The sequence below is a fragment of the Malania oleifera genome, chromosome 8, assembly GCF_029873635.1.
Source record: "Malania oleifera isolate guangnan ecotype guangnan chromosome 8, ASM2987363v1, whole genome shotgun sequence".
Taxonomy (NCBI): domain Eukaryota; kingdom Viridiplantae; phylum Streptophyta; class Magnoliopsida; order Santalales; family Ximeniaceae; genus Malania; species Malania oleifera.
Window position 1 is genome coordinate 44280944 of NC_080424.1, and position 72089 is coordinate 44353032.

At 35.3% G+C, this 72089-nt stretch overlaps 3 protein-coding genes across 5 annotated transcripts; 1 reads left to right on the forward strand and 2 right to left on the reverse strand.

The window, feature by feature from the left end:
- Window positions 1-20186: 20186 nt before the first annotated feature.
- LOC131162088 (14-3-3 protein 7-like) lies at window positions 20187-39066 on the forward strand. 2 transcript variants are annotated; one of them, XM_058118233.1, is made up of 7 exons: window positions 20187-20467; window positions 22348-22654; window positions 23134-23221; window positions 23344-23453; window positions 37006-37154; window positions 38601-38643; window positions 38745-39066. In XM_058118233.1, the coding sequence occupies exons 1-6, from the start codon at window positions 20359-20361 to the stop codon at window positions 38612-38614; spliced, it is 777 nt and encodes a 258-aa protein (XP_057974216.1). In that variant the 5' UTR covers window positions 20187-20358; the 3' UTR covers window positions 38615-38643; window positions 38745-39066. The 2 variants fall into 2 exon arrangements, with proteins under 2 accessions (XP_057974216.1, XP_057974215.1); XM_058118232.1 differs by lacking the exons at window positions 38601-38643; window positions 38745-39066 and having other exon boundaries at window positions 37006-37438.
- On the reverse strand, window positions 28945-31383 carry LOC131162090 (photosystem II CP47 reaction center protein). Its single transcript, XM_058118234.1, has one exon. It carries the CDS (start codon window positions 30659-30661, stop codon window positions 30122-30124), a length of 540 nt encoding a protein of 179 aa, XP_057974217.1. The 5' UTR covers window positions 30662-31383; the 3' UTR covers window positions 28945-30121.
- A 23180-nt stretch (window positions 39067-62246) lies between the features above and the next one.
- Window positions 62247-66235, reverse strand: LOC131162361 (uncharacterized). 2 transcript variants are annotated; one of them, XM_058118742.1, is made up of 4 exons: window positions 65348-66235; window positions 62824-62916; window positions 62664-62731; window positions 62247-62575 (listed from the first exon to the last, which is right to left on the reverse strand). In XM_058118742.1, the coding sequence occupies exons 1-4, from the start codon at window positions 65969-65971 to the stop codon at window positions 62437-62439; spliced, it is 924 nt and encodes a 307-aa protein (XP_057974725.1). In that variant the 5' UTR covers window positions 65972-66235; the 3' UTR covers window positions 62247-62436. The 2 variants fall into 2 exon arrangements, with proteins under 2 accessions (XP_057974725.1, XP_057974726.1); XM_058118743.1 differs by lacking the exons at window positions 62247-62575; window positions 62664-62731 and adding an exon at window positions 63119-63183 and having other exon boundaries at window positions 62829-62916.
- Window positions 66236-72089: the final 5854 nt, after the last annotated feature.

Sequence of the window (72089 nt, forward strand, 5' to 3'; positions counted from 1 at the left end):
TTTTCCTATTTCTCGTTATTTGGGTGCCAAGTCTAATATTCGATTAACCGAACTAACAAGTTCAGTCGCCCCGAGGCTATTTTGAACGCAAAGGTTCGAGCGCCCAGGTTGGTGAAATGTACCCTGACACATGTTTGGTCGACCGAGAAAGATACGTGCAATTTGGTTCGGTCTACTGAACACAAGTTAACATGTTGACTTGTCCATGGTTCGGTCTCCTGAGGCATTTTGAACGCCACAGGTTCGGTCGCCCGACCTCTCATAAGATTTTCAATTAAGTCCAATTTTGCTATAGTTAATTCCCCTGATAACTTAAGTGATGTTGGGGACTATCCTAAGTGTTGTGCAAGGACCTAGGGGTCGATCTAAGGTCATTTTGCTTGCCGAAAAAATCTGGCATCGGTCGACTGATCCTTAAGGTCAAACTACGGTCTTGAGCTTTAGTTCCTACATGCACGTCATGCATTAATTATTACAGACCGTTCCTATATTACTATTACAGACCTAATATTAAACTTATAAAATTACAACAATGAATCTTCTAGGTCTTCTTTTGCTTCAAGCCACTGTGTGCCGCATGCCATCAATATGATCCAATTAGTATGATTCTGTACACAAACTTGAAAGCCATCAAATACAAAGAGTATTTATCATTATCAAAATCGGGAATGACCTATAAGGTCAACAATCTCCCCTTTTTGATGATGACAAATACGTGCCTACTTCTCCCCCTTTTGGCAACAACAAAAAGGACCTAGATAAATCATTTAAGTGTATAGGAAAATAAAAGATAATTATGAGTCAAATACAAATAGAGTTTTGGGAAATCTTTAAAAACTTTGGCAGCATGCCGTTTGAAAATAGAACATTTTCCAAAAGAATATATGTATAAAAATGACCTAATTGGGTTCAAATGAACAATTTATCCTTAACAATCAACTCAAACAGTCCAGTATGATCAAAAACAATAAACAAGAGTATAACTATTAACATGCAAGAGATATGATAGTCATGCATTGCAAACCATAAACAAATTCACAAAGCATGAAATATAGCAATGAAGCACACAAACTGTATAACTGGTTATTAAAAAGCTCAAATGACATAACAAACATAATTAAACCAGAATTATCCACAAACCATAGCAATATAAATCATATGATAAGACCTGTAAAAGATTTGATTTTAAAACATACGGCATATGATACCAAATAGAAGGTTTGAGCATAAAATAGTCTAACTAGTTCACATGCATTTTCATATAAGATCCATGAACCAGTTATGCAACGTCCTTTGTAAATTATTTTTTAAACAAATAAAAAAAAATAACTTCATGACTTAAAATTTTAAAACATAGATAGCACAAGTCATGAAAGCATTTAACACACAAGCAAGAAATAAAACATGTTTCATTTAAAAAGCATTTCTTGCTACAATACAGTAAATATATATAAAATATATATATACATATATTAAAAATATATCCCTTTTGATATTTGCAAAAAGTACTGGGGGTTGTTTGCTGAAAAATAAGATTTTAATTTAAAGTAAGCAAGTACAAATTTTCTGGTTTGTCAATTAAGCACATACTAAAATATAACCAGAAAAATACAACCACAATGATCCTAAAGATGTCAAACAATTTAAAGCAAGGATCACATGGCAAACACAAACAACATGTGGCAAAAAAATATATATCAACTTTAAGATTTTCACAAAGATCATTTTGATTAAGCATATGCCACAGTGAGTTCACAATAGATCTAAGCTAAAAATATCTGTGAGCAAAAAAAAAATAGGAATTTATGCTTAGATGCTCCCCTTTTCAATTTGAATTATAGCTTAGATGAAATAAGCTACTTATACTCATCAAGATTGATTTCAGTATGTCAAAGAGTATAAATCATTCGTTTTAAATCTCTTAAACTAACCATACTAGTTATTAATCAACAATATTTATCCTTATCAGTATAGTTGCCCCTACAGACCATAGATGCATCAGAAGATATATATTAAGGCATGCAATAATGTTCATGACCCAACAACATTTCGTATCAAACCATAAAACTTCAAGCGCAGGATATAATATTTAGGGATTTCATAAGAGCCTCAATAATTCAGTGGACGAAAGTGATGCATATGGATCATTTATGCGCTTCCTATAGGGATGGATCTAAGCCTTTCTAAAATTTGAAGATTATGCTAGGATGAAGTTTAATTATCTATTTGAGTTTTCACTCATCCTTTCAAAAATATTTTAACATTAATTTTATCATAATCATCTATGTATAAGGTTTTACGTTGAAAAAATTTCTATCAAAATTTCGGCAGCATGTCGTCTATAAATTGGACATTTTCCTATAAAACCTATACCTGATAGGTTCAAATAAGAAATATATAATTTAGTTCAAGGCACACGAGAACCTATATCCACTACCAGCATGTAATTCACATCAACTGCATCCGTCATGCAGGAGGTTTTCAATACAAGCATGCAATCAAGTAGTATAATAAACTCAAGATATTCAGTATAGCTCAATAGTAGTTCGTGCTAAGAAAAGATACAAACTATCCATCAAAGGAATTTTAACCAATCAGTATGTTATCGATAGTAATTTTGCAATGCTGATTTCATAAAGGCGTATGAGCATAATAGGTATGATATTAAGAGAGCATTTCAATTTATATAATCATGAAGAATAGAAGCTCCCCCTGAGTAATGCACTCAACTCATTTAATGCCCTTTTCATTTTCTAGTTCTTTAGCCAAGAGTTATAAGATTTTTTTTTAATGATTTAAGCTTGGCTTTGAATGCATAGGCTTTAATGGATCAAAAAGTCACAATTAATATTCTTTCAATATACAAAGCCTATAACTTCCTCATTTCTTATGATCTTCAAAATTTGAGAGCCACAAGTTCAAATGGCTTTGAATGATAACTACATGTGCATAGGTCACTTTGAGATGCACGCATTCATCAAGATTAGGACCTAGGCAACCAATTTAACCATTCAACACTGTCAAAGGATATGAAACTCTAAATGATTTAATTTTAAAACTTGAGAGCTTTGTTTGAGCTGTAGAGAATAAATACTCTTGGATAATAAGTATTATCATTAGGCTTAGAAGAGTATTTAGGTGAAGCGGGACATTGTATAGTATAAGCAGGCTGGAAGGTAAGTCCTAGCTATTTAGATAAAGACCATTTAGGAGTATATAGTTTGAAGAATGATGCTCTTTGAAGAATGGAAAGTATCCTTTAGATATGATCACTATTTTGGAGTAAGGATACAAACCAATGAAAGAATGGATCTTTACCAGATGTGATCATGATGTGGTAAAACTTTTCCAATGGAGGAGATGAACCAGAATCATAGGATTTGTATTTTGAACTCGAAGGGAACAATCCCCTAGTGGATGCCTCTAATTTTGATTACAAGGAGGATGACCTTTTATTAGCACTCAATAGATATGGAATTTGGTATCATTGGTGCGTATACCTACAATAATGACTGCTATTTGATTGATGAGTTTAGAGTAAAATGGTATAAGGCAAGATGAATTCCCTAAAGCTCAATTTCCGTGCAATGGACAAAAGTATGCTTAAACTTGTGATTTGCATGTTAGCATGGGTTAAGCATTTTGAATTAAATATGAGGCATAGATGCCATGTCCATTTGTAAGTGGATGCAGATACTAGGTTTATATTTAACCTCGAACCACTCCCTAAGCCTACAATCATCACAACCCCTAAACCTAGACTTAGGATCTAAGGAAGCATTAAATAATTAAGTAGTATTAATTTAAATCCATTTTTCCTTAGGTCCTACGGGGTCTGATTTACTGATTATCCATTTCATTTCTTTTTCCATGCCTCAGGCACCTCTGGCTAAATAATTAAACCTGATGATCCCTTTTCTTTTAAGGTGTAAGAAAGATTTGTAAATACATGAAAGATTATGCTTACAATTCTTATTTTTGCTCGATGAGACATAAAAATTCATATGAGATTTATTAAGTGATTTTGAACTCTTTTTGAAAAGGATTTTTCTTTTTAAGACCTAAGGATTTACCATCTCCCATTTCTTCTTCTAAGCAGATAATTTTTAAGATCTTCTAAATCTTTCTCTTTTCTAAGATGGCATAATAATCTTTTATTTCTCCTAATTGCTTTGCCATGCTTTTATTTTCTTTTTTCAAAAAAAAAATTTGTTTAGATAAATTCACTAGAAATTTATTCATTTTCAATAAAGTTTTATCTAACTTTTCATACGAAGGCATGCTTTTATCATTTAGCTCATTGCATGATTCATCAAAAGATTTATTACAGTAACTATCATATGAATCCATGCATGTAGTATCAACAGAAACAGTAGATGATTCATCATAAGTTATATCACAAATTTTTTTACCAGAATCATCACATGCATCATCAATAGATTTATCATTAGATTCAGTACATGTTATATAGCAGTATTTGCAACAAGAGTCATCAAAAGAGATAGAGTGAGAATTATATACCTCTTGTTCTGTTATTGCACTATCCTCATGATTTACCACTTCTAGATCATTTGAGCTCGACACTATCGAAGTGGTGATCTCCTTCTCCTAAGACTCTCGATATTTCTTTTCAAGCTTCTCCCAGATATCCCTTGCATTTTTACATGCCATAATTTCATGAAAAATATGAGAATCTAAAGCACAGTACAATAAATCCATGACATTAGAATTAATCATATTAAAATCATTTTCATTTATTTGTGCACATCTTCCTTTAGTAGTTACTAGCCAGGCCCTCCAGTTTATAGATTTTATAAATATGCTCATCCTTATTTTCCAAGTGGTGAAATCAACACCACAAAATATAGGAGGCTTAGAAGGTGACTGTCCCTCGCTGAATAGGGATACACCAAAATGAGTCATCTCGATCTTTTGCAAAAACATTTAAGTCAATGCTATGAGACTCTGATACCAATTGTTAGCTTTGGTGTATTCCCAAGAGGGGGGATGAATTGAAGATTAAAAATTTCCTCTTAAATTCAACTAATCCAGCAGATAGTATTTCACAAACCTAGGGTCTTTTTATGTATTCACAATCCTAATCAAATATTTAAATGATAAACATAAACATACAGGTGCAAATAGTAAATTGCGAAAAATAAAATCAACACCAGATATGTTATCGAGGTTCAGCCAATTGTGCATACGTCCTCGCCTCTAGCTCACAAGCCTGAGAATTCCACTAATGCTCACTTAACGGGTGGAGTGGCACCGATTACAATCAGGTCAACTAGTGGGGCTGACCTCAACGTACACCTTACTAGGATGGTGCACCTAGCCTATTCAATAGGGCTAGTCTCCCTCTTCAAGCCCATGCCTGGAATACAACAAATGTGTATAAAATTTTGCATATAAGGAAATGTTTCTTGCACAAGCAGAAATGTACCACTACGCACAGTATGATCAATGCACACCAAACATGTATGAACTATAAGCTCGGTGCTCTATGTGTGCAATCAACACTCAAAGTTATGTCTATAAACAATCAAGCACATGATTGTTCTAACAAACTATTTCTTTGAAACTAGATATAACAAATCTCAATACTAGATTAGGGTTACAAAGATGCTGATCAAATATTCAAACTAACTCAAAATATTTTCCTTCAATGAAATAAGCACAAGAGTAGTTTGAAGTATATAGCTTGTAAAAATTTTTGCACACAAAAGATTATTGCTATAGGAATCTTTGCAATGACAATGCAAAGATCCTCAAGCTACTGAGTTTTTCCCAACACTAGATTTATCAAATTAAATCTATGGGATAACTCTTGCTTAACACCCCAAAATCAATAACAATCAATCAAGCAAAATAATGAGAGTATTAAGTAACCTACAATAAAGCAATAACACAAGATAAACTCTCAAAATACTTTGAATGATCAAGGAAATGGATATATGAGAGTATTTGGAGTGGAATAGGCAAAATAAGCTTTTTGTGTTTGAGAGGATTTTTTACTAATGATTTTCTTAATCTCCCACTAATCCACAAAAATGAGGCCCTATATATAGATATAGGCCAAATTATAACCGTTGGGGAGATAGGGGTCATTATTAGAAATGTTTTATAAACAATAATAAAAATTAATCCCATTTAATTAAATTTAACCTTGGTAAAAAATAAGCAACCCGAGAGGTTTCGGGTGGCTGAACCTTAGTTCGGTTGCCCAAATAGACTCAGCTCAAAAAGCTATTTTTAAACGTTCGGGTACCTGAGTCTAGGTTCAGTTGGTTGAACTAAGGTGATTTTCCTATTGCCCACGGTTCGAGTGCCTGGTCTAATATTCGGTTAATCGAATTGACAAGTTCAGTCGCCCGAGGCCATTTTGAACGCAAAGGTTTGGGCGCCCGAGTTGGTGAAAAGTACCTTGACACATGTTCGGTAGATCGAGGAAGATACGTGCAATTTGGTTCAGTCTGCTGAACACAAGTCAACATATTGACTTGTCCATGGTTCGGTCGCCCGAGGCATTTTAAATGCCACAAGTTCGGTCACCCAACCTCTTACAAGATTTTCAATTAAGTCCAATTTTGCTATAGTTAATTCCCTTGATAACTTAAGTGATGTTGGGGACTATCCCAAGTGTTGTGTAAGGACCTAGGGGTCGATCTAAGGTCATTTTGCTTGCCGAAAAAATTCAGCGTCGGTTGACCGATCCCTAAGGTCAAACTACGGTCTTGAGCTTTAGTTCCTACATGCGTGTCATGCATTAATTATTACAGATCGTTCCTATATTACTATTACAAACCCAATATTAAACTTATAAAATTACAACAATGAATCTTTTGGGTCTTCTTTTGTTTCAAGCCACTGTGTGCCGCGTGCCATCAATATGGTCCAGTTAGTATGATCTTGCACACAAACTTGAAAGCCATCAAATACAAAGAATATTTGTCATTATCAAAACCGGGAATGACTTATAAGATCAACACTTTTTAACACCCATTTATGCTAACCATAACTAATATCATTTTTTTAAGTGGGTAGGAACTTGAGAAGAATCTTTCTAACGTTGGAGAAATTTTCAATAGTTTCGATCAATTTGGTGACTTGTTTGTAGAGTTGGAGAAAATCATAATGTTCAGTTCAAATCAATTCTTAGGATTTTCGAATTAAATTGAATTAGTCAATTTGTTTTTGGTTCCAACAATAATAGTTCGTTCATTCCTCCCACAAAATTGAAAATTTTAATTTCTTATTTTTTGTAAGTTGATCAAATCACCAATCGCACAACCCTATAGATTTAGGACCTACATACACCTTGTACCCATCCGGACACTCTAGAGATATTAAGTTTAAGAAAGGTAACGAGCTATTTAGTTGTAAAAAATAATTTTTATTTTTGACTTTTCAAAAAATTGCAAAATAGTGAATTTATTTTTCAACTTTGCAACATTTGGGGAAAAAATAAAAATAATAAAAAATTTAACACTCTTCACTTGTGAAATTAAATTACATAAATATCTTCTTTTTCAATTTTCTAAACCTATATAGAAAAGTTATGTTAAATTATGAATGAAGGATTTTTCCTCTATATTGATTATTGAATATTACAAGGGTGTATATATACATTAGAGAAAGAAAAAAAATTGGAAAGTATATTTTTTTAGGATAGAAAGTGTATATTTCTCTAATACTCCCCCTCAAGTTGGAGCATGGAGATCCGTAATGCCCAACTTGCGTGACAAGTCTTGGAAATGTTCACGACCCAAAGCTTAGGTGAAGATATCGGCAAGCTGACTGTGGGCAGGGATATGCTTAGTGAAGAAGAGGCCAGCCCGTAACTTTTCATGAACAATATGACAATCGATTTCTATATGTTTGGTACGTTCGTGGAAAACAAGATTTTGGGTAATGTGAAGAGAGCCGCTTGATTGTCACAATATAAGAGCATAGACTAGGAATGCAGTACTCCAAGATTAGGTAAAAGAGTTTTGAGCCATGTAAGTTCACAAGTAGTGGAAGCAAGCGCCCAGTATTTGGCTTCGGTGGAGGAGCGAGACACTATAGGCTATTTCTTGGTGCGCCAAAAAATTGGACTAGTGCCTAACTGAATGAAAAACCCAGTGGTGGAGTGGCGAATGAGGGGACAACTAGTCCAATCCAAATCAGAATAGGCTGAAACTTGAAGAGTGTTGGCAGTAGGAAAAAATAAGTCTTGTCCTAGAAATGTCTTAATGTATCGAAGAACACATACAACAACATCATAATGTGGTTGTCTGGGCTAGTGCAAAAATTTATTAAGAATATTGACTAGAAATACAATGTTGAGACGAGTGATGGTGAGATATATCAAACATCCAATGAGTCACCGAAACAAGCTTGGATTAGGGAGAAGATCACCATCAATATCATTGAGCTTTAGATTTTGTTCCATTGGAAAGTGGGCAGGATGAGCACCAAGATGACCGCTATCAGTGAGGATGTTAAGAGCATATTTTCGTTGAAAAAGAAATATGCTAGTGGGAGAGCGAGCAACTTCGAGGCCAAGGAAATATTTCAATTTGCCAAGATCCTTTAGTTTGAATTTCTAAGCGAGCATGGCCTTGAAAGTACTAATATCGGAGAGATCATTGCCTGTCATGAGAATGTCAACAACATAAACAAGTATGAGAGTAAAAGACTAACCCCGAGAGCGGGTGAAAAGAGAATGATAAGCCTGAGATTAGGTGAAGCTCTCAGCAAGTAAAATAGAAGATAATTTAGAGAACCAATTGTGAGAGGCTTGCTTGAGGCCATCAAGGGATTTCTGAAGATAACAAACATGAGTCTCCCTCTGTTTGCAATAACCCAGTGGAGGGATCATATAAATCTCCTCATCGAGGTCACCATGGAGAAAAGCGTTATTGACGTCCAATTGAAGAAGATGTCAATTCCGAGCTGCAGCCACTGCAAGAACACATCTAACAGTAACGAGTTTAGCAATAGGAGCAAAAGTGTCATGATAATCCAAATCTTCTACCTGAGTGTAGCCCTTGGCCACCAAGCGAGCTTTGTGTCGCTCTATGGATCCATTGGCCCGAAGTTTTGTTTTGAACACTCATTTACAGTCAATTGGTTTTTTTCCAGGTGGAAGGTGTTTAAGAACCCATGTATTATTGATTTCTAAAGCTTGTATTTTAAAAGCCATGGCATCACGCCAATGGGAGTGTAGCACAACTTGAGAATATGAGGTAGGTTCGAGATGTTGGGACATAACAGAAAGAAAAGCCAAATGTTGATTAGAGAAATGATGATAAGATAAAAAAGAGGAGAGACAATAAATCGTACCTGAGGGACATCTTGAAACCTATGAAACTGTGGAGAACTATGGTAAAGTAGGGCAAATATAATCAACGAAGTAAGAAGGATGTGTGACAGCTCGTTTGGGCCGTGAAGAGGTGGGTGGAGGGGGTGGTGGGGAATAAGGTGAGGGTGAGGGTGGCGGTGAGGAGGCCAAGTGAGAAGGAGGGAGAGATGAGGGGCTAGGGTTAGGTGTGGTTGATGGAGTAGGTAAAGTGTAGAAAGGATGTATATCAGGAATGAGAAGGGGAAGGACTGGAGGAGATGTAGGAGTTGGAGATATGAGATGATATGGCAAAACATTCTCTTCAAAAGTGATGTCATGGGAGATGAAATTTTTTTTTTTTTTCAAGATTGTAGACACGATAAGCCTTATGATGAGCAAGATAACCTAAGAAAACACATCGAAGAGCATGGGAGAGAATTTATCGCGGTGTTGGCGAGCAGTTTGGGCATAACACAAACACCCAAACACTCGCAAGTGTGTATATGATGGTGGACTCTGAAAAAGAAGTTCATAAGGGGACTTATGATTGAGGTTGAGTGAAAGGGTGCGGTTAATTAAATAAGTGGTTATGAGAATGCATTCACCCCAAAAAAAATGGGAAGATTAGCTTGAAAATGTAAGCACCGAGCCACATTAAGAAGATGGCGATGTTTACGCTCAGCAATACCATTTCTGTTTGAGGTGTATCCAAACATGTGTGCTCATGAAGAATGTCATGATCATGGAAAAAAGGTTTGAAGTGGAGTGAATAGAAATTCTTTACCATTATCAATGTGCACGTGCTTAACAGTGCAATTAAATTGATTTTTAACCATGGCGTAAAAATTCGTAAGGCAAGAGAAAGTATCAGATTTCATGCACATAAGAGAGACCCATGTAGCACGCGAGTAGTCATCCATGATTGTTAAAAAACAATGTGCACCATGTTGGCCTTACAAGGCTTAACATCCTATTTTGATGCTAACAAACAAGTGGAACTTAATGTATTTGATTAAGTGATGACATTTCAGGACACAACCATGAGAAAGCAAGGTCAAGTGTTCAAAAGGATTTATGAAAGCTTATATTTCAAATGAGGATGATCACATGAAGCCTAAAGCATGGATTCAAGGATGATTTAATAAAGCTTGAAGAAAATGATCACATGGAATGTTTTCAAAAGCTTACATCTAACTCAAAGTGATCAAGAATGAAAGCTCAAAGGGAGATGAGATTCAGGACTCAAAGCAACAACTTCACATAAGAAGACTTCAAGGAATTCAAGAAATGAAAAGTTGAATGAGTATAGGGACACACTTTGTAAGTACTTTAAGTATACTCAAATATGAAATTCATTGAAGCTCATTAGGTGTAAGAGACGTAGAGACCTAAAACTTGATCTTGGAACATATTTTTTAAGTAAACAAATTAAAATTCCAAGAATTGAGAAGCAAAGAGAGTTCTTACAAAAATATCTTAAAAACAGTATTCTTGTACTTGACAGCAGCCTGACTGAAATCCTCAGTGGGCTAACAATCTAAATGTTTTTAAAATGCACAGACAGAAGGTCATCCGGCTACTGCCTAGACCCTGACAGACGCTTGACGAGGCAAACTGAGAAGCCTGACTGGGTTCTGCTAGGCAACTGCCACCCTACTGACTTTGAAATTAAACTGTGTATTTAGTGACAAACGCCTGACCAAAAGGTGACCGGCTACTGCCACGTGGGAAATTTTGAATTTTTATAATAGAAATATTTTTTAAATCAGATTGCTTGGGGCTCAAACTTAATTAAAACTTGAGCACTACTCCAAGTAAACTTGGGGATCAAGTAAATTCATTTTATCAAGTTTATAAATAGCCTCAAAATCAATGATTTTAAACACCCAAGCATACAATTCAGTTCTCAATCTCTCTCAATTGCTCTCATCATTCAAAGGCTCTCTTGCTACCGTATTGTGCACAAATTCTACCGAGTGTTGCTGACTTTCAATCACTGATCTTGTGCTTCGAATCAGAATCTTTCAATCATTGAAAGAACTAATTGGTGATAAACTTCTTTAAGCTTCAATTTCAATTTCATATTGATTTACTTTGAAGTATATAGTTTTGAAATTGTACTAATCTGCTTTGTGTGAAAGCATTATTGTATGCAACTCTTGTTTCTCGTTTAATTGACGATTCTAGGTTGTTGGATCATTGGCCAAGTGTGGGGTATCACTTGGAGAGGTACAACTCTAGCCTATTGAAGGAGTGACCAAGTGTGGGGTATCACTTGGAGAGGTGGGCTCTAGCCTATTGAAGGAGTGTATAATGGTTTTGTTCTGCCCGGAAAGGAACTAATTTAGTGAATCTTTTGGTGGTTTGCCAAAGGCGAGGACGTAGGCTGAGGATAAGCCGAACCTCGTAAAAATCCAGTGTCACTCTCTTTTCCTTACTCTCTTTATTTTCAGCAAACATATAAACTATGTGGATGTTTTTAATTCCTTAATCATAAAAACTACGTGGATTGGAAATTAAATAAACCAATGTTTAATTTTGATTTGGGATTGCGGAAACCAAAAGGGAGTACGTTGGTTGATCAATACTTTATGAAAACCTCAAAGGGAGTACATTGATTGGGTAACTCACAAAGACAAATTAACTGAGAGTTTATTTAAATTCTGAGTTGTTGGGAATTTGAGTTGTGGTTTGCTTTGAAGAATTAATTTCATTCTCTACAGGGCTTGCATAAAATTTCATATACACAGGGTTTTCAACAAAAGGTGAAAGCTAAATCTTATATCTTGTTTAAATATATTGTGGTTAATTGGTTTGGTTGATTGATTGAATGATTGTGTGGTTGTGGATTAAATAAAAGAATATTGAATTTTGTGTGATTTCTAAATCAACAAGAAGTCAAGAAATCTTTGAAAGAATTTACAAGAGGTTAAGAATTCATAAAAAGATTTGGAAGAAATTTTAATAACTCAATTCACCCCTCTCTTGGGACTACACCTTAGTTTTCAATTGGTATCAAATAGGGGTTATAACAAATCCTAATAAGTAGTTATATAAAGATCTAGATGACACACTTAGGCGTAGCTCCCTTTGGAGAGGGTCAATCCTCAACTCGAGCTCTCATCTTTTGTGGTTTAAACTATATATTTTGGAAACAATGGATGAGAATCTATCTACAAACCATGGATTGGAAAGCATGGAAGGTTGTCACACATGGTGACCTTATCCCCACTAAACTTGTAGATGATAAAGAAGTACCCAAAGAAGAAATAGAATGGACCGACCATGACCATAGGATGTTACAAGTAAATTCAAGCTATGAATGAATTGTATTGTGCCCTTGATATGAATGAATTCAATAGAGTCATGCCATGTAAATCAACAAAAGAAATTTGGGATAAACCTATGAAGGTACTATTGATGTAAGGGACAATCGAATCGATATGCTCACTAATGAGTATGAAGCTTTTAGGATGAACCCGGATGAATTCATCACTAGTATGTATACTAGGTTCACCCACATAATAAACTCCCTCAATGCATTAGGAAAAATCTACACCACTTATGAAATGATTAGAAAAATTCTTAGAGGGTTGCCACCCATATGGGAACAAAAAGCCACAGCAATAACTGAAGGAAGAAATTTGAAAAATACTTCCCTAGATGAATTAATAGGTTCTCTCCTCACATATGAAATGGAAATGAATGAACGAAATGGAAAAAACTAAAGCCCAAGAATCAATTGCTTTCAAAGCTTCAAAAGAAAACTCTAATAGTGAAGATGAAGATGAAATGAATGAGGATGAACTAGTCTTCTTATCTAAGAAGCTAGCAAGAATTCTTAGAAGGAAAAATAAATTCAAAAGAAAAATCCAAAGATCAAGTTTAGATGAGGAAGAAACTAAGAGGAAATAAACAAAGAACGAACTACCAATATGCTATAACTGCAAGAAAGTTGGACACCTAAAATCGGATTGTCCAAAACTTAAGAAGGATTTCAAAAAGAAAAAGAAAAAGAAAAAGGCAATGAAAACCACTACTTGGGACAACATGAGTACAAGTAGTTCCGATAATGAATCAAGTGACCAAAAAGTTACTTATATTTACTTTATGGCATGAGACGATGATGAAGAACAAAGCTCTTTATCCAAATCGGTTAATGGTTATTGTAGTGATTCATCTAATGAATCCAATGATGAGAGCATGTCATTTTATGAAGAGTTACAAAATGATTTATTCAAAGTGCATAAGATGTTAGTCAAAGTAACTAAACATTATATTTCATTGAAAAACAAGAATGAAGGAATTATGAAAGAGTTAGAATCCCTTAAACTTGCTGCAAGTGAAAAAGATTCAAAAATCAAGAAATTAGAAAGTAAGAATGAAGTCGTGATAAAAGAGTTAGAAGCTAAAAATCTTGCTGAAAATGAAAAAGATTTGAAAATTAAGAAATTAGAAAGCAAGAATGAAAAGTTGATGAAGGAATTAGAAGACTTGAGAACCCAATCCTCTATGGAAAATGAGAAAGATCAATATATCTTTGAATTAGAGAATAAAATCACAAAAAGTCTCAAAATCAAGAAAAGGGCAAAAGTATACAAAATTTAAAAATCTATGATCTTAAGAAAGAAATTGAGGATCAAGCCAAAATCATTTACAATTTCACAAAAGGAAAAGAAAATTTTGTCAAAATGATTGGCTCACAAAGAATGTCTCTAAATAAAGAAGGCATAGGATTCAATGAAATTGAAAATACAAAGAAGAAGAATCTCTACATGGGATACTTTACAAAAGCCTCTAAAGATTACACTAGCACTTCTTCAAATGCTTACACTCACACCACATGCTACTTATGTAAGAAGAAGAGACATATAAAGTTTGAATGTATATTAAAAAGAAAGGGTGTGAAAACTAAACAAGTATGGAAAGTAAAAGAAACATCCCTTGTTAAACCATCCAAACCCAAGAACGTATGGGTACTAAGATGAAATACTATGACTAAATCCTTCAATTTCAATTGGTAGCAAATCTATGGAAAATCATAGAAGGATATTGAACAAAATTGAAATAGAGAATAAGGATAAAAATTTTTCAAACTTATTAATGCTTATCTTATTAAACTAATGAAAATTGTTGGTCTCAATTAATGAATGAATCATACAAGACTTAAATTAGAAAGTATTAAGTTTTGAAAAAAAAATATATCTGAGAATAGAGATACTTGAGTAACATAAGAACAATCTAAGAAAAAGTGTAGTACAATGTGCATGATAATGATATACTTTATGCTTATATACAATATGCTACATGTGTATAACTTGAAATTGGTGAAAATATTGATGATTTATGACTTACTATATTTTGAAAATTTGAGCATAAAGTTATTAAGTATGATTTAGAAACATGAATTTTGATATGATTTGATTAATTCTTGACCATACATGCTAATGATGGCTCACATGGATAAATTGAAAAATGTACATCTAAATAATTTAGTATCCATGAGTAGTGCATAATGTGACATTAGCATTGGTATCTATAAAGCATATTGGTATTCATGAATATATAAATTGGTATTTGAGCATGACAAACATAATTATATCCATGAGCATGTTATGACATTGATATGATATTGGTATTTGATATTAGTATTCAAGAGCACATACATGATATGATTCAATGTTTGAAACATGGGATGATAAATTTAAAAACATAATTGATATCAAATCTGAATGTATTAAATTTAGGGGGAGTCATATGACTTATTGCTTGTACTATGTTTTGTTTCTCCCTAATTTTTCAATTGATATCATAAATTAATGAAATGTCCAATTAGTATTATTCTTTAATGTTTTAATTGGTGTTACAAGTTCAAAAGTTCAATTGGTATCATGAATTAATGAAATTTTAAAATTGGTATCATGACTATTTGACTATTGAAGCACACTATACATGCCATATTGAAAAATAATAAATTGAGTGTGTATATTTGCTTGATATGCATGTTTGATATTCATAAGCTCAAAATATGATTTTATTTGAACTTAATCAAATTTTATATCCTACTCTTTTTGATTGAAGTAAAAAGGGGAAGAAGTTTTGAACAAAAATTGAGCATGGTATTAAAAATTTGAACATGATATATGTATCAAAAAGGGGGGAAAGTATTTGAGCTTAAATAATGTGATGAGCATGATAGTAAAAGAGTTTTTGAAATTGATCTTGAGCTTGCTAAGTTTGTTAAGATGATGCTTATTGTAAGGGGGAGTCTTTTTAAGGCTCACTCAAATTTTTGCTTCTTATTTGTCATTATCAAACAGGGGAAGATTGTTGGCCTTACAAGACTTAACATCCTGTTTTGATGCTAACAAACAAGTAGAACTTAATGTATTTGGTTAAGTGATGACATTTCAGGACATAACCATGAGAAAGTAAGGTCAAGTGTTCAAAAGGATTCATGAAAGCTTATATTTCAAAGGAGGATGATCATATGAAGCCTAACGCATGGATTCAAGGATGATTTAATAAAACTTGAAGAAAATGATCACATGGAATGTTTTCAAAAGCTTACATCTAACTCAAAGTGATTAAGAATGAAAGCTCAAAGGGAGATGAGATTCAGGACTCAAAGCAACAACTTCATATAAGAAGACTTTAAGGAATTTAAGAAATGAAAAGTTGAATGAGTCTATTGGACACTCTTTGTAAGTACTTCAAGTATACTCAAATATGAAATTCATTGAAGCTCATTAGGTGTAAGAGAACTAGAGACCTAAAACTTAATCTGGAAACATATTTTTTAAGAAAACAAATTAAAATTCCATGAATTGAGAAGCAAAAAGAGTTCTTACAAAAATATCTTAAAAATAGTATTCTTGTACTTGACAGCAGCCTGACTGAAATCCTCAGTAGGCTAACAATTTAAATGTTTTTAAAATGCATAGACAGAAGGTCGTCAGGCTACTACCTAAACCCTGATAGACGCCTGACGAGGCAAACTGAGAAGCCTGACTAGGTCTGCTAGGCGACTGCCACCCTGTTGACTTTGAAATTAAACTGCATATTAGTAACAAGCGCCTGACCAAAAGGCGATAGGCTACTGCCACGTGGGAAATTTTGAATTTTTATAACAGAAATATTTTTTAAATCAGATTTGCGTTAGGCTCAAACTTAATTAAAACTTAGGCACTACTCCAAGTAAACTTGGGGATCAAGTAAATTCATTTTATCAAGTCTATAAATAGCCTCAAGATCAATGATTTTAAACACCCAAGCATACAATTTAGCTCTCAATCTCTCTCAATTGCTCTTATCATTCAAAGGCTCTCTTGCTACCATATTGTGCACGAATTCTACTGAGTGTTGCTGACTTTCAATCACTGATCTTGTGCTTCGAATTTGAATCTTTCAATCATTAAAAGAATTAATCGGTGATAAACTTCCTTAAGCTTCAATTTCAATTTCATATTGATTTACTTTGAAGTATATAGTTTTGAAATTGTACTAATCTGCTTTGTGTGAAGACATTATTGTACGTAGCTCTTGTTTTTCATTTCATTGACGATTCCAGGTTGTTGGATCATTGGCCAAGTGTGGGGTATCACTTGGAGAGGCGCAACTCTAGCCTATAGAAGGAGCGACCAAGTGTGGGGTATCACTCAGAGAGGCGGGTTTTAGCCTATTGAAGGAGTATGTAACGATTTTGTTCGGCTTGGAAAGGAATTGGTTTAGTGAATCCTTTGGTGGTTTGCCAAAGGCAAGGACATAGGCTGGGGATAAGACAAATCTCGTAAAAACCTAGTGTCACTCTTTTTTCCTTACTTTCTTTATTTTCAGCAAACATATAAACTACATGGATGTTTTTAATTTCTTAATCATAAAAACTACATGGATTGGAAATTAAATAAATCAAAGTTTAATTTTGATTTGGGATTGCGGAAATGGAAAGGGAGTACGTTGGTTGATCAATACTTTGCAAAAACCTCAAAAGGGAGTACGTTGATTGGTTAACTCCCAAAGACAAATTAACTAAGAGTTTATTTAAATTCTGAGTTGTTGGGAATTTGAGTTGTGGTTTGCATTGAAGAATCAATTTCATTCTCTATAGGGCTTGCATAAAATTTCATATACACAGGGCTGTTAACAAAAGCTGAAAGCTGAATCTTATATCTTGTTTAAATATATTGTGGTTAATTGGTTTGGGTGATTGATTGAATGATTGTGTGGTTGTGGATTGAATAATAGAACATTGCATTTTGTGTGATTGCTAAATCAACAAGAAGTCAATAAATATTTGAAAGAATTTAAAAGAGGTTAAGAATTCATAAAAAGATTTGGAAGAAATTTTAATACCTAAGTCACCCCCCTGTTGGGACTACACCTTAGTTTTCACACCAGAAAGTGAAGCTGTAGGATAACCATCCCATATATCACAATAAATCCGATTAAAATAAAATATACTCTTATTTGTATTTAATGAAAAGGTAAACGAGTGTGCTTCGCTTTAATACAAACATCACAAGGCAAATGAGGAGAAGAAATAGTTAAGGTTTTCGAAATACATGAGATAGAAGGGTGACCAAGACGTTGATGCCAAAGAGTAGTGTCAGAAACACGCTGAGAGTAGAAAACTGAGGTGGAGGGAAGTTTATAGTGGTGTAGTCCATCCCGTACTTTACGCGTTCCAATCAGCCTCCTCGTTGATAGGTCTTGAAAGACACAAAATATAGCAGCACAATTGAGATCCTTAGTAAGTTTGCTAATGGATAATAAATTAAATTTAAAGGAAGGCACATAAAGAACATTAAAAATAGAGAAAGTAAGAGAAAACCGCATAGTGCCAGTATGGGTTGCAGAAACAATGTCCCCATTTGGAAGCTTAATGAGGCATAACTAATTGAGAAGCTGAATATTATCAAGAGAAGGTAAATTGGAAGTTATGTGATCGGAGGCACCTGAATCAACAATCCATTCAATGTTAGAAAAAGAAGCAGAATCACAAGAGACAAGATTACCAACAAAATTGGTAGAGTTGGTGTGCAAAGGCGATAAAAGATCCAGTTGATGGTATTGATCGCTGGTAAGGCCAGAGATAATAATCTCAAAAGAGGTTGAAGAACCTGTGACAGTATTTGCAGCCATTGAAAAACCAGAAACTTCCATAATGACAGATGAATCAAACCACCGAATTCGGTCAAATTAATCCGATCTTTGCGCGACCAAAAATAAAATATTGCTTCGCTAGACTGAGAGAGTCAACTAAGACTAGACTTCTCCAGGCTGAGATAACGTCGGAGATGATGACGCTAGAGAATTGAACTGATACAGGATCGTTGGAGAAAGCCGCCAGGGTAGTTAGTTGTGGAGGACGAAGACAACGTCGGGAACTGAGAGCAACCGAAAGATGGAGAGATGATGAACCAACGAACACCGGAGATGCTGGAAACTTAGAAGTCGGAGACGATAGGTTCAGCGTGTCTGAGAGACGGTAGCACCGAACAAAATTGAACAGGAGACGACGTCTTCTGAAAGACACTAGAAAGAAGAGCTGAGAAAGAGAGGCGGTCGCACGTCAGAACAGAACTGGAGACGACAACGACGTGAGAGAAGCGGCCGGAGAAGCCGAGAGATAGCCAGAAACCGCCGAAAAATCAAGAACCTACTGCTTGCATGCGAGGCACCGGAAAAGATGAAAAGGCCGAGACAGCTACTGCCGGTAAATCAAGAAGGCCGCTGGAGGACCAACTGGAGATGTACTGGCCGAAAGATGCTGCAAGCACTGAGCACGACAGAGAGCAGGGAGCGACGCTGGAACGAAATAAGCCAGAGAAGCGGGAAAAGGGGACTGGAAAATAGAGATTGAAAAACAGCAAGTGCCGGAGACGAGAAATTGGAGACCTGTGAGAGACGGTCGGAAAACAGAGATGCGGCCGAGGACTTCGTGCATACGAGAGCTACGACGATAACACGCCGGAGAAGACAAGATACCGCTGAAAAAAAAAACAGAGAGAGACGGGAGGCGTGAGGACGAACTGGAAGGCGGAGAGTTTCCGGAGAAGACGAACGGAGAAGCACTGAGACGTCAAGAGATATCCAAATAAAATAATAAAAGAACGACGAGCCGAGAGAGAGCCTGGGATGACTGTGAGCGTCGGGGAGGAGCCAGCCGGAGACAATGAACAGGATGAGAGCCTGAGAGAGGCAGTTTGCCAGTGACGAGTGACAAGGACGAGTCGACGATGACGAGAGAAGCAGAGAGACCCGAGAGATGCTGCCGGAACTAGGAACAGAGAGGGACTGAGAGAGAGACCGCCGGAGCTGCTGAACAAACCACCGGAGCTGCTGCAGAAGACACACCAGCCAAGAAGAGAAAACCGGAGAGGGCGACGAACAAGAAAGAGAGGGCGACGGCAAGAAAGACCAGCAATAGTGGGGGTGGCGCGGCTAGAAAGAAAGGAAAAATTTAGGTTTGCTCTAACATCATGTCAAATTATGAATGAAGGAATTTTCCTCAATATTGATTATTGAATATTATAAGGTGTATCTATACTTGAGCGAGAGAAAAAAATGAAAAGAAAAAAATGGAAAGTATATTTTGTTAATATAGAAAGTGTATATTTTTCGAATGGAAAGCATCTTTTCTTAGTTTATTAAATTTTGATTTTTATGTATTTTCAAAGAAAATATTTTTTTTATAATTATTTATAATTTTAAAAGAAATTTTAAAAAATATTTTTTAAACTGAATAAATATTTATTTTTATTATTTTTAATTTTTAAATAATTTTTTAGAAAAAGAAAAACTATTTTTCCACAATTATCCCTCGGTTTAATTTAACCTGATCCTACGGGAACAATTTGAAGTTCTCGAGTCCCATTGGGCCTCCTCCCTACTTCTATTGCTACAATCCCGAAAACATCGCAGACTGCGGACTCCACCCTTGTGGTTTTGTGGGAAACACTTTTCAACCTAATCCAACCTCTATAAATAATGATAATAATTAATACCCACACCGCTTCCTCGTACACTCCATGCCCGGCAACTCCCAAGTTCTTTCTTTTCACAGTGAGGCGATGGAGAGGGAGAGACACGATCATCTTTTTCAGGCGAGGGTTGCAGAGCAGGCTGAGAGATACCAAGGTATGCTTTCTTCTTACTTCTTAATCTCTTCTTCAAGATATTGTTGTTTCTCTTTCCATGATGGATGGGTGAGTAGCAATGCCAGTGAGGATGTATGAAGTTTAATTTTCTTTCTTCTTATTTATTTATTTATTAGCATTGACGAATGTTTTGAATGTTTCCTGACTCAGTGATGGGCGTTTTGAAAATATTTAAAACGTAATTTGTATTTCGTTATTTGGCAGATAGTTGCCATTGATTATAGGAACTGTGTGGCAGAATTTTCTTGCTCCACCCCCCCCCCCCCCCCACCTTTTTCTGGGTATGATATTTAGAAAAGGGAGAACAGAGTCATTGAGAGAGAACATCAAGAGACTCTGCTTTTTTTTTTTTTTTTTGATCATTGAGAAATATTTTAAATGTTTGAAAACTCATTGATGGGTGTTTTTTGAAATATAAAAATCGTCATTGGTAGTTTGGACTTTGACAGATGGATGCAATTGGTCATAGAAACTGTATTACAGAAAAATCTTGCTTTTTTTGTTTTTGTTTTTTTGTTTTCCTGGGAATGATTTCCGGAAGAGGAACTACCGAGTCATTGAGAAAGAAATTTATAAATTTAGGAGTTTGCCCTTTAGAAATAGATCAGCTATGGGTCGAGTAATAGTTTACTTGCAAAGGAAATCCAGAAAACATGTAGAAATAAACAGGAAGAACAACATCAACGATTCATGTAATTAGTAACAGAGAAAATAAGTAATAAATCTAATTTCCAAAATAGAGAAATGTCCTTTAAAAAAAATCAAAAGATAGGGACTCGCCCTGTTTGGTCTGCATAATGAAGTTGAAGAAGGAAATAAATCAAGAAAGGAATGGAATTACTTTTGAAATGCAATGGAATGACTGGGAATCCAATTTTAATTTCTTACTAGCACTTAGTATTCTTCAATTGGCTTGTATAATGGAATAAAAAATTAGTCATTTTTTTTTTAATAAAAACCCTTTATACATAATTATTTAATTTTTTATTATTGCCATTGTAATTAGTTGTTATTATTATTTACTCTTGTATTTTTATTTCTATTTTACAATAGTGAATTTTATTAGTCTTAATATTATTTTTTATTGTTGTTATTATTATTTTTTGTTTTTTATACTAATTTTTATCCTTAAAATAATAACTATTTTTTTTCTTACTTTTTATTATTATTGTTCTTTTTGTTATTATTATTTTTATAGTAATAAATATTATTGTCATTGTAATTATTATTAGTTGTTATTATTATTTTTATAATGTATTATCCTTAAAATAAGTATTATTATTATTTTGTCTTTTTTACTATTAATATTTTTCCTTTCTATTATCATTTTTTATAATAATAAATATTATGTTCTTGCACTTATTGTTAGTTGTCATTATTTTTATTATAATAGAAATAATAATTAGTTTTATTAGTATATTTAGTTATTTTTAGAATGTTTTTTATTATAAAATGAGTGTGATTCAATGGAATGAAAATCAATCTCAACCTGTTTGGACGAGAATCACAACTCCTCCATTCGCACAAATCGGAATACGATTCCACCTTTGACTCCGTAAATTAAACGCAAGAATTTGATTCCATTCCTAAACTTTGATTCTATTTCAAGTCTCATTTTGCAAACCAAAGGAGGGGTTAGGATAAGGATGTCACAAAGGGAATGGGAAAAACCGGTAGAACTGAGGAAATAAAACTTTAATTTAAATTTTGAATGCTAAAAAATGAGGCAGAGTAAAGAAGAAAGGGAAGAGAAAAAGGCCATTTCAATCTACACGATTGCTTGATGTAAATGTATATGATATGATGCGCGGCAAAAATGAGGCTAAAAACTGTTAATGGTGGGATCCTTTTTTGTTGCAGAGGTGATTGAAGCAATGAAGAAACTTGCTGAACTTAATGTGGAGCTGACGGTTGAGGAAAGAAATTTGATCCGCATCGGATATAAAAATGTCATTGGAGCAAGAAGGGCATCATGGCAAGCACTGTCTTCTTTCGAAAAGGAAGAGGAAGCTAAGGGAAGTCGAAAGAATGTGAAAGGGATAAAGGATTATAAGCGCGTGGTTGAAGTTGAACTTTCTAACATATGTAATGACATGTTGGCTGTCATTGATGAGCACCTCCTTCCTCATTCTCAAGTGACAGAATCGATAGTCTTTTACTATAAGTTGTGAGCATCATTTTACTCAACTTCTACTAATATTATTTTCTTAATTCTAAGAATTGTTGCACTCTTGGAGTGAGAATTATCTGTTGTAAGAGGGGCAATCATAATGCATTTAAAGTCTCACTTGCCAATAATAGATCTGCATGCAGATGGGGTGGATTGTTTTGACTGGGATCATGAAGCTAAATAAAAACAAACACAATAAACATTGACTTTTGCATCAATGCAGTACTCATTTGGTATTTTGTAACTTGGGCTTTTGCTGCAATTATTTTTTTTTTTCACTGGTTACATAATTTTTTTTTTTTTTTTTTGCCAATCTCTGTTTAAAATTTTATCAGGAAAAGAGCAAGTTTTATTCTTTCACTTATATAATTTTTATTATTATTTTTTTGCATTTAAGTCAGTAGTTCCTTTGTGTGTGTGCGCACACAGGGGTGCAAAATTAGTATTTTTATTTGATTCCTGCCCCTCCATGCTAGGAAAGGAGACTACTATCGGTATCTAGCTGAGATTAAAACTGGTGAGGATCGTAAGGATGCTGCAGATCAATCCCTTGAGGCTTATGAGGTCTGTTTGCTTATGATTCCTGTTTCGAAGCTACTTCAAGTTCTCATTATGAAACTTTATTTTATTGATTTTAAATATTTTTTATGCTTAAAATTACAATAGTAGCTTTTTTCCTCCTGCAGACTGCCACAAGTATTGCAGACTCAGATCTGGTCCCTACCCATCCATTTAGACTTGGGCTGGCTCTGAACCATTCTGTTCTCTACTACGAGATTTTGAATTCCCCTAAAAGGTACCTGCATCTCTCTCTCTCTCTCTCTCTCTCTCACGTGCGTGTGCATGCCTGCACACACTCACACATGTAAATGTCAGCAGAATGGAAGAATTTGCTGGTGTTAAACAGAATGAATTTGCTGCAATATATTCAGTATGCTTCATTTATGCTGTCTATATATAGACTTTACATGAGCAATAAAAGAATATTTTATGGTTACAAATAACAGTAGAGAATAGCAAATTGTAGCCTCTGCACTCTGCTGTGCCTTATCACATGGTATGCTGTCCTGTGCTTGGCCTATGCTGTGTAACTGATTTATCACTAGGAGCACATAGTCTAATTTTTCCCCTCAAGTCCAAGGGGGTGTCAACCACTTTGAGACTTGCTTTAAAATGATGAAATTTTTCTGCAACTAACGGTTTGGTAAGAACATACGCAAGTGATCTTTGGAGCTACAAAAGGAAATTCTGAGTGTGTTGGCAGCGACACGATCCTGAACAAAATGGTAGTCTATATCCATGTGCTTGGTTTTTGAATGAAAAACAGGATTAGCACAAAGGTATGTTGCACCAAGGTTGTCGCACAAAAGTGTTGGTGCTTGAGGTAAAAACAGACTAAGTTCTTTGAGAAGAGTTTGAAGCCATATCAATTCAGCTGCCGAAGATGCCAAGGACTTGTATTCAGCTTCTGTAGATGATCTAGCTACTGTTTTCTGCTTCTTAGAGCTCCATGATATGAGATGGTTGTCGAGATAGATGCAAAAGCCACCGGTTGATCGTCGATCATCCGGACAACCACCCCAATCCGCAGCGGAATAAGCTTGAAGAACAAAACTTGAATGAGAAGCAAAAAATAAACCATGGTTGATTGTACCCTTGAGGTATCTCAAGACCCTTTTCAGTGCACTCCAATGAGTAAGTTTGGGTGAGTGCATAAATTGACAAAGTTTATTCATGGCAAATGATATATCTGTGCAGGTGAAATTGACGTATTGAAGACCTCCAACTAAGCTTATGTAGACAACAGGAATCATCAAAATCAGGTGAATCAAATTTAGAAAGCTTGAGGGATGCAGCCATTGGTGCGGACATAGGTTTGGATTGAAGCATGTTGCTGCGAGTGAGTAAATTTTTAATATATTTTCTTTGGGAGATCAACAAACCATCCGTGGTATGATCAATGTCAAGACCCAAAAAGAAAGACAAATTCCCAATATCCTGAATAGGGAAGGCAATACGCATGGCAGCAATCAAAGTATCAATAACAGAGGAGTTAGACACAGTTATCACTATGTCATCGACATAGACAAGCAAGAAAATTCTAACAGCACCATTATTGAAAATAAAAAGTGAAGGATTAGCTTTGGAGGCGAGAAATCCATACTAAAGTAGCCAGGAACTGAGTTGATCGAACCAAACCCATGGAGCTTGCTTCAACCCATAAATTGCCTTGTTGAGCTTGCACAAAAATGTTGGATGAGCTGGGTCCACAAAGCCCTAAGGCTGCTGCATAAAGACGTCATCTGTAAGAGTACCATGCAAAAAATCATTCTCAATATCTAACTGGCACAATGCCCAGCGCCGAGACACACCAATGGACATGATGAGACGAATTGTCGAAGGTTTAACCACGGGACTAAATATCTCGTGGTAATCATGTCCAGGCCGTTGATGAAATCCTTTGGCCACTAATCGGCCTTTCATCTCTCAAATGAACCATTTGCATTGGTCTTGGTGCGATATAGCTAGCGACACCCAATAGTGTTTGAAGAGGGAACAAGTGGCACAAGGGTCCAAGTATGGTTGTGAGTCAAAGCAGCAATTTCTGGGGCCATTGCCACACCAATCCGAAAATTTTGAAGCCATTGTGTAGCTTGAAGGCTCATCGAAAATAGGAACAGTGGTGGTGAGACACCGGTGAGCTGGGTTAGGGCATAGTACCATTAGAGAACACTCTAGGGCAGGAGGAATTTTTTTGGGCACGAGTTATTATGGGTGACTGAGGAGGGACAAGGATTGGAGGATCATTTATGGGGATGGAGTTGGAAGAAGGGGAGGTGTTTGATGTTTGGTGAGATTGGGAGGTAGAAGAGGGTGCAGGAGAAGATATTTGTGGTAGTGGACTTGGGCTTGGGTCGAGAACGGAAGGTGACTGTGAGTGAGGTGAGCTAGCAGGAGGTAAGTGCGGAGTTGGGCTGAGTATTGAAGGTGATAGAATGGCTAAGGAGGCCTAAGTGGAAGGAGTGGACTGAGAAGAGTTTGTAGGCCGTGATGGAGAAGGTGTATTGAGCAGAGACTATGCAACAGGAAATGAGTTTTCATCAAAAGTGACATCACGTGATATGTATAGTCTATTGTTTGAGAGATCTAAACATTTGTATCCCTTGTGGGAAGCACTATAGCCGAGGAATAAGCAAGGAGTGGACCCGAAAATTAAATTTGTTTGAGAGGTATGGTCAAAGGTTGGGCCAACAAAGGCTGTAGGGGAAATTAACACCGAAATTCCCAAATCCTGTGAGAAACAAAGTAAAGAGAAACACACACGCCAAAGAGAAATAATCACACGCACAAGAAAATATTTACGTGGTTCGGCAATTTTGCCTACGTTCACGGAGTTGCAAAGATTTCACTATTATCAAGGAAGAATACAAGTGTTGCAGTACAGTCTCTCTCACTCTCAACAAAGAGAAAACTACGTGCACAAACCCTAATCACCAAAGAAAACAACTTTTTGATCGTGCACACAAGGACTCATGCACTTCTACACCACACTAATCGCATAGTTGAACTTTGATTTATATATCTTAGGGTTTACAATGTCAGAACTTTCAAAATTGGAAAGTTCTGCCAAAATCTCACACAGAAGATCATCGTCATCGACCTAGTTGCACCCTTGATTTCCCCTGGTTGTGCCCAAGTCGAGCTTCGTGGGAAATCAGGAACTTAAACTTTAGCATCCTCGACCTAGTCATACCATTAAATCTTGCTGGTCGAGATGATGGTCGAGACTTGCAGGATCTCGATCTTCAGGAAAGTTCAGGATCTCGACTTGGTCTCCCTTCAGGGTCTTCCTTGTCGAGCACTTGGGCGAGACTCTCAGAATTTTTGGCTCAGCCAGGCTTAGGGCCGATGGATCAAACACAACTAGGCTCCACAAAGCCCAACAAATCTCCCACTTGGAGACTAATTCAATCACCAACATCAATTGCAATCCTCCAAAAGAACGACCCCTCATCCCTGCAACTCATCCTCCTGTCCTCAAGTTAGAAGGCCAATTGAAGCTGCACACAGTTTTAGCTTCTCAATAGTGACACCCTTAGTCAACATGTCTGTCGGGTTCTTAGATCCACAAATCTTCTCAAGTATTACTAGCTTATCTTCAATAAGGTACCGAATAAAGTGGTATTTTGTATGTATATGCTTCAACTTTGAATGAAAAGCCAAATTATTAGTAAGAAAGATTGCACTTTGACTGTCACTGTGTAGAATGCCCATCTCTTGCTTCGTACCTAAATCATCTAAGAAACCATGTAGCCAAATCATCTCTTTTCCAGCTTTAGTTGTTGCAACATACTCAGCTTCTTTAGTATACAAAGTAACAATCTTTTGTAGATTTGAAGCCCAAGATATGGTTGTACCACTTAGAGTAAGTACAAATCCAGTAGTAATCTTTCTACTATCAATATCACCAACAAAATCAGCATCTACATAACCTTGCAGTTTCAAGCTTGCACTTGTGAAGCAAAGACATGTATCTGATGAACCCCTCAGATATCTCAGAATCCACTTGACTGCCTCCCAATACTGCTTTCCCGGCCTACTCATGAGTCTGCTCACAACTCTCACTGCATGTGCAATGTCTGGCTCTGTACACACCATAGCATACATCAAGCGGCCAATAGCTGAGGCATAGGGCACCTTGTTCATATGGTCCCTTTCTTCTTCTGTCTTCGGTGACTGTTCTTTTCTTAGCTTGAAATGACTACCCAAGGGTGTGCTCACTGATTTAGCTTCATTCATGTTGAACCTGCTGAGAACTTTCTTCACATACTCTGATTGTGAAAGCTGCAATGTACCATTAGCCTTGTCTCTAATGATTCTCATACCAAAGATTTACTTTGCAGCTCCCAAATCCTTCATTGCAAACTGTTTTGACAATTGCTTCTTCAGATTATTAATCTCCTCAATGCTAGACCCTGCAATGAGCATATCATCTACATACAACAGTAAAATGATGTAAGAATTGCCAAAAAACTTAACATAGCAACAGTGATCAGCTTCACATTTCTTGAACCCAATTATGTGCATAAAACTATCAAATTACTTGTACCACTGTCTTGGAGCTTGTTTTAGTCCATACAAGCTCTTTCTCAGTTTACAAACTAGATTCTCTTGTCCCTGAACAATGAACCCTTCTGGTTAAATCATGTAAATGTCTTCCTCCAAGTCACCATGAAGGAATGCCATTTTCACATCTAACTGCTCAAGATGTAGGTTTTTTGTAGCTACCATTCTCAGTACCTGTCTAATTGTTGACATCTTCACAAATGGAGAAAATATTTCAATGCCCTCCTTCTACTGGAATCCTTTGACAACTGATCTGGCTTTGTAGCGCTTGCTACCATCATGCTCATTCTTTATTTTGTATACCCACTTGTTGTGCAAAGCCTTCTTTCCTACTAGCAAATTAGTCAGTTCCCATGTTTGGTTCCTCAACAAGGAATCCATCACATCCTTCATGGCTAATTCCCATTTGCTTGAATTTTCATCCTGCAAGGCGTCATCGTAACACTCTGACTCACTACTATCAGTCAACAGGAGATAATTTAGAGCGGGTGAATAACGTTGTGGAGGTCTAATGGTCTAGGAAGATCTACGGACTTCAGCTACAGGTGTACTCTAATCTACCTGTGACTCTACATTCTCCTTGTCCTCTTCACCCCTTTGCTAAACTCCCCCCTCCCCCCCTGAGAACCATATTTAAGAATTTCATCTCGTACAGCTCAAGCCGAAACACCCCAATACTGGTTGAAACAAACATGTAATAGAAAGTTTGAAACTTCTTAATCCTCTGATTTAATCTTTTCTCTAAAGAAAGGAAGGAATAAAAATCCGAAAGCTCTTCTTGGTAAGGATAATGCCAAAATATCAAGTCGGCTTATTCGACTTTATGTTGATCATTACAGGCCTCTTGAATCTTCTCTTTCCCTATTTTTTTTCTTTGATTTGTTTTTTTTTTTTTTGTATATAACGCGGCTTTACTATTGTTTTTTTTATTATTGATAGGAATTTCTCTTTTTAAGATCCTATTAGTCGATTGAAACCTCAGATTCATACTAGAACCACGATGATTCAAGAAAACCTCCAAGCTAAACCCAACCAAAGATTCCCTGAGTAAAGACCCTTGGATCATCGCTTAACTTATTCAATGAATAGATAAAATGACTAAAAATAAAAATGGTCTTTGGGTCAAAATAAGCATAAACAGGAGTTTGAAAAAATAAAAATCTTTCGACTTACAATTTCTACCTCTTAAAATTTTTTTTGGAGTTTGGGCGCAGGGTCTGAATATTAAGTATGAATCATAGTTCAACTATTTCTTGATCTATATCATATACTCCGTGTTCCAGATACTAGAATGAATATCCGACGAAGTAGAACCATCTCTATCAAGATGATAGATCCATTCTGTGTATTATCAATAGAATCAATTCTAACAAACAAGTCACACACTCATATTCCAGAAATACAGAAACACAAAAATTCCGTGGTCGAACTACCAAAATAGATCGAATGGACTAGAAATACGAGACCTAAATGATTCACTTTATATTGAAAAGCTAGGACTTTGCGATTCTTGTGGATCTAATTCATTGAAATTCCATCCAATAAAACAGAATAATTATAAATTTCCAAAATAATAGCTAGGAATATTGCAAATAAAGTCATTGCGACACCCATCAAAGGAGTAGTTCCCTATCCAGGAGCTACTTTACCATATTCTGAATTCAATGGTTTTAATAAATCCCCTATACTAGTTCGTCTTGGACCAAATTTAGAACTACCCTCAACGGTTTGTGTAACCATAAATCCTATTGTATTCATTGAGATCTGTTGACTTTGTATACCATTCCGTTGTAAATAAACGATCTTATCATAGATCTATTGGAGTCTTAAAATTTTATAATAATGGAAACAGAAACCCTAGTCGCCATCTTTATATCTGGGTTACTTGTAAGTTTTACTGGGTATGCCTTATATACCGCTTTTGGGCAGCCCTCTCAACAACTAAGAGATCCATTCGAAGAACACGGGGACTAGTTGTTGAAGTAATGAGCCTCCCAATATTGGGAGGCTCATTACTTCAATTGAGATTGAGATTATGAAAAATCATTTCATCTTTTTAGTTGGAACTTTAGGCGGTTCTCGAAAAAAGATAGCGAAAAAAAGTATTCCGAGAGTCGAGACTAAAAGAAATGTATAAACCAATGCTTCCATAGATTCGATCGTAGTTTTCAATTATAGCTTCCATACCTGTTAATTTATTTGGGAGCATTTTCGGATGAAGAAAGAACAAGAGTCAAAGAAAGGGCGATGATTCAAATCAAGATTTCCCTGGTACTGGTACCCTATGTCAAATCGCTCAAAGAAAATAGAAACAAAAGATACCAGAGTAATGTTGTCTCAGACTACTTGTTTCCTTGTAGTTGGATTCCCAAGTTTTTGGAATGTGCCAAATTCCACTTGAGCATCCAAATCCGGGTCAATACTAGCAAAAACATCTCTAAACAAGGTTCTAGCACCATGCCAAATATGTCCGAAGAAAAAGAGCAGAGCAAACGAAGCATGTCCAAACGTAAACCAGCCCCTTGGACTGCTACGAAAAACCCCATCGGATTTCAAAGTAGCACGACCTAATTCAAAAATTTCACCCAATTGAGCACGTCTAGCATATTTTTTCACAGTAGCAGGATCACTATAACTGACTCCATTGAGTTCGCCACCATAGAACTCAACAGTTTCACCTACTTGTTTGACACTATGTTTCGATTCTGCCCTTCTAAAAGGAACATCGGCTCTAACAATTCCGTCTCCATCTACCAAAACGACTGGAAATGTTTCAAAAAAAGTAGGCATACGGCGTACAAAAAGTTCGCGCCTCTCATTATCTCTAAAGATAGGGTGTCCTAACCATCCAACAGCTATTCCGTCCCCGTTGTCCATTGAGCCTGCTCTGAATAATCCTCCTTTTGCCGGATTATTGCCAATGTAATCATAAAAAGCTAATTTTTCAGGAATTTTAGACCAAGCTTCTGATAAACTTTGATTTTCGGTTAGCCCAACACCAACTCTTCGATATATTTCTTGCTGGAAGTATCCCTAATCCCATTGATAACGAGTTGGACCAAATAATTCAATCGGAGTAGTTGCTGAACCATACCACATAGTTCCAGCAACAACAAAAGCTGCAAAAAAGACAGCAACAATACTACTGGAAAGGACGGTTTCAATATTTCCCATACGTAATCCTTTGTATAAACGTTGGGGCGGACGGACACTAAGATGGAATAGGCCTACTAATATGCCTAATGTTCCTGCTGCAATATGATGAGAGGTTATTCCCCCTGGAACAAAAGGATCAAAACCCTCCACACCCCACGCTGGATTTACAGATTGAACCTTTCCAGTTAGTCCATAAGGATCGGAAACCCATATTCCAGGACCATACAAACCTATTACATGAAATGCACCAAAACCAAAGCAAGCCACCCCTAAGAGAAATAAATGAATTCCAAAGATCTTGGGCAAATCCAAAGAGGGTTTTCCTGTACGTTCATCGCAAAATATTTCTAGATCCCAATACACCCAATGCCAGATAGCTGCTAAAAAGCACAAACTGGAAAATACAATATGTGCCCCAGCCACGCCTTTGTAACTCCAAATACCCGGATGTACTTTCAGTCAACTTATCTAAATTAACAAACTCAGATTTCTTCTTATCTATCTCTGTGACATATGACACTATAATTGACTTGTCCTTGTACATAACCTATTCGTTAAAAATCACATTTCTACTTCTAATGATTTTCCTGTTTGTTGATCCCAAAACCGATAGCCAAATTTTTCATCACCATAGCCAATGAAAAAACATATTTTAGACTTTGCATCAAGTTTACTACAAGTATTGGAATCAATATGAACATAGGAAACACAACCAAAAACTTTTAAATGAGAAAACTTTACCTCTTTAGCGCTCCAAACCTCTTTAGGAAATTTGAACTTCATAGGAACTGAAGGTCTTCGATTTATCAGGTAAGCTGCAGTACTAACAGCATCAGCCTAGAAAGTTTTTGGTAGTCCAGCATGCAACCTCATACTCCTAGCACGCTCATTGAGAGTTCTGTTCATGCACTCAACCACACCAATGTTGCTATTGTGTCCCAGGAATGGTCTTCTCCATTTTGATTCCATGTGCAGCACAATACTCTCTGAACCCTCCATCTATGTACTCTCCTCCATTATCTGACTTCAAACATTTTACTTTCAAACCTGTCTCTGTTTTAACCATAACCTTCCACTTCTTAAAGCTCTCAAATACATCATATTTATTTTTCAGAAAATAAACCCATACCTTTCTGGTTGAGTCATCAATGAAAGTGATGTAATACCTTGATCCTCCAAGGGATGCAACTGGAGAAGGCCCCCACAAATCAGTATGCACTAACTTCAATTTTTCAGCCTTTGGTGTCCTTCCAGTTTTCAAAAAACTCACCCTTTTCTTCTTTCCTAAGATGCAGCTTTCACACAAGCCAAAATCAACGGACTTCAATTCTTGTAGTTTCCCTTTTGATAGCAGCTTCTTCATCCCTTTCTCAATCATGTGACCAAGTCTGTGGTGCCATAAGCTTGTATCAGTACTAGCTTTAGCGACTACAAGTGTGTCTCTTGGACTTGAGGTCATATATAGAGTACCAGTTTTCTTTCCACAAGCCAATACTTAGGCTCCCTTTATAACCTTTCGAGTACCATCGGCAAACAACATTGCATGCCTTTCATCATCAAGTTGTTCAACTGAAATCAGATTCCTCCTTAGGTCAAGATTATGTCGAACCTTCTCCAGTAGCCAAATAGAGACAACAACATCCGGACGTTTCCCATACCCACAACATCCAAGGTTGTGCCATCAGCCAAATACACGTTACCAAAATCACCTGCAACATAGTTCTATATGATTTCTTGGTGTGAAGTGGTATGAAACGAAGCTCCTGAGTCCAAAACCCAATCATCAAGTGGACTGCCTATTGCAAGAATAAAGGATCCTATACCTCTTCTGTTACGGCATTAGTAGAATCATCTTCATTCTTCTTCTTAAGGATTTTGCATTGCCTCTTAAAGTGACCCATTTTCCCATAGTTCGAGCATTGTCCTTTTTTTACCATATCTAGATTTACTTCTGTTTCTATTAGAATTTCGGGATTTTAATCTGCCCCGATTTGAATTTCTGTCATTACCTCTGCCTCTTGTCTCAAGGTTTAGAGAAGAACCAGATCTTGAGGTTTCACCTGCATGTTTTTTGCGAATCTCCTCAGCCAGAACTAAATCTCGTATGTTATTATACTTCAGTTTTTCTTTTCCTGTGGAGTTGCATACAACAATTCTCATTGCCTCCCAACTGTTTGGCAACGAAGCCAAAATGATCAGTGCACGGATCTCATCATCAAAATCAATTTCTACAGATATGATTGATTTTTGATGGTGTTAAACTCGTTTAGATGTTGTGCTACTGATGCATTCTTTGCCATTTTCAAATTGAACAGTTTCTTCATCAGAAGTACCTTGTTGTTTACTGACGACTTTTCATACATACTAGACAAAGCGTTCATTAGATCTGCTGTGGTCTTCTCCTTTTACAACATTGTGTGCAACAGACCTAGACAAAGTTAATATGATAACTCCCAGTGCCTATTTGTCAAGGAGAGTCCATTCCTCCTCCTTCATAGTTGCAGATTTTTCTCCTAGAAGCGGCAGATGCAACTTCTTCCCATAGAGATAATCCTCTATTTGCATCCTCTAGAATCCAAAGTTCGTGCCATCAAACTTTTCTATTCCAGGCATTTTTCCTGCTTCCTCTGCCATTGCTCCCACTCAAACCTAACCCTAGGCTCTGATACTAATTGTAGGGGAAATTAACACCAAAATACCCAAATCCTGTGAGAAACAAAGTAAAGAGAAACACACACACCAAAGAGAAATAATCACACGCACAAGACAATATTTACGTGGTTCGGCAATTTTGCCTACGTCCACTGAGTTGCAGGGATTTCACTATTATTTGGGAAGAATACAAGTGCGGCAGTACAGTTTCTCTCATTCTCAACAAAGAGAAAACTACGTGCACAAACCCTAACCACCAAAGCAAATAGATTTTTGATCGTGCACACAAGGACTCACGCACTTCTGCACCACACTAATCACATAGTCGAACTTTGATTTATATATCTTAGGGTTTACAAGGTCAGAACTTTCAAAATAGGAAAGTTTTTCCGAAATCTCGCACAGAAGATCGTCTCCGTCAACCTAGTTGCACCCCTGATTTTCCCTAGTCGCGCTTCGCGGGAAATCAAGAACTTAAACTTCAGCATCCTCGACCTAGTCGCACCATTAAGTCTTGTTAGTTGAGATGATGGTCGAGACTTATAGGATCTCGATCTTTAGGAAAGTTCAGGATCTCTACTTGGTCGCCCTTAAGGGTCTTCCTAGTCGAGCACTTTGAGCACTTGGGCGAGACTCTCAGTATTTCTGGCTCAGCCAGGCTTGAGCCTATTGGCCCAAGCTTTCGCTCCATGGATCAAACACAATTAGGCTCCACAAAGCCCAACAAAGGCAACCAAACACCTTCAAAAAATTGTAGTCCTGTTCATGATTATAAATCATTGAATAAAAAGATTTATGATTTAATGTTGGAGAGGGGAGATGATTTATTAAATAAACTATAGTTTCAAAGGCATCAGCCCAATATGAAAAGGGAAGAGATGCTTGGGCCAAGATGGCAAACCCGATTTCAACAATATGGTGGTGCTTTCTCTCAACAAGCCCATTTTGTTGATAAGTGTGAGGACATGAAAGGCGACGTTAAATTGCAAGTTTTTGACACATGGCGGTGATGGGTTTAAATTCACCACCCCTATCAGTTTGTTAGGTTATTAATTTAGTGTTAAACATTCTTTCAACAAAGGGTAAAAATTTGGAAAATATGTGAATAACATCATATTTTAGTGTAATGGGGAACAACCAAGTGAATCTGGTATAGTGGTTGGTCCACAAAAGAAACATAGTATTTATAACCCAAACGGGATACATAAGAAGATGGGCCCCAGAGGTCCGAACAAACTAACTCTAAGGGCATATGATACACGACCCGACTTGAAGGAAAGGGAAGCTGATGTGCTTTCGCAAGTGGGCAAACCAGGCATTTGAAAGAGGCTTTGGAGGAGCAATACGTCAAACAGTTGTTGTGCAGAACACGATGGATGAGAGCAAGGGAAGGATGACCCAATCTGCGATGCCACTGTGGAAGAGAGTTTTTCTGACTAACATGGGTGGAAGGAGAAGATGAAGTGGTGGTAGGAAACACGTATAACCCATCACGAGTTGGCCCGGTGAGCAGCGTTTGCTTCGTCTGCAAATCCTTGACAGAGAAATGTGATGAGTGGAATTTAAAGAAACAGTATTGTCAATGCAAAAATGAAGAATAGAAATAATATTTTCGGTAATCGATGGAACATGAAGAAGCTTTTTAAGGAGAAAAGAAATGGAAGAAGTAGGAAGAGAAGAATCATCAAAATTTTGGATGGGGAGTCCCGAGACATCGCCAACCCTGATAGTGTCATCACCACTGTATTGTTCTGATGAGATATTCAACTTTGACAGTTCATTTGTGATATGATTAGTAGTAGCAGAGTCAGGGTACCACACATTGTCTGAAGATGAGCTAGGAGCAGTGAAATTTGTAGGGAAATGTCTAGGAGAATCATATTGATAAGAATGATTGAACGTGTTTCGGCATTGGAATGCCACATGCTCGATTTTGTTGCAAACTTGGCATGTTCGTCGTGGCGATGTGTTCTGCTGGGATGGGTTGTGAGAACCATTACGATCACCACGATTGTTGTAGGAATTTCTCCCATGTCCATGGCCCTGCCTCCCATCTTGTTGAAAAGGACGACCTTGTGTACCAGTAGCAGAGCTGAAATTTGCAGAGAAGTGAAGAGGAGTTGTGATTTTGGTAATATGAGAGAGTCTGTTCTCTTGAATGAGAAGAAGTTGATACAATTTATGGTGGTCAAAGGATCGGCTCTGGTTGTAATGGAGGTTATTAAGGGTTCATAAGAGGGTCCTAGGCCATTTAAGAGATAGGAAACAAGCTCTTTATCAGAGAGAGCATTTCCAGTTGCAGCAAGAGAGTCGGCTAGAAGTCGAACTTTCCCAAAATATTCAGAGATGGTTTGTTCGCTGCGAGAGAGATTGGTGAGTTGAAACCTAATCTGAAACTCCTTTGCCTGTGAGTGAGAGGAGAACATGGAGGAGAGGGAAGACCATAGTTCTCGGGATGTGGAAGATGAGAGCTCATGAGCTAAAATGGATTCTGAGAGAGAGGAGAACAGTACACATAGGACCAATTGATCAGTAAGTCTCCAGGATGAGAAAGCAGGGTTGGGTTTGGGTATAGGATCTGTGTGCATAGTGAGAAATTCAGGTGGGGAAGCAAGCGAGCCATTAACATAGGAGAAGAGGTCTTGACCCCTCAGGTAAGCTGTGAGTTGAACTTTCCAGAGGAGATAGTTTTCGGTGGTGAGTTTGGTGGTAACAATATGAGAGAATGAAGAAGCAATGGAAGGCACCAAGGGATGGGATGGAGAAGATGACTCCATGGATCGAGGACGAGCTAGTCTTTCTGCTCTGATACCATGTCAGCAGAATGGAAGAATTTGCTGGTGTTAAACAGAATGAATTTGCTGCAATATATTCAGTATGTTTCATTTATCAATACTGTCTATATATAGACTCTACATGAGGAATCAAAGAATATTTTATTGTTACAAATAATAGTAGAGAATAACAAATTGTAGCCTCTGCAGTATCACATGGTATGCTGTGCTTTGCTTGGCCTATGCTGTGTAACTGATTTATCACTAGGAGCACATAGTCTAATAGTAAACACCCACACACAGTGTTACAAGATTCTGGCTTTATTAGGCTTAGAACAACAACTATGATTTGTTTAGTTGGACCTGCCAATATCTAAAAATCTAGGCTTTTTTGGGTGCTTGGTTATATTGTATGCGCTTGTGAATATTTTCATGTCTGCTATTCTTTTGTCTTAACATCCATAGAGGGCAAAAAAATGTAAAGCCAATAGATTGATAGGTGAAACAAGGGGCACTGTTTCTGTTAATTAATCCTGAATCCCATTCAAATTGCTTACATATAGCATAGAGCTATAGTTTTATTTTCATTGTATTATGCTGCCTGAGTTTGTGTTATGTGACTGTTTTTACCTTGTACAGGGCATGCTCTATGGCTAGACAAGCATTTAATTATGCACTTTCAGAACATGATACCCTCAGTGAAGAATTTTGCAAAGACAGCAATCAAATCATGGAGCTTCTAAGGGATAATATCGCATTATGGTCCCAAGATCTGCCAGATGAAAGATGTACGTACTGTTTCTCTCTCTCCCTCTCTCATAGTTGCTTAGATTACACCCTCTTGAAGTGAATAATGTCAAGCAAGGAAATGTATGACCTTATTAATACCATTTGTTTTTATTTTATGCTAAAAATATTATTTTGTTGCATTACACACTTTTTTTGGGGGTTACAAGGAAGCACAAAGCCTGAGTAGCTTTTGCAATTTTTTCAAATCAGATCAAAGATCACTTATGGAAAAAGTAATTTTTTAAATTTTAATTTTAAAAGATTTACAAAAAAAAAAAAAAAATTGACTAATTTTTCAAATCTGTGTTATCCATATAAAGTAAATGGATAACAGTAAAAAGTTTTGGCACTATTTGCTTGTGCAAATAGTTCTATTTTTCATTTCTAACTTTTTAAATAATTAAAAAATTGCAACCTTATTTTCCTATTCCCAATTTATATAGAAAGTTGGATAAACATCTTTTTATTGTTTTTAAAATTTTTTTTATTTCTTATCCAACGTTTGGGAGGATGGGATTATAATCTTGAATTTGGGTTTTTGTGAATTTAAACTAAATATAGTATAAAATTGTGTTGAGTTTCTTTCAAATTAACACAAGTCCAAATCCAAGCCAAAAAATTCATGCTCTCACTTATTATCTTATAATTAGATTTTTTGAAAAATTGAAAAACAAGTTATCTTTTCTGTAATCATTTTAAAATGAAATCAAAAATTGAAAACTGTTTGGCACAACTAAATAAATTCTTTATTTTTTGCATTTTTAGTCCAAATCTTGAAAAACTAAGAAATAAGTAAAATTATTTATAAAAAACTAAAAATAGAAGATGGTTTCATAGCTAAACAAGTCTTGATTCATATGCATAAAAGACATCGAGCTCCCCCGAGGTTACCTGAGATTTGAAAAATTCCAAAGACTGAGGTTTCAAGAATTCCATGGACCTCTCCTAAAATTTGTCAAGAGACACAAACTTCCTCTTAAAAAAAAACAAGTCTTTTAAAAGATTTATCCCAAAATTCAAGTGTCAGAGGAGGTCTGTGTCACTTTTGGAATCTCAAGAGAGGTCTAAACTGAATTTTGGTGTCTATTTTTTTGTCATATCCCATGGGAGGTCAATACCTTTTATCCTATATATAAGAGTCATTGATCTGGTTAGTCATCTTGAGAAGTTAGCACAAATGGCATTTTCTTGGTTTCCCTAGTTGTCCAACCATATGCAAGCTACATTTATGAAGGAATCCTACGTGATACTCTGCTTTCTAAGGGCTATTTTGTTTGAAAAATGCTTTAGACCGGTGCACATGTTTTGTTTTCTGAAGCCATTTGGTTTTGCTCCTTTGCCATCATTTTATTGAATAATCTGAATCAAAAAGAGGTTTACAAACAACGGCTTCCTCATTCAAATAATTGTAGATGTTTTCATGTTGAAAATATCTGTGTTGGCAGGTCAGCAATCTTAAAAGGTGATGAACATGGAGTGTCCATACTGGTAAGAAATTCTAACACTTGGGTAGTTAGTAAGCTGCTTTGCTTCAGATTATGCTCTCCTTCTCTTTGTGGTTTCCTTGACCATTGTCTCTACATTTGCAGAATTTTTTGGATGCAACTTAGAACTTAGAAGGGAGCAATTCTTTGAGGCAGTGCTGTGCATTTTTTATGAGAAACGGAGCTCGTGCGATATTCTTAAGTGTGATATAGGGTTTCTTTTTTCGGATAGATGCGGGTTTTTTTTTTTTTTTCCCAATTTTGATAACAATTTTTTCCCCCTTTTAGATTACGGAGTTGTGTATATATATTTATATATATAATCTCACAGTTGGTGGTTGACATGCCTTTTTCTTGGTTTGAACTTATAGGTTTTTCATTTTCGTATTTACTCTCCTATCCTATTGATGAGAAATTATTGGATAAATCGAGTTTATGCTTTTTGATGACAGTTTATTGCTAATGATTTTCTACTTGGGCGTGTCTGATGTGTTGTAAACTTGTATGTCACAGGATTTGTGATGCCTTTATTGAAACCAGCTGTGGGAGGTCATTAAGGATTTAAAGGGAATTTTCACTGAAACAAACAATTTAACTTAGAGATGGCACAAGCCCTGTGACATACACAAGAGCCATTCAGGACACTCATTTCCTTTCATGCCCACTTCAATTTTGACTGTACACTTAAAAGGAATTGCTTTGTATCCCTATCAAAAATTAGAAAAATTGAAGCTATAAATGAAAACTAATAATTAAAAACAAAAAATTGAAACTAAAAATCAGTGACATGCTTAGTTAGTATTTACAAAATTAAGAATAAATTAAAAAATAATTAAAAATATTTATTTTCATCTTTAAATCAAATAATATTATAAAAGTATGATTAAAATTATAAAATTTCAAAATAGTACACATTAAAAAAATACTATAATAAAAATGAAAAATATTATAATTATTTTTCTTAGTTGTTATACTTTCAAATTTTACTTTACAATAAAATGTATAACAGTTGAAAAATAGTAAAAATATTTTGTAATTGACTTCAAAATATTTTGTAATTGGTTTTATTGTTATTTTTTAAAATTTATGAATATTTTTATTTCAATTATATTTAAATTCATATGATTATTTTATTTTTATTTTTATTTTTATTTTAAAGTGTATAAAATGAATGATGTAATCCATAATAACTATTTCTGAACATTAAAATTTCTAACAATAAGTTATCAAAATAATTAAAAATCATAAAATTTGGTTTTTCTTTTCCACAAATAGTAGAAAACAGAGAACAAAAACAAAAAACTGGTAACATAAACAACAACAACAATAACAACAAACCAAGCCTTAGTCCCACTAAGTGGTAACAGAAACAAATGCTTTTTTGTATCTGTTTTTTATCACAACTAATTTTTGGAATAATCTAGTACATATGATCTCTAATCCATCATAGGTAGGTTTATCTTCATCAGAACTTACCTCTTCTTGTTTGTTAGCTATGAAACCCAAATGTGCTTCTTCCTCTACTTCATTATCGGTGGAATGTCCATCAATTTCATCCCAAGTAACAATATTTACGGCACTATGACCTCGTTTTGAATATTCCCTTTGTTTTGATTTAGAGGGCAATTTACCATGTCGTACCCGATGTTATTGCAATCATAACATTCAATGCTATTATTGCTTGACTATTCTTTTCACATTTGTTATCTTCTCTTAAGAGTTTCTTAAGTATTCTTGTGATGAATGCAATATCATCCTCACTATCTTCATCTATGTCTTAGTGAGTAGCACTAGATGAATCTAAGGCAAGATCTATTTCTTTCTTAGGCTTCTTTAGATATCTTGCTTCTTCTATTGGAATTGGTGTGATCCCAAGAGGGGGGTGAATTGGGTTTTAAAACTTTTTGCCTAATTTAAATATTTTCCGATTCACCACAATTCATTTCTCATTTAAATTGCAAGCTTATACGTAAAACGATTAAACTATCACTGCAAACATACACATGTATCTCATTTAAAATAAATGTGCATGCAAATAATTATGATTGTAAATGAACAAACGTGCACATATGGAAATTAAAGTGCGTAAATTAAATGAGATAAGGAGAGAGAGACACACACGATATTTGTTATCGAGGTTCGGCCAAATCAGCCTACGTCTCAGCCTTGGGCATACCCCCCCCCAATGATTACACTATTCCTGCTCACTTAAATGGGTGGAACAGAAGCCGTTACAACCTCTATTGACTTTTTGAGTCCGATCCCTGGTTTTGATAATAACAAATCGCAAGTTACTTATGCGTGCACTCAGTACTTGAACAGGGATCTAATTCAAACACACACATAACCAAGAAAATGGAAGCCAGAAAGGATGTAAAGCACATATATTTCGTGGCATTTTCTATGAAACTTCAGAAGAGCATAGAAGAAGAAGGCTTATTATTTATTTTTTAGTATGTATTTTGTTTCATTATTTGGTCTGTAATATTATGGTCTGTAATATTTGGATCTTCATGCATGATATGAATGAACTCAAATGACCACAAAAAAGACTTTGGTCGACCGACGCTAGGTTTTTAGGCTAAATTAAAAAGCTTTGGTCTTAGATAGACTCTAGGTCCCCGCGCGTAAATTTTGCTCAAAAATATTACCTAATCTTAAATTTAAAAGGTTTCGAACAACCAAACCTTGTGCGTTGAAAACGCCTCGGTCGACCGAACAGTTGAAAAGTCAAATTGTTGACTATGGCTCGGGCTACTGAACAAATTTGAACTAAACGTCCATGGTCGACCGAACCCAAGTCTTGATTTTTTTTCAACATCCCCGGGCACCTAAACTTTAAGTTCATTTTCACTTTAGGTGACTGAATGTTGAAGTTTGGTAGACCGAATTGAGAATCGGGTGACCAAACCTCAAGCAATTTGGAAAATCACCTTGGTTCAGCCAGCCGACCCTTCCCTCGGGCACCAAAACTTGGAAAACACATTTTCTTCATGTGTCTATTCAGGTGACCGAATCTCTCAGATTGCCTTATTTTAACCACGGTAATTAGGGTAATTTTTCATTAAACATTTCTAAAAATCCCTAATATATCCCTAACGGTCAGATTTTCTAAGGAGTCTATATATGCCCCCTCCATTACTCATTTTTAACAATTAAATTAGGGAGGAAAATTCTCCAAAAATTTTTTATCTTCAAAAGATTTATTGTACATACTCTCTTATACTATTTTATTTGAAAATCATTTTGAAGAGAGAGTTTGATTAATTCCTTTACTTCTTTCACTTACAAGTCCTTTGCATTTGAAGGTTGTTGAATAGGAACATTTATTTTTGGGCATTCGGTTTCGTAAAACATTATACTCTCACTTGTGTTTATTTGTTGAAAACCTTTTTGAAAGTGAGCTTATAAGTTTCTCCACATATTTCCTTGGTAAGAGAGACACTTTCTGATTTGGAAACCTTTTTGCACATAGATTTCAAACGCTCGTATTTTTGTTTGTGCAAGTTCATTTGAAAAACATAAACCCTAAGTTCTCCTATATTTTCTTTGAAAACATTTTTGGAGAAATAGCTATTAAGGGTTTAAATCTTTGAGGTACTTATCATATATATCTCACTCAAAGATTGAGAAATTTTTTTTTTTTTTTGGTGAAAATCTCACTTGAGCTTACTTCATATCATATGTGAGTGCATTAGTTGATTGTGCGTAGTGGTACATATCTGCTTGTATTAGAAGCAATATGTTTGTACAAAATATTTAATTTGAATATTGGTTGTATTCCCGACGTATGATTAGAAGAGGGAGACTAATCTTGTGAATAGTCCTGGACTTGCTTAAACCTAGTTAGGAGAGCACTGGACTGGTTTGGACCCAGTTAAGAGAACTAGGTGCACCATCTTGTAAGGTGTTGTATTAGGTGCTGTTTCACCCATTAAGCGAGTCATAGTGGAATCCTCTTACTTGTGAGCTTGAGGCGAGGACGTAGGCACAGTTTCCGAACTCCGATAACATATCTTTTGTCTGCTCTTATATTCCTTCACTTTAATTTCCTACACATGTATGCTTAGATTTAATTAATTATGAATGTGTGCATGATTTAAATATTGTGAATGATTGGGAAATACTTAGACATACCCTAGGTTTTGTATTACTACTGCTGGCTAATTTGATGTAGGAAGAAATTTTTTAAATACCCAATTCACTCATCTCTTGGGAATACACCAATTCCAACAACCTCTCCTTACAGGGTGAGGTAAACCCCAGTTCAATTACAAGGTTGACCCCAACTTGTCTCCCTTACGGGGTAAAGGCTTCCTAGTTCAATTTCCTAGCTGAACCAAACCGGTCTCACTTACAGGGCTGAAACTCCCCATTCAATTTACGGGATGAACCCAACCAATCAATTAAAACTATTTTTCGTACAAAATAATGCTTCTAAAAATGCAAACAGAAATGTACACATTTAAGCTCAATATGCACTCTAATATGATATGAGTTATGCTCAATAGAGAAATTGTGTTTTTCAAAATAAATAATCCAATCTTCAAAGAAAAATATATCTGATAAAATGCTTCAAAGATTTGAACCCTAATAAAATACTTCTCCAAAAAATATTTTCAATACAAGGTAGGAGAACGTAGGGTTTTGCTCTTCAAATAATTTTTGCACAAATAATATATATGAATATATATATATATATATATATATATATATATATATATATATATATATATATGAGAAATATGTTCTCCAACAAAGATTTTTGCTAATGAAGAATATTTGGAGAATCTGGAGTTTAAGTTCAAGAAAATATTTTTGCAATAAATAACTCCTCCCAAAAATATTTATCATGAAAATAATTGGGAGAAACTCAAGCAATACTCTCAATTTTCAAAGATTAAGTGCTAAGTGAGAGTATATGCAAATAAAATACCCTAAATAAAATACTCCCCTAAAAAATGATTTTGAAATAAAAGTATGAAAAAGAGTTGGAGAGATTTGTATAAAATATTTTTCCCCCAAAGAATGATTTTAACAATAAAAAACGTTTTGGGGGAATTTTGATTAACAATGGAATAGAAAGAAAATTTGAGCTAATCAAAGTTACTAATCTGAGTTATGGAGGGGGTATTTATAGATTTTCAAGAAATTTGACCATTGAGGGGCACGCTCGGTATTTTGGAAAAGTTTAATTAAAAACTTAATGACGGTTTAACTCTTAAAAAATTTCCAACCCGAGAGGTTCAGTCGACCCAGGTCAAGATTCAGTTGACCACTTTTGTAAGTTCGGTCGACCAGGGCAAATTTGAACTAAAGATATGGTTGATTGTTTCAGGGCGATTTTGAACCCTTCGTGGGTTCGGTCGATCAAGACAAAGGTTGGTTGACCATTCATATGGATTCGGTCGACGAAGTTCTTTTTGAACTGTAACTTCAGTCGACCAAGTAGTTGGAAAAAGTGTATTTGTATTGGTCGGTCGACCGAGGAAGGTTAATTCAAAAACAGTTTGGTCGACCAAGACATGGTCAACATTTTGACTCTGAGGAAAAGAGTGGTTCGGTCGACCGTTGGGTTATAACACAATAGTGGTCGGTCGACCGAGAGTATTAGAAAGTTAAAACTTCATACGACAGTCGACCGAGGAAACTCAGTTCAAACTCGGTTGGTCAACCAAACCAGTCAAAAGTTTGACTTTGGGCACATTGCTTCGATCGACTGAACTTATTAAAGCACGGAATAGTCAGTCAATCAAGGGCATTAGAAAATTAATATCTTGCCCAAAAAATTCAACGTCGGTTGACCTAAGTCTATTTTTGCCTCAAATTTGACCCTAATTTATTTCTAAATCTTTTGTATGATTTTAGTCTTTTAGAAAAAGGTTTTCTATGAAGTGTGCTCGTTTGTAGGGTCTGTCTATGGTCATTCTGAGCATTTTACCCATATCATGCAGATGTATACATTATTATAGACCAGAGATATATAAAAACTAAAATGCATATACAAATTAAATCAGATGTCTTTTTTTTGTTCTTTCGCTCTTCTGTTTCTTCATGGAATGCACAGGACAATTTATTCTTTAAGTCCTTCGGGCTTACATTTCTCCTTTACCTCATGTGTGTGTTGAATCATAAACCTATTAAAAAAATACTCAATACACACATGAGATATGAGTACTTTGTGAGCATCAAAATAGGGATTGGACTCAAAAATTCAACATCTTCAATGGTCATTAATGACTTGGGTAAAGTTTGGAGAACTTTTTGAATGTAATATTCTAATGAATAAGTTTTTCCAAGTGCTCTTAAGTTGTTTATGAGGTGTGTTAACTGAGTGATTATGGATGAAATTTCTTCAACTACATTTATTTTAAACATCTAATATTCTTTAACTAGCATGCATACTGTCGCGACGTCCCAAAGTGCGTATGCCCCGGGCGGCGAAATTAAAAATTGATTTTAATATTTTCAGGAAAAATGGGAATATCGGAGTCGCCACTAACCTTTAGTGTGGTTAGAACACATGATTACTACCCCGTTAGGGGTAGAATGGGTCTATGTTACCAAAGTTGGGATCGGGAGTTCGATTACGTGAGGGGAAGGTACGAGCACCCCCTACGCGCCCGTTCTTACGAACGGTACCTAATTAATTTAGAATTATCCCTAAGTTAATTTAAAAAGTCTTTAAATTACTCCTTTCATGAATTTATAAATACACATGAAAAATAAATAAATAAATGTAATATATACATATATATATTCCTTCAAAGGTTAAGGTATGTAAAGTTCGAAAGCTCATACCCTAGCATTAAAATCATAGGGATAAAATTAAGAAAATATTTTCATAAAAATAAATACTCTAGTACATATAAGACCAAATAACAAAAAAAATATTAACAATAATAATAATAATAATAATAATAATAATAATAATAATAATAATAGTGATAATAATTAATACCATATTGATAACAATACTAAAAATGATAATAATAATAATAATAATAATTATAATAATAATAAATATTAATAGTAATAATAATGATAATAGTAGTATTAGCAGTAATAGTAAGTAATACAATAATAATAATAATAGTAATAGTAATAATAATAATAATATTAAAATAGTAATAAAGATAATATGCATATTTTAACTAAAAGACACTTACCTTAATTTGAACACACAATCAATGATATACTAAATACATATAAAAACAATATTACCAAAACTAAGGAAACAATCTACTCATCAAATTATGGAAACCAAGTAGCCCTAAGGTTAGCAAGTAATTATACAAGGGTAAGCAGGTGGAGAAATTATGGCAATAATTTAAAGCTAATACTAACATGTAAATATTTAATATGACTACTAAATCGAAAATTGATGTGCAACCCATAAAAATTAATATGCCAAATATGAAATAAACACTAAATATGTCCAACGATAATAACACTACACATGAACATTAAGTATGACGTACAATAACAAAAGCCCTAAATATGTAAATATCAAACAACAATGCCCTTAATTAAATAAATACAACAATAAAGACTAACCTAAATACACAAACATTAAACATTCAATAATAACAAAAATAACCCTAAATATGAAAATTGAACAGTTAAGATAGTCATAACAATAATAAAAACCCACAACAACAAAAAAACCTAATCATGAATATTTAAATATACAACAACAATGACCGCTTTAAATATACATTTACATGCAACACACATAAATACAAAAAACTCAAAGTAATTAAACTTGAACACACATTAATAATGAAAACTCTACAAAAAGATATGAGCCTAAATATTAACAACTATTATATAAAGATGTCCCCAAACAATATTATATGTTGAAAAAATTTAAACTTTAAATATTGAGACAAGTTAATAAGACTTCTACAAATAATAACAAAATAATGTAAAAACATTAAAAATAAAATACGATAAAAATAAGAAAGGTCCTGCGCACACATGATCAACAATCGTTAAATACTAAAACTAAAAAAAAATAATAATAATAATAATAATAATATTCAGTATTTAAAATATATAGTGAACACAATAAAAATCCAAACTTGAATGAACCTATCTACCTATATATATATATATATGTATATATATACATACATGCATGCCTGCAAAAATAAACAACAATTTCAGTGTCTCAAATACACCAAAACAAACAAAGATGTAAAATAAATAAATAAATAAATAAATAAGTAAATAAATAAAAAATGCATGTGTGTGATAGTGTGAGTACATGTGTGCTCTGTCTGTGTACAGTGTGTGTGTGTGTGTGTGTGTGTGTGTGTGTGTGTGTGTGTGTGTGTGTGTGCCGATATAGGGAGGCAAGGGACTCACCATGGGATGGTTCTGAGGTCCTGGGGGTTGGTGTAGTAGCGGTGGTGGCTCACGACTTTACTGGCTGGCCGTGAAGGTTGATGGAGGAGATTCAACTGCTGCAGGGGCTCGCCACTGAGGTCGTATGATGGTGGAGCTACTGCTTGTGTGATGACAGCAAAAACGACGAGTGGTGGAGGGGTCGCCCAAGGCGCCGATTGCTGGGTAGAGAATAGAGACGTGTCAGGGCTCCTCCTGAAACTATAGTGCTCAGCTACAGAGGGATGGATGGAACAGGGGGTTCTCGGGTGGCTTGCAGAAGGTGGCGATGGAGGTTGCTGGGCGGGTAGTTGGCTGGCTATGTTTGTGAGAGGGAGAGACGGGATATGGGCTCGCAAGTGTGATGATCTCCGAGGGGAAAAGTGGAGCGTGGCTGGAACAGGGGAGAAGAAGAAGCAGAAGAAGATTTTTTTTTTGGTTTCTTTGGCTATCGTGTCTACGCCCCGTGAAGGCAATGAGGAGACTTTGGTCCCTCTCCTTTAGTCTCCACCCCATCCTTTTATAAGAAAAATTCTAAAACCCTAAAAAAAAAAACTTCCTTTTTTTTTTTTTTTTTTTTTATTTTTTTGCTTTTATTCTTATGGTAATAATGAAAATAGAAATAATAATAATAATTATTATAGTAATAATATAAGGATAATAATAATAATAACATCAATAAGGTAATAATAATAAATAATAATAATACTACTACTAATAGTAAATAATAATAATAAATAATTATAGTAAAAATAAAAATAATAAAGATACTATTAGTAAAATAACAATAATAATAATTATACTAATAAAAATAAAGATAATAAAAATAATAATAACCAAAATAAGATACAAATGCTAATAATAATAATAATTATTATTATTATTATTATAATAAGGTAAGAAATAAATAAATAAATAAATATAATAGTAATAATAATCCAGAATAATTATAGTAAAATAATAATAATAAATAATAAAAATAATTATAAGAAAGTAATAATAAAATAATGATAATAAAAATACTAATAATAATAAAATAATAAAAGAGAACCCCTTGTTCTATTTGGTTAGGGCAAAAATAGGGTGTCTACCATACTTTTGATTGTTTATCTTGAGATGTGATTTCATAGGTGTTTTGAAACATATCCCATATTTCTTTTGTGATTTCACATCCACAAAGATGACTATATTCATCATCATTTAAAGCACAGTTAAGACAATGACTTGCTTTAAAATTGAGTTCTACTAACCTTTTTTCACTTATTGATAGCTTCATTCTCATCTTCGGAATATCTTCATTCTTGTTATTTTTCTTTGTGAAGGAGAAGTCTCCATTTGGGATGATCTCCCATAAATCCAAGTCGTATGCTTGAATGAAAACAGTCATTTGATTTTTCCACGAGAGGTAGTTGCTGTCGTTGAGCTCTGGTATTTTGTTTATGGATTCCCCTTGAGAAATTGAAGTGTCCACCAAATATGCCATATGATCTTTCCGCTCTAGAAGTAACTCCAAAAGTGTAAGCCCCTTACTCTAATACTAATTGTTGACTCTAGAGTCGAGTCTAAAGGGGGGTGAATAGGCTCTTTTGCGTATTTTTGTTTTTCTCTACAAAATATAAATCTTGGCAAAATACAAGAAATTATCACAATATATAAAATATAAATCATGCACAAGACATAAATAAAAGAGTAGATAAGAAAAGCTCGACAAACAATTTTAACGTGGTTCATCCTCTTGCCTATGTTCATGCCTTGAGACACACTCAAAGATTCCATAATACACTATCAACCTCCTTCACTGGTGGAGAAACCTTTACACGTTGCTCACCCAAAGCCTTTCAGAAAGGTTCACTAAGAACCTTTGCAATCCAGTTCACCAAGAACCTTCACACGAGAACCAATCCCTATGACTCGCAAAGAGCCCAAACAAGGGAACTAATCTGTAAAGACCCGAAAAAATTAAAATGATTGAAATTATAAAGATAAAAATAGATAAAATAATAAATAAATAAATAAAAGGAATGACGTGGGAAAAAAAAGTTTAATTAAAAAAATTAAAATTAAAGAAATTAAATTAAGATAAATTAAATAATTAAATAATTAGTTATTAAATTAAACATTTTTACATTGGTTTTGAAAAAAAAAACAAATATAATTTAGATAATATATATATATATATATATATATATATATATATATATATAAGATAAGTATAAGATAAAGCAATATATATAAAGTAAAAGAAGAAAGAAGAAGAAGAAGTCAGAGGAAAATTTCATGCCCCCCCCCCCCCATGAAACTGAAAGTGCTTCCTGCACGTCCAGCCACCTCCGTCTCCATCTCTCTCATTCTCTCAATTTCTCAACGAGTTTACGGCGGATCGGAAAACGGAAGATGTCGTTTGATTCCTGGTTCAGCTGCCGACATTTCTATTGGAGCAGATTTTTCATTGGAACGGCTTAGGCATTGCTCCTGGGAAAGGTAATTTTTCCTCATTTTCTTAATTTCGCTGTAAATATGCAGTTAAATCGACAATCGGGTACCACCACGTGGTCCTAGTCGTCATCGTCATTTTGACGTAGGTAATTTTTCAATTAGGATTTTCTAGACCCTACTCCAAAGCGATAGTAGGATTTGGAAAATTTGGAAAATTAGTTAAATTTGCGGTATAACTATTACTTGAAAATTATGACGCTAGAAAATATTTAAATAAGATTTTATTTATGAATAATTTAAATGGAATTAGAATTTTGATTCAAGACTCGGGTGAGCGTCGCGGGTGTAATTTTGGGCCCCGCAAGCATAATTTAGAAAATTAAGTAAGAGTGTTAAATATTAGTTTAAATATTAATTTGAGGTGTGTGGTGCCTACGGAAGGCTAAATGGGTAGTATTTTGGGGAAATGAGTTAATTAATTTAGAAAATTTGGTAATTTGGCTATATTTATTTATTTAGAATTTACAGGTTTATAAAATATTAAAATAATATTTTATTCAGGATTAATTACATGGAACTAAAATTTTTTATTCAGGATCTGAGTGAGTGCCGCAGGTATTTTTCCAGAGTCCATGTCGGTGTAGTTCCAGAATTCAGGTAAGGGAGAAATTTATATATTAAATCAGGTTTTTCATGAATTAAAAATGACTGTGTTATTTATGTAAATATGTTTTTATGTGGGTTTAAAATGTCAGCCATGAAATTTATGTTTTCTGAGCCTAGGACCACTTATTTAGTTATGTAATTGTGGAAATGAATTAAACAAAGTGGAAGGAATTTTCTAGATAATTATGTAAGAAATAGAAATTATATTTTCAGTAATTAAATGCTAAATGTGGGTTGGCCTATTTTACAAGAATAGGTATGAATTTTATTGTTAAATTGTGTGGCATAAGATTCTGTGCAAATATATGTTAAATGTATGAGATACAAGCTAAGTAAGTAAAGCAATGAAAATAAAATGTGATATGGACAATGTTGCATGTGTATGTTAAATACAACCATCTAAATGCAAGACAGTTGAAAGACAGTCATGTTAGCAAATTCTAGCGCATTTCTATGTGGACTAACTGTAGTAGATTCTAGCGCATTTCTATGTGTACTAACAAATGATGGCTAAAGAGCAGCTGTAGTATAAATAAATGAAATGAAAATGTTATGAAATGAAATGACAAGGAATGACAATGCAATGAAATGAAATGTGAAATATGAATGATATAAATAGGAAAGAGTCACTTAAAGTGAAACATAATGAAATGTTAAGTTATGAACATGAAAGGATGTGAATGATTGAATAAAGATAGAAAGAATGGTGTATTATGATATTAGAAATATGTACGTACGTAGAACATGTTATGATTAGGAGAGACATACCTTTCGCCTGAGGGCTTGCTGAGTAAGGCGAGTGCACTAATAACTACAGATGTGGCAATAGTCACATAACATATTACGGCAGAGGGAGCCTACTTGTATGGGCGGGTAGATTTTCCTATCCTTAGGGCCTTTGCCGATAAACTATTGTATCAGAGTAAAGGGGTAGTTACCCCCAATCCTCGGGAACTCTTGCTTATGAATGATTGTAGCGAAGTAAGACTCTCCGCCCGGGGGCTTGCTGAGTTGAGGGACGGCGATACGTAATACCTCAATCTCAGTGAATATTCTGATAGGTACCCGTTGTTGCTACAGGCGCAAGGCCCCTAGGGGAAAGTGACAACGCTCAAAAAAGGGGTCGTTACATTATGGTATCAGAGCAATGATTTTGGGATTTTGAGAATTTAGGAAATGATTTATACCAGAGTATAGGAATGAGTTATGAAAAAAAATAGGAGATGGGTAGGTTAGGCATTGAGAAGTAGGTATGGTGTAAGGAAGTATAGGATTTTATCTTATACTTTGGAGGCAGAAATCCCTTGGCAGACTTCTATGATTTTCTGATTCAATCGATGGTTTTAGAAAACCACAATAAATCCACTGACGATGATGTTTCCTAACCGTGAGATTAGTCCTTATGTGGGGATTTTGGATTTTATTGGATTTAATTTAATGATTATGTTGTTTGAAGTTATGACATGGAATTCTTATCTCTTCTTTGTCCTTTTTCAAGATGGATTTTGGAGATGAAAATGTAGGGGTTGAAGAAAGGGAAGGTTCTGATACTTCCAGTGAAGAGGAAATAGATACCTCTAAGGTGCTACGGGGTATAGTCCGCCAGGTTAAGGCAGAGATGAAAAGGAACCTAAAGAACAAAACTGTCCACCTGTAGGTCAGGGCTGCAGTATTAAAGAATTTATGAGGATGAACCCTCTAGCCTTTACAGGAAGACCTGATCCAATGGTTGCAGAAAATTGGGTACAGGAGATAGAGGAGATTATGGTTGTACTCGACTGCACGGACGAGCAGAATGTCCGTTATGCTGCCTTTAAAATGATAGGAGAGGCGAAGCGCTGGTGGCATTCTACGAAGCTACTAGAGGATCAAAGGACCGTAAAGATAGCCTTTACCTGGGAGAGATTCAAGGAGCTATTCTTTGACAGGTATTTTCCTTCATCTGTTAGGAAAGAAAAGATTAAAGAGTTCACCAGTTTGACCCAGGGGGATATGACAGTTGCAGAGTATGTGGCTAAATTTGTAGAACTGTCACGCTTTGCTCCATTTCTGATCCCAAATGAAGTAAGGAAAGCCAGGAAATTTGAGAAAGGCCTGAGGCACAGGATTTATGAGCTAGTGGTGGGGTTTCAGGTTCAAAATTTTTCATAATTAGTTGATAAGGTATCGATGTTGGAGAAGAGTATTCAGGGCAGCACTGAGCCTTCAGAGCATAAGAAGAGACCTGCACCATCTGCATTTCAGTCTAAGGCTAGTCAGGGATCAGCGAAGAAAGGGAAGGAAGCAACGGGCTCAGTATGTCCGAAGTGTAATAAAAGACATAGGGGCGAATGCTGGTATGGCACTCTGAATTGCTTCAGGTGCAGTAAGCCAGGGCATATTAGGAAGGATTGTCGGGAACCATTGCCAATGGTAGCTACTCAGAATCAAGACCGGGAAAAACAACAGGTACCACTTGGAAGAGGCGGTCCACCTCGGTTGTACACACTTTAGGCTGAGAAGGATGCTAACAGGGATGCAAGTATGAGAGTTTATTTAAAATAATGATGATTTAATTTAATGATGAATGATTGAATGATTAATATGATGATATGTATGTTGACTTTTTATAGTGATAGTTAGCAAATGAATTTAAGTAATATGAAGGGATGATTACTTAATAAAATTCCGAGGACAAAATTTCTTTAGGAGGGGAGAATGTAAAGACCCGAAAAAATTAAAATGATTGAAATAATAAAGATAAAAATAGATAAAATAACAAATAAATAAATAAAAGGAATGGCGTGGGAAAAAAAGTTTAATTAAATAAATTAAATTAAGATAAATTAAATAATTAAATAATTAGTTATTAAATTAAACATTTTTACATTGGTTTTGAAAAAAGAAAAAAAACTAATTGAATTAAGAGAATATATATATATATATATATATATATATATATATATATATATATATATATATATATACACACACACACATATATAGTAAGTTATTATATATATAAAGTAAAAGAAGAAAGAAGAAGAAGTCAGACGAAAATTTCACGCCCCCCCACCCTTGAAACTGAAAGTGCTTCCTGCGCGTCCAACCACCTCCGTTTCTGTCTCTCTCTTTGTCTCAATTTCTCGACAAGTTTTCGGCGGATTGGGAAACGGAAGGTGTTGTTGGATTCCTGGTTCCGTTGCCGACATTTCTATTAGAGCAGATTTTTCATGGAATGGCTTAGGCACTGCTCCTAGGGAAAGGTAATTTTTCTCCATTTTCTCAATTTCGCAATTAATATGCGGTTAAATCGACGATCGGGTACCACCACGTGGTCGTAGTCGTCATCGTCGTCATTTTGACGTAGGTAATTTTTTAATTGTGATTTTCTAGGCCCTACTCCAAAGCGAGAGTGGGATTTGAAAATTTTGGCAAATTAGTTAAATTTGTGGATATAACTGTTAATTGAAAATTATGACCCTAGAAAATATTTAAATAGTATTTTATTTAGAAATAATTTAAATAAAATTAGAATTTTTGATTCAGGGTTCGGGTGAGCACCGCGGATATAATTTTGGGCCCCACAGGCATAATTTAGAAAATTAAGTGAGAATATTAAATATTAGTTTAAATATTAATTTGAGGTGTGTGGAACCTAAGGAAGGCTAGATGGGTAGTATTTTGAGGAAATGAGTTAATTAATTTGAAAAATTTGGTAATTTGGCTATATTTAAGGGTATATTTATTTATTTAGAATTTACAGGTTTATAAAATATTAAAATAATATTTTATTCAAGATTAATTACATGGAACTAGAATTTTTTATTCAGGATCCGAGTTAGCGCCGCAGTTATTTTTCCGGAGTCCCTGTCGGTGTAGTTCGAGAATTCAGGTAAAGGAAAAATTTATATATTAAATTAGGTTTTTCATGAATTAAAAATGACTATGTGTTATTTATGTATATATGTTTTCTATGTGGGTTTAAAATGTCAGCCATGAAATTTATGTTTTCTAAGCTATGACTACTTATTTAGTTACGTATTTGTGGAAATGAACTAAACAAAGTGGAAGGAATTTTCTAGATAATTATGTAAGAAATGAAAATTATATTTTCAGTAATTAAATGTTAAATGTAGGTTGTCTTATTTTACAGGAATATGTTTGAATTTTACTGTTAAATTGTGTGGCATGAGATTCTGTGTAAATATATATTAAATGTATGAGATGCAGGCTAAGTAAGTAAAGCAATAAAAATAAAATGTGATATGGACAATGTTGCCTATGTATGTTAAATGCAACCATGTAAACGTAAGACAGCTAAAAGATAGCCATGTTAGCAGATTCTAACGCATCTCTATATGGACTAACTGTAGTAGATTTTAGCACATTTCTATGTGGACTAACAAATTATGGCTAAAGAGCAACTGTGGTACGAATGAATGAAATGAAAATGTTATGAAATGAAATGATAAGGAATGACAATGCAATGAAATGAAATGTGAAATGTGAATGATACAAATGAGAAAGAGTCACTTAAAGTGAAACACAATGAAATGTTAAGTTATGAACATGAAAGGATGTGAATGATTGAATAAAGATAGAAAGAATGGTGTCTTATGATATTAGAAATATGTACGTACGTAGAACATGTTAGGATTGGGTGAGGTGTACCTTTCGCCTAAAGGCTTGCTAAGTAAGGCAAGTGCACTAGTAACTACAGATGTGGCATTAGTCGCATAACGTACTAGGGCAGAGGGAACCTACTTGTATGGGCGGGTAGATTTTCCTATCCTTAAGGTCTTTTCTGGTAAACTATTGTTGAACTGTGTGAGTACAAGATTAATCTTACACTTAAGGGCTTACTGAGTAAGGTGAGTGTTCTAATATATTTTAATTGTGACCTTAGGGTTACCTAAGTATCAGAGTAGAGGGGTGCTACTTGTATGGGCGGGTAATTACCCATATCCTTGAGTAATCTCGTGGGTTAAATATTTGCGTGTGATTGTTTAGGTTCAGAAAACGATTTCAATGTTATATGATGATTTGCAAATGAAATAAAAATGATATCTTTTTACCTTATGTTGGTCACACGTTGTTTTAATATATTGTTTCTTCCCTTACTAAAATATGTCTCACCCGAATATAAATGTATTTCTTTTTCAGGACGTCCTCAAGGTTGAGCTTTGAGAGCTCGATATTTTTATAACATTATTGAGAAATAGAAAAATAAAAGGATATATTTCTATATTAATTTTGGGGAATGTAAATATTTATATTTTATGCCTTTATGTTTTAAGACAATTGAGTAAGAAATAATTGTGAAAATATTGAATTGTTTTTGGAGTTATGTAGATTTATGGAAATGCAAGTGATGGATGATTTATTATGGATTTTAGTTAGAATTAGTAAACTCTGGTATTATGTTATATGGAGATTATATTTATGTTTTCCGCTGCATATATCATGAATCATGGATTATCAGGATTTTATCAGGTATAACGCGTCGAACTCGGGTTTAAGGGTTCGGGGCGTTACATAATCCCTTTAACACTTAGTACAAAAAAACCCTCACAAGATGAAAGAGAATTACAAACAAAGCTCCTTGAAAGAGCGGATATTTGATACAACACAAACCTTACACAAATCTATCAAGTAATGAATCAAAACAAGATTTAGAGAGTAAGAGAGATTTTGAGCACTTGAAATGATGAACTAAATGCAAAGTGCTTGTGAATGATATTTTAAAAATTTTAATCACTAAGATCAATTATTAAACAAGTCTTTAGACTTGTATTTATAGGCAAATTGGGCTACTAGCCATTATATGGGCATTTAAAACAATTAAATACTTTGGAAAGTAGCCATTTTATGGTCGTTGGGGTTCAAAACCCGACACAAGCCGGCGACGGTTTCCTCAAGTAAAAAACCATTCAACTCTCTACCTGAAACTTTCGATGCACCTGGCCAAACCGTCGATGGTTTGCTCTGTTTGGTCATTATCTAAACCTTCTCATCTGTAAAAATTTTCAACATGAAAGTTGTGGGATTTTTTTCTTGACTTTCTGTAGATACCAAGATCGGCCTTTTTAGAGTTCTCTAGCAAAAGTTATTCTACAAATACTAAAGGGTGTTTCAGGGAATTCGAGAGAGGATTTTTAGGGGTGCGTAAATGAGGTTTTAAACCCAACCAGGACCAAGTCTTTAAAAGATTATAACACTAATATTATTTAAAACTTGTCCCATATAAAAATGCATTTGAGTAAAGAATGTTTTTATAAAACTCTTGTTTTGACTTTGAAAACTCATAAGTATTGAACTTATGACTCGGCGAAATCTTATGTACTCTTACAAACTAATATGTACATGCAATTTGCTTAACTTTTGCTAAATAAACTTGCTCAAATTAGAACTACTAGAGTTACAATCAATACTACCTCAAACACTTCCCATTATACATATGACTTTACATTTGCTTTGATGGTTGTGCTTGAGTCCTTTCAAGTGATTGTCCTCTTTGATCTTTCCTTCTTGATTTGACCACTCGATCTTTGTCTATGAGAATGTTCGCTTAATCTTTGCACTAAAACTCGTATCTATGTGATTTCGCCATTTATACCTGTCACGGGTTAGTATGCAAAGATTAGTTGAATTTAGAACCACTAATGGGTTGTTATAATCAAAATACGACAATTAGGATCATGTAGCCACCCAGGCTAACATGATTGGTTCGATTTTATTATTCAAATCAATTAATATGCAAGCATGCACGCCCATAATTACGTAAGTGTTTCAATTTAGATATGTCCATTTACTGTATTAGTTACAACTATTATTTGAAATTAAACTACACAATTACATAATTGATACTAAAAATCAAAAATACATATTGGTTTAAATATGTATTTAATTATGCAATTATGAATGTAAGCAATTTGTTCCATCCAGTTAAGCAAAAAAATTAATATGCATGTATGCATGCACGTAATTAATTGATTGGTTAAGATATATTCGTAATTATAGTATTGACTATAACTACCATTTGAAATTATGTAATCACTATTATAATTTAGAATTCTACTCATATTTTTGTGATTAGGAATACATCAATTCAAATATTTACATAACTATGCAATTATGAGTATACATAATTAGTAGTAGAATAATTCATAATTATATAATTACGTACATATTTTTCAATTGAACAATTAATAGATCGAATAACCTTCAAATATGGGGGGAAAATATGTGACAACGACAATATTTGAAGTTATAAATAAGTTTCACCTAATGCCCAAAATTTAGTTTCACATGCTTTAAAATTAAATTGGTAAATGTGTTGATTCATGTCTAAATAGGTAGGATCATGAATGGGTTAAATATTTTATATAAATGGGTCATAAATGGGTAATGGGTTGCAAATCACCCTACCTATTTTCACTCATCTTGATCCATATCCACCCATTGAACATGACTAACCACGAACAAAACTCAATCCTCTAATATGCAATTTCCACATGCAAACTGCAATTTCCACTAACTTGAATGAATGGTGCTCTACCATGGTTTGAATATGGCACTACTGTAGCAGGCTGTTGCAGCTACACGATCTAATATGCCAATGGCACCTCTGCTGGACAATGGTGCAATGTTTTAATGCGTTCAAGTTGCACAATCAAAAGGTGCCAGAGGAGGAAGATGAATCCTACAAGCTAAACGGTGCCTTTACTTCATAAAGATGTAACGCAGTGATGTTGTTGGAAGAACACAATTTGAACACTAAAGGAAGACGACATAACCAGCATGCTAATGGTGCCTCTGCTTGATGGAGATGCAATATGATGACACCACAGGAGGAAGACAAATCCAACGTACCTAACGGTGTGCAAATAAATGTGGGCATGCATGTACTCATATGCACATGAATATGCATGAGTCTGTGAACATAGAGTATGTATAGGTATATTTGTATGTGTATGAGTTTGTGAGTATAGAGTATATGTGAATGTATACATTCATACGCATGTGAATGTGGGCGAGTGAGTAATGTAGGATGTGCATTCATGAGTGCATTTTTCATGCATGAGTGTTGGTGTAAGCATGTTAGCATGTGCGTATGCATCATAAGCTAGTATTCTATACGTTCACTTGTGTCGGTATTTCGATGCATAGACACATGTAAGTTAGATATAACTTCATATATACGTGTATGCATGTTAAGGTGATTTAATTTTCATATGCATATGTATGCGAGTAGAGACTCATTAGCATATATAGACGTGTGTGTTAATATGCATGTATTTATTTAAATTCGTGATCTTCATTTAAATATGTTGTATAGTGGAATAACAATATTGTTATAAAGAATCAAACATGCACTTGCAACAATCTAAATGGTAATTAAGAGAATATATCGATCCACAACCACGACAGTATAAAGAAAATAATAATAAAGGCAACGACACCAGGAATAACGTGGTTGGGCAAAACCTACATTCATGGTACAATCGGGAAGAAATTTCACTATGAAGATCAAAGATACACAACAATTACATACAATGATCTTCTCTCCTTCTCTTACCCTCTTACTTATTATATACAACATATTTTATGTATATATAAGCCCTCTTGGAAGTTTCCCCCCAAAACCCAACCAAAATAATGTCCAAACGATTCAAAATTCAAAATCTGCGCAGGCTATACCGAGCCAAACCATCAACAGTTTTCCTGAAACCGTAGACGGTTTCAGATACCGAGAGCAAACTCTCTGAACTTCAGTCAAACTGTCGACGGTTTTCCTGAAACCGTCGACGATTTCTTTCTGCTCTGTTGTACCTTGATTTCTTTCATGTTTTCCCTTAGTATGTGAGACACAATTCCAACAAACTCCATCTTGGCGAACATACGCCCCTTAGGAGAAACCGAAAACACGAACCCGCTGCTCCACCTTAAACTTGAAACGTTAGGTTGGGACTGCCTCCCGTCTAGCAACTGGAGACAAACATCAAGTCTAAGAAACACCACTTGAACTTACCGATGGCAGCTTCAGCTTCTACTATCAACCCTGATACAGTTGTAGATAGAACACCTGAAAACTTCACCCTAAGCTTCTAACAAGACCTTCCCACAATAGTAAACATAAACATTGTTGCAAGCCTTCTATCACCAAAGCCCCCTATATAGTCTTCAACAAAACTAACAACTAACAGTTCACTCTGTTGCCTACTAAAACACCCTATTACACAATCATAGGAAACCTTTAACATATCCCAGACATCACAATCCATCCTTGGGTACCGAATGGTAGAAATTTGATTCTCCACAGAACCCCCTTGAGACAACAAACAAATACTCCCTACGGTTTCATCCATAAAGCCACCCTGAAATAGCACCAATCTCCCTGTAGCGTTGTTCACAAAACCACCCTGAGTTAATATCAATCTCCCTACAGTTTTGTGCATGCAAATCAGAAAACCAAGACCCATCTTGGCCATACCCAACATATTCATGTCAAAACCTTTCAACAGAGTTCCCAACTGATTAGCCTCAATTAAAGCCTTCCTAACCAATAACATGTCATTCACACACAATAGATACATCACTCCACTACATCCTATCACCCTCTTTCAAACAGGAAGCCTCGCCAACTCACACATCTGGTATATATGCAATACTTCTATTTCTTCTACCATAGCACTCATCCACCTATTTTCCCCTTTGCCATGCACTGCAACTTGAAAAATAGTAGAGACCTTGCAACTAGTAGTAATGAATGCATAAATCTCCAGAATGCCAAATTTATACCTGAGTGGTGGTCTGATAATGCATATAGGCCCACCGTGATTTTACTGGTCTCCCGAGCTGAAACTCCCTACAATGTGAACTATGTCATCTTTACCCTAAGTCTATAGCTCCATCTGCATCACATGCCCATTCATATTGTGATACTGTTGATCCGAGATAGAATTCCCTGCATTTCTTCCCTGAGTCCCTAACTCCACCTGAATAACATGATTGTTGCTACTACAGTTTTTTCGCATTTGTTTATCTTCCTTTACATGAGTATGCTGCCCTATGACTTTATCACCAAAATTCATGTCCTCGATCACCCCATTTGTTTGCCATAAGATCACCTAACTTGCACCCACCTTTTTTATACACCAAAAAAGTGTACTGTCTAGACATAACACCAAACCTAGATCCTCCATCACTAGAATATTGTATCAGTGGACATCCACTCACAACCGAATAGTCTACCGCAAAACCTGCCCACAATTCACCTGTACCTTTCTCATCTAGTGATACCTTTAGCGATCGGTCACACGAGAAATGTGTTATACTTATTGACTTCACCAAGAAGTACCCTGTAAGTCATACATATAATCTGCCCTACTCACAAAACTTCTTGAACAAAACTAGCGTACTCAGTCTCAATGTTTGACTTGAGAATCTCTCATCGGTCTAGTTCTCCACCTTAGTCACTGCATAAAGTACACCAAGACCCTTCATGATAAATCCATGAAATACATGTCTATCCCCTGATGCTATCATCATTAGTTCCCAAACATCTGAATACATATAGTCACCCATATGCTTTAATCGCATATGCCACATAATATATGACTCAGATTACCTACAACCGTAACACCTTGCAGTGCATAGATATTTCCCGCTATTTTTTCTCTTTTCATCACTGTCGAGTTGCCTTCACACACTTTCATTTCTCCACTTTCAGACTTATAACAACAACCATTACAGTCTAAAATACTCAATGAAATAAAATTCTTCCTTAGACTCGGTTCATGCTTTATATCACATATGATTCTTACAATTCCATCATACATTCTGATTTTGATATTTCCAATAACAAATATTTTGCATGAAATATCATTTTTCATAAAAATACAACCAGCATAAACTGACCTGTAGGTGTCAAACCATTATCGAGAATAAAAGCATCTGGTATCTAAGATTCAAGAATCACCCATGAGACGCTCTGAACCCAATAATACACATAGCATATCCCCATCACTGCATTCTGAATCTTTCTCAACTATACTTACAGATTTTGACGAACACTTAGACATATATCGGTATTCTAGCTTTCGCCAAACTAATGTTGGAGAATCCTCATTCATGGTAAATTACAACACGTCATTAGTCAAACAAAGGCAAATGATTGCTCCAAATTCATTCCAAATCACTACAATTATGCTATCCGATTGAATTCTGTATAAAACTTTCACCATGCCTTATTGCACCACAAGATCCTTCAATTCAGAGGTCATACAACACGCTCTGATACCAATTGTTGTGAAAAAAGCTTCTTACAATAATGCACAGTGGAATAACAATATTATTGTAAAGAATCAAATATGCACTTGCAACAATCTAAATGGTGATAAATAGAATGTATCCACAACCACAACAATATAAAGAAAACAATAATAAAGGCAATGACACCAGGAATAATGTGATTCAGCATAGCCTACATCTAGGGGAACAATCGGTAAGAGATTTCACTATAGAGATCAAAGATATACAATACAATTACATACAATGATCTTCTCTCATTCTCTTACCCTCTTACTTACTATATACAACATATTCTATGTATATATAAGCCCTCTCAGAAATTCCCCCCCGAAACTCAACCAAAATAATGTCCAAACAATTCAAAATTCAAAATCTACGCAGGCTGTACCAAGCCAAATCATCGACAGTTTTCTTGAAACCGTCGATGATTTTAGATACCGAGAGTAAACTCTCTGAAATTCAGCCAAACCGTCGACGATTTTTCCTCTGCACTACTGTACCTTGACACTTTTGACAAGAAATTTGAATTGATGCATTTCACTATTCTACCCGTTTTTTATTATTTTTATTTTTTTGCTTTTTTAAAATAGTGAAATCCTTTAATTAAGGGCATATCAAATATATATATATATATATATATATATATAAGGGTGCATTTATTAATTGGTGAAAATTTTTATGCTGCAAGTGTTTTTCATTTTTTATTTTTCTGAAATTACATATTACATATTTACCTTTAATTTCAACCTATTATTTGACTTTGTCATGGTGTTGTGCAGCACTAGTCAAATAAATATTTTGGTATATAAAAATAAAATGAAATTAAATAAAATGGAAATTTCCATTTCAATCCATTCCTACCTTATTATTTGGTAGCCTCTTTATTCTGAATCTTAACACCTTAGGAATGTCAATTACCTATCCCAAAAATTAGTACAAAAAAACAAAGGGTTGATGAGAGTGAAATACTGCATTTACACAAAACTTGGAATGGAATTGCAATGGTGGTCCATTAATGGTCTTGAGGGATGGAAGGAGGAAGATCAGAGAGGAAGGGTTTCAAGCGCCTGTAGAATTCCTTGAAATTCTCTACGATGAAGGCATGCCCTGCCTTCTTTATCACAACCATCTCTGCATTCTCCCCCAGGTGCCTGCGCCCACCAAATCACTTTTCTCATTTTGGACCTCAAATTTATTCTACATCTATAATAACAATCCTTAGCGAAGTTCTGATTTTACCTTTTCAGACGGTGAGCCAGTTCTAGCGGGAACACTTGATCATGGTCTCCCCATACCATCAGAGTAGGCTGCAGGCAATGTGAAAGACCTTTACTCTCAATTTTCAAACTACATGGAAATTTAATTTTCTACTTTTGAGCTTCCAAAACTGGTATTCAACCTGAGATATCTTGGGCAGATCTGAAAGTTTTCGGTCTCTCACAATGGCTCTGAGTAACCCTTTCTTCTCTTCGACATGTTCCGTACACATTGTCTATCCAAAACGGCAACATTTTGTTAATAATTCCATTTGTGAGTTTATCCCACATGTATATGATGAGCACTTATATACATGATTGAGCCCAACACCCAAAAGACTTAAGCTTTTAGGTCAAGTTGATGTTCACTCATGCATATCAAGTTCACTCATAAGCTCATCGAGTTGGTCAGTTATTGAGTGCGAGGAAAAGTCTTACCTCCATAAGCTAGCTTTTGGAGTTAAGAAGGCTCTCGACCACCCAACACATTTTAGGACAAAATCCTATGCATGCATGTAAGTGTGATTAAGCACTGTTTGACTACATAATAAATATTTTTTAGTTAAAAAATTCTTCTTCTTTTTTTCATGCGATCTTTCTTGGTTTGGAGAAAAAAAAAATATTCGTTGTATTTTCTTGAGGAATTTATATTCTAGACTAGGAAGCTCTATTTTATTTGCCACCTATCATATGAAAGAAATAGAATACTTACTTTCATATGAAAGAATAATATTATTCTTGTTTGGTAATTTATTTCAAAATTATAATAAAATATAATGAAAAATTAAAATAAATTTAATAGTAAATAACTAATATTTAATCGTACTCAACAACCTCCAATCATCTCATAACTGCATATCTATAATAATATTATTATATCATATCACATAATATTTTTATAATATTAAAAGAAATAAAATCTTACTATATTGTATATTTAATGTTATATAAATATTTATATAAGCTAAACAATAAATAAATAAAAAAAGCATTTTACAATACTGTATAAATATTTCATATTATCACAAATCATATAATTAGATTATACAAAGTTGCACTTTTGTGATTAGTTGATCTTCTTAATATGTAATTGCCCCCTAATTCATACCAAATTAATTAAGTGATGAGTGTGACATTTTATATTTTATAATATTACATTAAATTTAAATATGCTAAAGCATAAGAACATAATATTGTCATATTAATATTTCATCACATAAAAATTATACTTTAGAAAATATAATAATTTAATTTTTAATGTTATTTTGGTTGGATGAGAATGCAAGTATGACTTTAGAAGAAAGGAGAGTATATAATAAAAAACTGAGCCTCCGGGAGAGTTCAATTCCAATTTTGGTATCAATTGGGACTAAAATTCTTGTAATTCAAAGATAAAATTTCTGTCGACTTTAAAAATTTAGTGCAATTTTGTCTTAGACAAGTTTCAATAGGTCTACAATAATTTTAATTTGTATTTTATTCAAAGACATACAAAATTAAATCCAAAATTTAAATTCTTAACTCCGGCCATAAAATAAATTTTAGATTTTGAATTTTGATTGTAACATTTTAACGAAATTCAATATAATTTTATATTATATTATATATATATATATATATAAAAATCTAAAATCTACATAAATTTAAGAATAAAAGGCACGAATATTTTTCAAAAACACAATGACACTTTCTTAAAATTTCAAAAATTCTACTATGAAAATATTAAAAATCTCAACAACCTTCCTTGAGTTTTATCAAAAAATACAAACATTCATTCATACTTTACAAAAAAAATAATTTTTTTTAGGAAAGACATGTGCCTCTTGGAAGATCTGTGATATTTTAAAATTTTTTTGTAATAATTTTTAAATTTTAATAAAAATTTTTATCTTTTTACCAAATCTCAGTACTTTCAAGAATTACAAAAACCTTTCTCAAAATTCCTAACATTTTTATTTACATGATGTTTGTTTAGTTTTTAAGATATTTGTAAGGCTTGTGCAGCTCAAAAAAATTCTATAACTTTTTTTATCTAAAATTTTTACATTTTTACAAGGAATTAATACAAAATAATGTTATTCTTGTTTGGGGTATGCAAACAAAAAGTTGAAATTAATTTATTTTTGAATTGTAATAAACTATAATGAAAAATTAAAATATATTTAATAGTAAATAACTAATATTTAATCATACCCAACACCCTCCTCCTATCTCATAACTGCATATCTATAATAATACTATTATATCATATCACATAATATTTTTAGAATATTATAATATTAATAAAAATAAAATCTTACTATATTATATATTTAATGTTATACAAGTTAAACAATATAAAAAATACATTTTACAATATATAGTGTAATATTACGATACCATATAAATATTTCATATTTATCACAAATCATATTTTTATAATATTATTTAATGTAAAAATAAAAATAAATGTTTTCTAATTAAAATTTTAACTTATATTAATTTTATAAATATTAATGTTACGAATTTCTAATTTCTAATTTTTATTATATTTTTAAATTTTATTTTTTTATTTTGACTTGCGTAGAAAAGATTTGAAGATTTTTGAAATCTAATATGAAATCATTATCTTATTTGCCCATTCTCTTTTACTAGACCGAGTTTTATAAAATTAGAATGAAGACTCACATCGATGAAGTCTTCCAGAAAGCACGAAGGCACGCCCCTGGGCGGCCGGTAGAAGGTATACCTCATCAGCTCCCGCAGCTTCTCCGGCGTCTGCGGCAACAAAATGCTCACCGCCGTTTCCAAATCCGACACCTTAAACAATCCCTCCCCTATGTCCTTCTCCTCCATGCACACCCCGGCGCAACATATCACCACCCTCTCCACCGCCTCCTTAAACTGCGCCGCCACGCTGTACCCCACGAACCCCCCGTAGCTCACCCCCACTACGCTCACCCGCCGCACCGAGTTCGCCTCCATGACCCGCATCACGCACCGGGCCTGGAACCCCTCGCTGCGCTCGGGTCGGGTCGTGAACGAATCCCCGAAGAAGAGCAGGTCCGGGACGTACACGTTGAAGAAGGGGGCGACGTGGCGGACGAGTTCGCTCCACTGCCACACCGCGTTGGCTCCGAACCCGTGAATGAGGAGGAGGTCGGGTCTGGATTCGATCCGGGTCTTGGGGACCCAGCAGTGCACGACGGTGCCGTCTTTGAGGTCGGTGAGGGTGGATCGGAGCCCCGATTTGGAGAAGCCGGATCTGTAGCAGCGGTTTCGTGAGGCGGTGAGGCTGAAGCACTTGGACATTTGCGCTGTGTTATTGGGAGGAGAGAGAGAGAGAGAGATGATAAGATGAAGATCCGACGGCTGGGAGCGAGAGTTGGTATGAGTTTCTCAGAGAATTATTTTGATGTGGAAAGGCTATGAGCAGGCTCAATTCATTGTGTAGGGTAGGGGGTAGGGTTTTGGGAGGACAGGGGGAAAAGATGAAGATGGAACAGTACTCTTCTATCTGCCCTTCAAATTGGGTTTGGCCCAACTCGACTGACGACCGGAGGGTTTGTAAAGTCGGACAAATTTTCTCTTTTATTGTCACCAACCAATTTCCTATGATGGCACTGCACATATGTACAAAAGAGAGTTAGTTAGGAAATCAAAAAAAAAAGTTAATTGATTTTTTAATGTGATTGAACAATATAATACTTAGCAATTAAATTTGATTAATCAATTAAATTTAAGTTTGATTGATCAAATTAAAACTGATTGGTCAATTAAATTCAATTCAATTGTTTCCCTTAAACTTATAAATATAGATCTTCAAAGAGAGAGAGGGACAAATAGACACAATGCATTGAGATTGGGAGAAAGAAAACGAAGAATTTGAGAAATTCACAAAGAGATTTTGTTGGAAAAACTATTGAGATCAAAGAAATTGAGGATTGGAGATTGAAAAGTTCAAAATGTAGCAAGGGCTTGGGAATCGAAAAGTTCAAACAAAGAGGAAGGACAGAGACTTGGACCTAGAAGGCAATTGCATTAACACAAAAATTAAGAGACTTGGAGATTTTGAAGGTAAACGTAAGTATGATTTGATTTTGTAATATTCTAACAAATGTTGAATTTTTAATTTCTGTATCCAACACTTAAATTCAAATAATATTCTCAGAATATAGACCCGAATTTAGAGTATTTATACCCAATCACCTGAATTAGGGTCAACTTGACCTGAATTTAATCCCTCAACCCGAAAACATGAGTCAAACCAACACGGATCCAAGTCAACTTGTAATACCCCAACCCCCCATGTGGGCCCGAAGTGTTACTTTAGTGACGTCTGTGTACCTGATATCATAATCATTTTAAATACATACAGCAAAGATAGTGAAACATTCTCCAAACATACATTACTAGAGTTCTAAATTTCCTTTATACATAGAGGTTTCTAAATATCCATATTACAATCCATAATACAAAACAAAACTCATCTCAATCTATATAACCATAATACATACTAAGGGCTTCAAACCCAGCTTAGAAACAGCAAAGTTCTTACTAACACTCACAAAAATCAAACTGGCTATCAACCTACCCCAGAATTCGATACCCTCGACCTCGATATGGTCCAAAAAAGATGATTTGTATATTGGGGTTAGACACCTCTCAGTAAGGAAGATTAAGTTAATATCAGTGTGTGATCATCATGCATTAGGTGTTTACAGAAAACATTCATCCTTCATGTCACTGAAAATAGCCCTTATACATTGTACTCACTTTATACTACTGAAAATACTCATCTCATTTTTATGATATAAACAATTCAGTAATTAAATAACATCATTTACATAAATTTACAAATATACATAAAGACATTCCCTGTGACTAACGTCATTTACTTCCCCCATGGCACAGGTTGTGCGGCCTGAAGGCTGGACTAAGCCTGGGGTGATCAACCAAGACAAAGTCAAACATACATCTGCATCTAACTTCGACTACGTAGGCATCCGCAACTTGCTTGCATGGTTCCAATTGCCCTACCACATCCTGAAAGTCCAGACTTCCAGGGAAGGTACACCCTCTACCGAGGCTAATAGGCTGAAACCACCCTACACTGCTATCGAGAACAGTGTGGGCGTACATGGCCAAATACTGAATCTCTAGCAACGGTACCGTGCTCACAAAATAACTGGTCCTTAGGATTCCTAAAGCATATCATGCAAATTAAGTAATAAAAAATGTATTTCAAACTTATTTCATATAAAATCTGTCATGTTATAAAACTCGGCCCTCACGAACATCATATAAAACTCGGCCCTCGCAGCCATTATATAAAACTCGGCCCTCACGGTCATCATATAAAACTTCCTGCGTTTCACAAATAGTTTCAGTATTTCACAAACATTTCATAACCTCGATTATACAATAACCCCAAAATATTATCCATCTGCCACACAATTTTCCGTATTCAATATATCATATTTATAGCGTCAAACTATACTTTCTAACGTTCATTTTTACTGAAAATACCATATCATATATCCTAGGTTTGAAAAGATCATTTTGAACGGTTGGTTTTTGAAATAACAACTAAAAACATAAATATACAAATATAGCATTTTATTAGGCTCAATTTTAATAAAACTTCTGACTTAACTTACTCCCCTTACCTGGCTTACTGGAAAAACCTTCTAAAACTCTAGATCCACGCCCTAAGGCGTTCAAAACTCAAAACCCTGAAATACATTTTCCCCAAATTAATCATCCCAACCTACAGAATACTTATCAGTAAACACTTCCTAGGCCCCCTCCCCTATACCTCAAAACAACAATAAAACTCCAAAATACCTACTTACCCTGGTTTGGGAGTGGTGCCTAGAAAGACCCCATTCAAGAATCTACTCCGCTAGACTTGCAGAGAATTTCCCCCTAATCCTTGTGGTAACTTTTGATCGTTGATTTGGGCAACGAACGGCAAAGAAACCGAAGAGAGGGGCGCCGATTTATAGAGAGAGAGAGAAAAAAAAAAGATTTCTTAACCATTAAGCAACTAAAATATCTATTTATAGGTTGTTGACTCAGCCAACTTCGTTGACAAATTGGCACCTTCTCTCAGCATTTCCTCGTCGATAATGCCTAAACTTTGTTGACGAGTGCAGAAGGGATTTTGTTAACGAAAAACAGGGAGTTCGTCGACGAATCCTGCTATTTGCCCTTTAAAATTTTCCCTTCTTCTGTTCTTATTTATTTCCTTTATTTTCTGGTTCGGGTTTCTACAATCTCCCCCCTTATAAGAATTTCGTCTTCGAAATTTTCTAAATGTTACTATTTACTTCATGAACTCACAATTCGTCTCTACCGAAGAGTCGGTAGCCACCCACATAGCGGACCCGTCTCAAGTTTATTAGATACCCTCACTTATGGCAGAGGAATACCGTGGTTACACATAATGTCTTGGGAGTTTACAATACCATAAAAAACCCTCCTAGAGACCATCCATACACAAACTCATAAACAACTAACAAACTAAACACACTTACCTTACCTTACCTGCAAATAAAACTAACACCTACCTGTGCAATCATACTAGTCTGTCTAATATTTATCCTCTCTGAAAAGTTGTGGATACTTCTAGCATATTTCTGTCTCTAGCTCCTATGAATCCTCCTCGACAGCATGATTACGCCACAGTACCTTCACTAACGGTATCTCCTTAGTACGCAGTTCCTGTATTTTCCAATCCAGAATCTGAACTAGTACCTCCTCATAAGCCAAAACATCCCTAATCTCTAAGGGTTCATAGCTAATCACGTGCAAAGGATCTAACACATACTTCCTTAGCACTGATACGTGGAAGATGTTATGAACTCTAGACAATGCTAGGGGTAACACCACTCGATAAGCAACTGGACCAATCCTTTACAGGTTCTCAAACGGCCTAATGTATCGAGGGCTCAGCTTGCCCTTCTTCCCGAACCTCATCACTCCCTTCATCAGAGCAGCCCTCAAGAATACCATATCCCCGATCTCGAAGTTCCCATCGGCGAGTATCTGCATAACTCTTCTACTGACTCTAAGCTCCTTTTATCCTCTCCCTGATAATCTCAACCTTTGTAAGGGTATGTTGTACTAATTCCGACCCCAAAACTTGCCACTCACCCACCTTATCCCAGTACAACGGAAATCGGTACCAGCGACCATACAAAGCCTCATATGGTGTCATCTCGATAGTGGCGTGATAACTATTGTTATAGACGAACTCAACTAACGGCAGATATCTAATCCAACTACCACCAAAATCGAACACACACGCCCTCAACATATCCTCCAAAATTTGAATGGTCCTCTTGGACTGCCCATCCGTTTGTGAGTGAAACGCGGTACTGAAGGTGAGTTGAGATCCCAAGGCGTCCTACAAACTCTTCCAAAATCGATAGGTGAACCGTGGATCTCGATATAAAACTATAGAGACTGGGACGCCATGAAGTCGTACTATCTCCTGTACATAAAGTTCTACCAGCCTATCCATAGAGTAACTGACTCTAATTGGAACGAAGTGTGCAGTCTTCGTCAGCCGATCCACAATAACCCAGATAGCATTCTGCCCATGCACCGTCGAAGGCAATCCCAATACAAAGTCCATCAAGATATGCTCCCACTTCCATTTAGGGATGTCAAGTGGCTGAAGTGATCCTACTTGCCTCTAATGCTCTGCTTTTACCTGCTGACATGTCAGACACTGCTCCACATAATGGGCGATCTCTCTTTTCATGTTAGACTACCAGAAAGATTCCCACAAATCCTTATATATCTTTGTGCTCCCTAAATGCACCGTATATAGAGAGCGATGTGCCTCTTCCAGGATGGTTCGTTTAATCTTTGTATCATTCGGTATGCAGATCTTGGTGTGAAATCTCAACACCCCGTCATCTGAGACATTGAAATCTGCATTCAATCCATCCTGTATTCCACTCACAAGCTCTACTAGCTCTGCATCTTTCATTTGAGCTAATAAGATCCTATCTAGTAAGGTTGGTTGCACTACCAAGCCAGCAATGTACGCCTAGTGATTCCCTTCTACTAACTCTACACCCAACCTCTCCAGGTCCATCCTGATCTAGTGTTGAACCCCAATTGCTGAGACTGGTGCAGACACTGACTTCCGACTCAAAGCATCAGCTACCATGTTAGCTTTTCCAGGGTGATAACTAATAGTACAGTTATAGTCCTTAATCAATTCAAGCCACCTATATTGCCTCATATTCAACTCCTTCTGGGTGAAGAAGTATTTGAGACTATTATGATCAGTAAAGATCTCCCACTTTTCATCGTATAGATAGTGCTGCCTGATTTTAAGTGCAAATACCACTGCTGCCAGCTCTAAGTCATGCCTAGGTAGTTCTTCTCATACTCCTTAAGTTGGTGAGAACCATACACAATAACTTTCCCCTGTTGCATCAAAACACTCCCGAGCCCTTTTTAGGATGCGTCACTATAGATCATGTAACCACCATCCTCTAATGGAATGGTCAACACTGGGGCCGTGACTAATCGTTGCTTCTGTTCGTGGGAGTTCTGCTCGCATTCCCCAGTCCACTCAAACTTACTATTCTTCTTCGTAAGCTACGTCAAAGGACTTGACAATTTAGAAAAGCCCTCAATGAACCGGCGATAGTACCTGGCTAGATCCAAGAAACTTCTAATTTCATGCACGTTCTTCGGTCTCGTCCAATCAACTAACGCCTCTACTTTGCTCGGGTCTACTGAAATTCCTTCCCTAGACACTACATGTCCCAAAAATGCAACATGTTCCAGTCAAAACTCGCATTTCTTGAATTTAACAAATAATCTCTTCTCTTTGAGTACCTGAAGTACCAGCCTCAAATGAGCTTCATACTCTACAGGACTCCTCAAATAAACTAGGATGTCATCGATGAATACTACCATGAACTGATCTAAGTACTCATGGAATACCCTATTCATCAGGTCCATGAATGCTACAGGCGCATTCGTCAAACCAAATGGCATAACCAGAAATTTGTAATGGTCATACCGAGTTCGAAAGGCTATCTTCGATACATCCTTTGATTTCACCTTCAACTAATGATACCCAGATCGCAGATCGATCTTAGAGAAAACTTAAGTACCCTTATTCTTCACAATCACCTTATTAATTTTCCTGTAGTCGATGCACATCCTCATCGACCCATATTTCTTCTTTACGAACAATACTAGTGCTCCTCAGGGTGATATGCTCGGTATTATGAACTCCTTGTCAAGAAGTTCCTATAGCTGCTCATTTAGCTTCTTTAATTCAGCCGGAGCCATTTGGTATAAAGCCTTGGAAATTGGCACCATCCCTGGAGTTAACTCGATGGCGAATTTCACCTCACGATCAGGATGTAACCTTGGTAAGTCTTCAGGAAACACA

Bases quoted from the DNA above. Each gene is read 5' to 3' on its own strand.
- LOC131162361 (XM_058118742.1), bottom strand. From the start codon at position 65,971: ATGTCCAAGTGCTTCAGCCTCACCGCCTCACGAAACCGCTGCTACAGA. The intron at 62,732-62,823 runs GTTGAATACCAG...CATTGCCTGCAG, and splicing joins ATCTGCCCAAGATATCTCAG to CCTACTCTGATGGTATGGGG. The intron at 62,576-62,663 runs GTAAAATCAGAA...TGGTGGGCGCAG, and splicing joins CTGGCTCACCGTCTGAAAAG to GCACCTGGGGGAGAATGCAG.
- LOC131162088 (XM_058118232.1), top strand. From the start codon at position 20,359: ATGCCCGGCAACTCCCAAGTTCTTTCTTTTCACAGTGAGGCGATGGAG. The intron at 20,468-22,347 runs GTATGCTTTCTT...TTTTTGTTGCAG, and splicing joins GCAGGCTGAGAGATACCAAG to AGGTGATTGAAGCAATGAAG. The intron at 22,655-23,133 runs GTGAGCATCATT...CCTCCATGCTAG, and splicing joins ATAGTCTTTTACTATAAGTT to GAAAGGAGACTACTATCGGT.
- LOC131162090 (XM_058118234.1), bottom strand. From the start codon at position 30,661: ATGGACAACGGGGACGGAATAGCTGTTGGATGGTTAGGACACCCTATC.